Below are 70,767 nucleotides of genomic sequence, written 5' to 3'. Positions count from 1 at the left end.
TCAATGCCACCGTTTGAGAAATGCTACTGTCTTGCTTTCTTTCCCATTTAGATAAGGTAGATGCTTCTTGTTGGCTTCTGTGTTATGCACCGTTATTGACCACTAGTTGTTTCCTTTGCACTTCTGTGTAAACAGGGTTATCTACTTCACCTCGTTGCCATTGTGACCTTTTGTTGCACTACACAAAACACTTGTTTTAAGAGTGTTTTGTGCAGTTCAACCAAAATGTCACACCGACAAATGTTGCAACAGGAAACCTTGGATGCAAGATACATGTAACAGAAGCTGGAAGCTTCATAGCATTGTACTATCTCGCTGATAAATTACAGTACGTACTATACTAGTACTTCCTCCGTTCCTAAATATAAGTCTTTGTAGAGATTTCACCATGAACCACATACGGATGTATATAGATGCATTTTAAGTGTAGATTCATTCATTTTGTTCCATATGTAGTCCACCTAGTGGAATCTCTACAAAGACTTATATTTAGGAACAGAGGGAGTACTATGTAAAGAGTTAGGTGTCGCACGGTGTCCAGAAAATATGGTGATAGTGTGAGGTGGGCCATGTAATCACTGAGCCTGCGTGTTTTCACTGCTCTTGCACTCCTCCGCCGTAAGAATGGAGAAAATTGTAATCTATTAGTACCTCCTTTCGCCGAAAGCGTGGGACATCCAGCAGTCCTACCACCTCAGTAATAATGACCAATGAGCCATCAAATCACATAGACCCTGCAGTAAGTTGGACGGACGAAGCAACCATCACTCTTGAATCCGCTTCTCCCTTCAGCGCAGGCGCCAATGAGAGGTCACGTCCGCTCTACCCGGGCATGAATGCGGCACCGATTCTTTGGAGCGGAGCTGACCGTTTCGGGCGGGAAGCGCGCGCGGGCAATGGAGGGGCTTTGGGTGGGCCAGGCTGGTCAGGAGCGGGCGTGGCAGCTGTCCGCCTGTCCCTACCGGACGCCCGGAAACGAGAGGATGCACCAACTCTCGTGGCTAAAATCGTACACTAGACACCATCACTCTGTAGGAGTAGGTCGATCTGTCGCTCTCTCTAACACACACATGCTGTTAAACACACACACACACACAGGTTCATAGAATAGGAAAATCGTGCGAGTGCGAAGCCACAGGAAGTGAGATACAAATGGAGTACGTACAAGAAGAGAAGAGGTGACGAATATTCCATCAAACCTGGACTGAGGAGTAGTACTCCCTCCGCCTAGGTGTTAAGTCATCTTACGAAAACCAGATATTCCCAAAATGTTTAGGCGTCGTCCATTAACTTCGCATCTCAATCCCCTCCTGACCTTGTTGCTAGCGAGCGTTGTTACTTAGGGAGCGTTTGGATCCTTAGCAAGAACAGCTTATAGCATAGCCGGGCAAGGTTAGGTGTTTGGAACTGTTAAAATATGTTAGCTTTTGTGGGCCAGCTAGCTTGGGTGGGCTAGAAAAACCTTGCTAGCTCACGAGAGCCAGATCGGCTCGCTTCCGACGGCAAACTTCGCGTAGTAGTAACATAGACTAGTAACATATGCATGTTACTATTCCAAGTTACTCACCACTATGACCAGCCTAAGCAATGTAACCAAACGCTCCTTACTCGGCCTTGTTATCTCCCCCGGAAACCCAATGCATGGAGCGCAACTACGCGTTGATCAGTCAAGAAATCAAAGTCGGCTTGCATGCGAGTTAATACGTGGCCCTGCATGGTAGCTAAAACGGCATCTCTTAGTTGTTTGGATTAATTGTTGCATTTAGAGACAGAAATCAGGGCTTTGATTGGAGGAATGACCGGTCAAGTTTCTCCTTCTCCTCCAATCTGCTTGCACCTTGGTCCCGCTGCACCTTCTTACGTGACTTATTACACCTAGACGAAGGGAGTCGTACGAGATACGGTGGCACACTGACTTAGGTCGAATACAAGTGCCCAAAATTGTGTGCATGTTATAATAAGGATTCACTTAAAATAGTACGTGAGCGAACAGAGGGATCAATTGGACAGTGTTCCCGAGCAGTAGCGACATGTGTGAGGTAAGATACACCGCTGGCGCTTTAATTTTTCTTATTAATTTGTTTGTTTCACCCTCTGACTGGTAGGACCCAACGTACTACGTGGAGAGAGGTAAGGTGACTAAGGCTGCATTATTTCTGCACCACTGTGGATAGTCTTACCACCAAAGCCACATGACACGATTATGATTTAAATCCCAATGACTCCCACACAAAAAAAACACGGCATGCTTGTCACACGAATGCAGGAATGTATAAAAGGTTATTTTCCTCTCGTTGAACATAATGGGAGGGTTGTGTAGCTGGTTAGCCCTCATCAAACTTGAGGTCTCGGGTTCGATAACTACACTTGAGCATAATTCGTGCCAGGAGGATTCTTTGACTGGTCAAAATGGATGGATACGGAGCTATACGATCTCCTAGTGACCGTATAATCACCTCATCACGTATAAGCTGCAGCATCGGTGCTTGTTTTCTAGAGTTTGCACTCTTCACACTCTCTCCCGTATATATATACACGCTGGAGCCTCAGTGCTTGTAGTTGCTCTCTTCACACTCTCTCACCCTCTCCAGATCTAAACAAGACTTCGTTGGCCTCTCTCTCTCCCCTCACTACTGGTCAAAGAGCCAGCAGGATCCGTCCGCCGGGAAGGGAAGGAGGCTTAACGCTATCGCCGTCGGCGAGGGAGGGAATCCACTACCGGCGCAGTTGTTCACTTTCACCCAGCAGCGGCGCGGGAGGGCCTCCGACCCCTTCTTCTTCGCCGCTGTACATAGTGTGGGCCGAACGGCCTCCGTTCGCCCACAGAACCACACCCCAAGAACCTTAAGGTATAATTTACTTATTCCACATGCATTGCTCTAGATGCATGTGGGCTTTTTCTGCTTCTGCACTCGAATCTAGGTGTTGGACCAAACAGGAAAGTAGTGGGGAAAGTTGTATACCATGAATCTAGGACGTGGTTCAAAGAGGAAAGGAATGGGGGAAAGTAGTGGGAAAAGTTGTATAGCATGAATCTAGGACGTGGTTCAAAATGGAAAGGAAGGGGGAAAGTAGTGGGGAAAGTTGTATCGCATGAATCTAAGACGTGGTTCAAAGAGGAAAGGAATGGGGGAAAGTAGTGGGGAAAGTTGTATAGCATAAATCTAGGACGTGGTTCAAAGAGGAAAGGAAGGGGGAAAGTACTAGTACAGACTGGCTATCCAGCACCTACGTTGGTCGAAAACGGAAAACAATGAAAAACGCAGTACACACATCTGTAACGAACTGATCTTTTGTTTTGGGGGACAAGGCTGTAGAGTTTGAGCAGGACTAGATTTGCTGCGCTCACATAGGGAAAGGTGTCTAAAGATAACAAAACTGGGACCAACACAAATATGCTCCTTGGTTGTTTGTTCTTTGTTGCAACAGACTGTGCATCACCCCAGTACATCGGTAGATGCACATGGTGCTGGTGCGTCCACTGTCCCGTGCAACTCTTTAGCTGTTGTTAATCTAAGGCCCTGTTTGGTTAAAAACTCCCTAGTCCCTACCTGCTTGGTTCCAGGGACTAAACATGGACTAGAGGTTATTAAATGACATGCTAAAAGACCATGTTACCCCTAGTAATGAACTAATAGAGACAAGGTGTGATGCGTGGCAGGGGCAACTGTTGGAAAAAGTCCCAAAAAGACTCTCCCTCTGGGTCTTCTTTCTTTAGTCCCAAATGCCCACTTTTAGTCCCTAAAAGTCCCTCCTGTTTGGTTTAGATGGGACTGACATGGAGTTTTTTTAGTCCCTACACCAAAATGTCCCTGTAAACAAACACCCTCTAATAATGCCGCTGGAAAATTGATGCAATGCCACAGTTAAAAGCAAATTACATGTTTAACGAATTTTATTGTTAATATAATCTCTCTGTTAATATTAATCAATGCCACCGTTTGAGAAATGCTACTGTCTTGCTTTCTTTCCCATTTAGATAAGGTAGATGCTTCTTTTTGTTGGCTTCTGTGTCATCCACCGTTATTGACCACTAGTTGTTTCCTTTGCACCTCTGTGTAAACAGGATTATCTACTTCACGTCGTTGCCATTGTGACCTTTTGTTGCACTGCACAAAACACTTTTGTTTTAAGAGTGTTTTGTGCAGTTCAACCAAAATGTCACACCGACAATGTTGCTTGATTGCTTGATCTTAGTGGAACTGCACAAGAGGAGATCTTACTTCCTATCCGTGTTGGCAAATTTGGTTCAGATCTTCTTCTTGTGAGTTGTTTGAATTCCGCGTCATGAGAGGTCAGTACTAGCCTTCTTTCACATGATTCTGCAGTGTGCTTTCATATGTTGTGCTACTTGTACGGTAATGTTGCTTGATTTTAGTGAACTGCACAAATGGAGACAAGACTTCCAATCTGTATGTGCACCGTAATATCCCATTGAGGTAAGATAAGGATATTTCACAACTGTTGGCCTGTATTTTGCCACTTTCATCAGAAAATTAATGTCATTGTTTAGTGCTATACTTGTGCTCCCTAATTGACATGCCAAATCTTACATTGAAGGCGAAGCTTGTCTGTTATTGAACCAAGTGATGAAGGGGAAGAACAAGCGGAAGAAAAACAAAAATCAACTCCCGGTGCTGTAATGAAGCACTGGAACTATGATGACACAAGTAATGATATAGTTTTGCATCTTAATTTATTGCTATGGCTGGAACGAGCAATTGTTTTGCCACTGATTTGATGCCACTCTTAATGTAATACGTAATTATCTCTACTTGTGCAAACAGGGATCTTCTTTGAAGATACCATATATTTTAGTGGAACTGCACAAGAAGATGTTGGAAACATTAAACTAATCGAGGAGTATATAGTAAGCATGGCCACCACAGTAGATAGCAACAGATGGTTCCGGAGAAGTGCTTCATCTGTATGCTCTACACAATAAGCCTCCTGACAAAGGTTGGTACTCGCCCACTGATTTCATCCATATGATTGAGCTTTGTCATCTCTATTGGTGTTGTGCTACTGTTTAGATACTGTCATGAAAAAGTGGTATTGTCCTTGAGAAGTGCTTCATCTGTGCTGTTTTAAATATTTCCTTTCCTTTTTTTCGAGCAAACAGGGATGCTAGCATTTAGTTGTCCTCTTGTCTTTGCACAACAGGATCATCCTCCTCTGAAGAAGAATATGGAGTACGTGAAGTGACTAGTTCCGATTATGCCAGGATGAAGAAGCCCTGTCTATCTTCTCATCAGAAGGAGCAGTTGAAGGATGGTTACATTACTCCCCACAAGACCAAACTAACTTCAGCTCAGAAGGACTGACAAATCTCCATTTTCTTGTTGTGATGCGCGAGTACAATGTTGTTCTAGGATTCTTTCCGGTGAGTTCCATTTTTCTAAAAGTGTGCTCTACATGGACCATGTAGGTGCCTGTTTAAACTGTCAATTCATAGTACAGTTTGCTTTATACTAATCACTTTTTTTGTATTTGTGCAAACAGGGGTGCTCAGCTTGATTTCAATGGGAACTGCACAAAATGTTCATGAATACATCGAATCATTCATTTCCACCACAAGAAAGGAGGTGCCGATAAGTTCAAGGCGTTGCAACATATAAGGGCGAAATCATACAAGCTACGCGCGAATTTGGTTGATTTTGGTGGAACTGCACAAAAAGAACAGCTGGTTTATTTAGCACGAGGTGCCATGTCAATGTCCGAACTGATGGCAAACCCTGCCCATTCCACAATCGTAGGCATTTGATATTTTGGAATGGGACAACCTTGTCAAATTTTGCTCATTGATTTTAGCAAGAAGACATGCGTTTGATATTTTCGAATGGGACGCCCTTTGCTGTCAGCAGCGTCGATCCATTTTTTCTTTATTCTTTAGTTGTGAAGTAAATATTGGCTCTGACATGTGAATCGCTGAGATGCATAATCATCGATTGTTTTGAATGTTCTCTATGAATTGCCAGGCCTGTGTGTTTGATTGCAATGTACAGGAATGCTAAAAAGCTGCTCAAACTCTTTGTACTCCTTTTGTTCCTTTTTACTTCCCACATTGTGAAAGTGCATACTTTTTTCTATAAGATTGGTCAAAGTAGAGATACTTTGACTGCAGACAAAACTTGTATGCAGACTAGAAAGGACCGGAGGGAGTACATGTGAAACTGCTGCAAACGAGGTGATCACCCTGGGAATAATGCTAGTACGTATTGTTTTGCATGTTCATCCAATGCCAGTGATACAAGAATTCGAACTAATCGAAATAAATTCATTCATACACGGTCGGATTTCATATAAACATGCTGGATTTCATTACATTTCATACATTCTTCAACTAAAAAGGGGTGCGCTGGAGGTATAATTAATTAACCGAAGCTACCCACCTGTCCGGCTAAGCCGAACAGAAGCTTCAGTGACTTAAGTGCAGGTGCAGTTGCATAACTGACATGTGGCCCAGATGCCTGTTGGGCCCACGTGTCAGTCAGCCAACTGCACCAGCAGTTAAGTAGAAGCAGCGTCCTTCTCCAACATAGCTCTCTGACTCCACGTCGCCGCCAAGAAGCTAACCGGCCGTCAGTGGTCAACCCGCCTAGCTTGGCTTCAACCGGAGGGTAGCAGTGGTGGCCTTACTTGGACCCGAGCGGCGGCGACCTACCGTGTTCTACTCTTCCTCGTTTTCTGTGTGGCGCGGCCTCGTTGGCAGCAGGGCGGGGCCTCGGCGGAACCGGCGATGTCCTCTGTCTCGTTGCCGGCGGGCGGCGCCTCGGCGGAGCAGGGGAAATCCTCCCCCTCGTTGCCGGTAGGGTGGGGCCTCGGCGGAGCTGGCGGTGTCCTCTCCCTCATTGTTGGTGCCGCAGGGCCTCGGCGGAGTAGGGCCTCGTCGACGCCAGCGGAGCGGGGACTCGTCGAAGCCGGCATTGTCCTCTGCCTCGTCCTCGGTCTCGCCAAACAGCGCCTCGCCCGCTTCATCGCCCTCTTTGTAGGCGGCCGCAACCTCCGCCACCCACATGCGGTACCGCCAGCGCTCGAGGCGGCCCTCGCGGGCGGAGCGATACGAGTCGAGCAGCGCCTCCTGCTCCGCCCGCTCCACAGTGATCTGCTCCTCCGCCTGCATGTGCTCCTGGAGGAGATGGTGGTTGTAGGCGGCGCCGGCCTGCGCCTCTCGGAACTGCTCCTCACGCTTCTGCCTCACCGTGTCCATATATTAGGCATGGGCTTCGCCGATGGTCATGGTGCACTGCATCGGTGAGGATGGCGCGGAGGAGGGAGTTGGCGCCGGATCATCGACTACCATGTCCTCCATTGGGACGTCGTCATCCTCCGGCTGCCTGCCGGCCAGCCAGTCGGCAGGAATGGCTGTCATCTCCTTGTGGTCCGTCGTCCGCCCGTCCCGAAGAGCGTTGGAGCGCGAGGAAGCCATGGTGGGCAGTAGTGGTGTGGACAGGAGAAAGGGAACGGATGCGGATGACTGCGGCTATGGCCGGCGCAGCAGTTTATATAGCAATGGTGGGCGGCGGAGGGACGGACGTGTGGCGCCGGAGTAGCCGCCTCGGCAACCGCGTATCATTAATGTGGGCGGCAGAAGGACGGACGGATGGCACTTGTGTCGTTTGAAGGCGGAGCAATCGCCTGCACCGGGAAGCGGGGCGGGCGGCGCTGACCATCTCGGGCGGAAAGCACGCCCGGGCGAGGGAGGCGGTCTGGGTGGGCCAGGGCAGTCAGACTCGTGCTTGGCAGCGGGTCGGTCCAGCAGCCGGACATGCTGGCTCGCCAGCTAGCTCGCCGAGTTGAGCAATGACAATCAGACGATGGACGTAGCTTCCGACCAGGAGCCGGCGCCACTGTCCAAGCCGGTTCATGTTGTGTTCACCATAGAGCAGGTGCGACCGCACTTCGACGCCCTAATGGCGGAAGAGCTACCAGCGCAGGAGGACCTGTGCTGCAACCTCCGTCTCCTCAACGAGCACCGGTGAACAAGCGAACGACAATGCCGTCACGGACATGTGGCCCTATGATCCTGGCTTCCCGAATAAGTAGCGGGCGCTATATCAGACCATCCGTAGGGCCCGCGAGGCCCTCTCCGTCGTCCTTCAAGTTGTTGCGCCCGCCGTGGCGCCGCGGTCTCGCGTTGTCAACATGGTCAACGGACATGAGGATGAGGAGATGACTTTACTTGGAGAGGATGACAGTGGGGACCCACCAGGGCCATAGCCGCACGTACGCAAGTGCCTCCTTATTAGTATATAAAACTATAATTTTTTTGCTTCCTCATGGTTTCCTGACATCACGGTCCCACACCATTATCAACCTATGTAGTCAATAAATGAGAGAATTGCACAAGAAGCGGCTGACAGCTGGGACCAAGCAGCTCAAGCAGTATTTGTGTTTTTGAGGTGTGAGCACTGCAGAGTTTTTCTTGAGCGATGTTTAGCCCAGATATTAATTTTTCTCCTCTGAACAACAATGAAAATATCGCTGCAGGTATTAACTGGGCGGGCTGTGGCCCGTCTAGCCCAGGCCAGATATCCATCCCAGATATTAATTTTTTTCAAGCTGAAAATGGCTAGCCCAGCTATACTTTTTTTAGGAATACCCAGGCAAGGTCAAGTTGTTATTCTCCGCCCCGCTGGGCTGCAAATCTTTCCTAGGAGGGATGCATTAGGATTAACAAGAAAGTGGGCTTTAAGAAATAATAAATGGGATGTAATTATAAAAACTGGGCAGTAACTATGAAAAATGCACCAAACACGTAATTACTTTATAAAATATTATTTTTGGATATTGAAAATTTTAATTTCATTAATTGTTGCGAGCGCAATGTTTCATTGGATTTTTACGTAATATAAATTTATATTGAAATTGTATTTAATCCGACTAGAAATTTCAGGATAAAAATATTTCGGATCCCATCAAAATGTGGGAAATTTTATTGAATTCTGTTTTGAACGGTTGGTTGAAATGGGTTGTACTTTTAACAAACTATAAATGGGCTGTAGTAAATTCCATTAGAATTCAAAAATTGGCTGCACATTCTTACAAATCTCAAATGGGCTATAAGTTCTCTGCCACACACTTGTGGCCTTACTAAGTTGACGCATCCGTTGCATGGCAATCCCTACTCCTCGCATTGACATCAATTGATGGGCATCTCCATAGCCCGTTGATTGGCCGTGTCAATGTGAGACTTTCTTCTTTTTTGTCTTCTCACATAACCCCCATCATCAAATGCTATTCCACCTATAATGCTATATCCATGGCTTGCGCTCATGTATTGCGTGAGGGTTGAAAATGTTGAAGCGCGTTTAAAAGTATGAACCAATTGCTCGGCTTGTCATCGGGGTTGTGCATGATGGGAGCATTTTGTGTGACGAAAATGAAGCACGGCCAAACTATATGATTTTGTAGGGATAAGCTTTCCTTGGCTATGTTATTTTGATAAGACATAATTGCTTGGTTAGTATGCTTGAAGTATTATTATTTTTATGTCAATATTAAACTGTTGTCTTGGATCTTTCGGATCTGAACATTCATGCCACAATAAGGGAAATTACATTGATAATTATGTTAGGTAGCATTCCACATCAAAAATTCTGTTTTTATCATTTACCTACTCGAGGACGAGCAGGAGTTAAGCTTGGGGATGCTTGATACGTCTCCAACATATCTATAATTTTTGATTGTTCCATGCTATTATATTATCCATCTAGGATGTTTTATATGCATTTATATGTTATTTTATATGATTTTTTAGACTAACCTATTAACCTAGAGCCCAGTGCCAGTTTCTATTTTTTTCCTTGTTTTTGAGTATCGCAGAAAAGGAAAACCAAACGGAGTCCATTGACCTAAAATTTCACGAAGATTATTTTTGGACCAGAAGAAGCCCACGGAGTATCGGAGATGGGCCAGAAGAGTCCCGAGGCACCCACGAGGGTGAGGGGCGCGCCCTACCCCCTGGGCGTGCCCCCTACCTCGTGGCCGCCTCGGAGACTGATAGGCGGGTTCACGCCCGAGGGTGGCCTGATCTTCACATCGTAGGATCAAATCGGGAAGGATAACTAGCTACAAGCAGCCGGGATAACTAGCTTTATACCTACCAAGGTTGGATGCAACTCGTACGTTGGGGATGGTTGACCGAAGCTACAAGAACTCCAACCCGTTGTCTGAACAATCGCAGAACCACAAACCGGGACTAATCCACACAAAACGGCCGGAACCATAGAGCACGAACTAGGGGGAACCAGAGGCTCCTTCTCGCGAATCCGAATGAACTCACAAGAGCTTAGGTAGCAAGATCTCTCGGATCTCTCTAGCAGTCTTGCTGCATAAGCTTGTAGCTGAATGGTTTGACAAAAGGTTTTTTTAGAGGATGGGGGAGATGGGGTTTTATAGCAGGGACAACCCCCCTTGGCTAGGTGTGAAAATGGTTTCAAAATTAAACATGTTTGCATGGCTTTCTTGGGGGAATAAGCAGTCAACTTTGGGAGTTGTTGGAGAGCTCCTCGGAAATTCGCGAAGCCTTGACAGCCTGGACACCTTCCATGAGAATGACTACAAATTTTGACTCACAACTCCAAATGATGTGAGGTTTTTTGCATTGGAAAGATAATTTGATGGAGCTTCTGGTGATGTACCCCTATGGCCCCGTCCCTCCACCATATGGGTGTGGCACAAATAAACATCAGAGGTAAAATCTGACAGCATCAGCTTCACTTGAAACTTGTTTTCTCCAAACTTGTTCCTCCAAAGCGGTTGCTCCAAAAGATCATAGGTTGTTGGATTTCTTCCATGTGATCCCGTGGATACGGCTAGCCATGGATTATGAAAGAAGGGTGGAAAAAGGAATAAACTTTATTTTATGTTTGGGAACCGCCTATGAAATATCTAGGATGGAAAGTATTGGGAACTACTAGGTCGTTTTCATTGACACGAAAAGCATGCCTCTCAAAAAAAATTATCTCTCAAATTTTGCTTTGACCTCTGGCACCTCTACAAATCTCTGCTTCCCTCTGCGAAGGGCCTATCTATTTACTATATGCAATTTTAATTTTTATTTAAGTCTCCATATTCTCTTATAAAGCACCAACTAGGGAGCACTATGATCGTACTTGTGCATTGGATGTAGCTAATATTCGAGTGTGTTTCATGAATGGATATGTGATTGAGCATGATGGGCTAGGGATAACTTTCTTTAGCGTTGATATTTTGAAAGACATGGTTGCTTGTTGATATGCTTGAGTATTGAAGTCTTCATGTCAAATATAGAATATCGCTTTGAACCATCTAAAAGTCCAAGTGTCCATGCTACAAAAGAAAAAAATATGTGATGAACATGTTAGGCATCATTCCACATCAAAAATTCTATTTTTATCATTTACCTACTCGAGGACGAGCAGGAATTAATCTTGGGGATGCTAATATGTCTCCAGCGTATCTATAATTTCTGATTGTTCCATGCTGTTATATTATCATTCTTGGATGTTTTACAATCATTTTATAGCAACTTTATATCATTTTTGGGACTAACATATTGACATAGTGCGCAGTGCCAGTTGTTGTTTCTTGCTTGTTTTTTACTTCGCCGAATATCAGTAGCAAATGAAGTCCAAATACCACGAAACTTTTTGGAGATTTTTTTTGGACCAGAAGACAACTTGGGAGCCAAGGAAGCACCAGAGGGGAGGCCCGTGGGGCCCATGAGACACCAGGGCGCGCGAGGAGGCCCAGACGCACCCTGATGGGTTTTGGGGCCCACGGGGGTCTCCTCCCCCACATCTCAACTCTATAAATACTCGAATATTCCAGAAACCCTAGGGGAGTCGACGAAACACAATTCCAGCCGCCGCAAGTTCCAGAACCACGAGATCCAATTTAAAGCCCTATTCCGGCACTCTGCCGGAGTGGAACACGATCAAGGAGGGGTTCATCATCCTCATCGGTGCTCCTCTAATGATGCGTGAGTAGTTCACCATAGACCTACGGGTCTGTAGGCAGTAGCTAGATGGCTTGGAGATCTATTTGATATAATGACTTTTTGCGGAGTGTTTGTTGGGATCCGACGAAGTTCGAGTTTATGATTAGATCTATATCCATGAATATTATTTGAGTTTTCTTTGATCTCTTATATGCATGATTATTTATAGCCTCGTATTTCTTCTCTGAATCTTTGGTTTAGTTAGGCCAACTAGATCGATTTTTCTTGCAATGGGAAGAGGTGCTTTGTGATGGGTTCGATCTTGCGGTGTCCTCACCCAGTGACAGAAGGGGTAGCGAGGCACGTATGTATCGTTGCTATTAAGGATAACATGATGGGTCTATCCTACATGAATAGATCTTGTCTACGTCATCATCATTCTTATTGCATTACTCTGTTTCCCCATGAACTTAATACACTAGATGCATGCTAGATAGCGGTCGATGTGTGGAGTAATAGTACTAGATGCAGAATCGTTTCGGTCTACTAATCTTGGACATGATGCCTATATTCATGATCATTGCAATGGATATCGTCATAATTATTTGATCTTCTATCAGTTGCCCAACAGTAATTTGTTTACCCACCGTATGCTATTTTCTCGAGAGAAGCCACTAGTGAAATCTACGACCCCCGGGTCTATCTTTTATCATATTGTTTTCAGATCTATATTTCCAAAAACCCCAAAAATACCTTGATGCGCTTTCCTTTATTTGTTTTATTTTGTTTTTTGCTAGATCCATTTATCAAATCTTATACAAAACAATTTATCTTTTTACCGTGGAGGGATTGACAACCTCTTATGCGTCGGGTTGCAAGTATTTGTTCTTTGTGTGCGGTACCGTTTACATAGTGTTGCTTGGTTCTCCTACTGGATTGATAACCTTGGTTTCATAACTGAGGGAAATACCTACCGTAGTTGTATTGTATCATCCCTTCCACTCTGGGGAAATAATACCGACGCAGTTTCAAGCCGCAACAGCGCCCTCCAGGCTTGTGGGCCCCTCATGGCACCTCCAGCCATAATTCCACCTCTATAAATACTCAAATATTCCCCTGACATCAGAGAGCCACCCGAAATACTTTTCCCGCCGCCGCAAGTTCCAGAACCACGAGATCCCATCTGGAGGCCTTCTCCGGTACTCTGTCGGAGGGGGGATCGATCACGGAGAAAAGGCTCTACATCAACCTTGCTGCCCCTCCAATGATGCATGAGTAGTTTACCACAGACCTATGGGTCCATAGTTAGTATCTAGATGGCTTCTTCTCTCTCTTTGATCTTCAATACAATGTTCTCAGAGATCTATTTGATGTAATGAATTTTTGCAGTGTGTTTGTTGGGATCTGATGAATTGTGAGTTTATGATCAGATCTATCCTGAATATTATTTGAGTTTTCTCTAAACTCTTTTATGCATGATTACTATAGCTTTGTATTTCTCCCAGATCTATTGATTTGGTTTGGCCAACTAGATTGATTTATCTTGCAATGGGAGAGGTGCTTTGTAATGGGTTTGATCTTGTGGTGCTCAATCCCAGTGACAGAAGGGGGCATGACACGTATTGTATTGCTGCTATTGAGGGTAAAAAGATGGGTTTTATTCATACATGAAGGGGTTCCGCCACCACCCCAGGGTCCCTGCATCCGGTGAGGCCACGATCGCACGCCTCGAGCCACTGACACAGCCGGATCCAAGCACAATTTTGCATAGACGCAATGGATTCGCACCGGAGTGACTCCGTGTGCAGAGCTAAGGTTTCCTCCCGAGGCCAATAGAGAGCCATCCAGATGGTCAACTCCTCCTATTCCTGACATGGGATGAGAACCTCGTCGATGGATCGAGAGATTTTGAAGTCGGATCTGTTGTCTCCCTGTCGGAGAATGTTGGAGATCGTCAGACAAGAGCTTGGAGCAAAGTGGATGTGACGCCCGGATAATTAAGCTACAGTAATCTCCTGCTAATGATGCCATGTCATCATTTTACTGTTGCTAGATCCCACGTTGTTTCAAACTAATTCTAAATTCAAATTTAAAATAAAGTCAAACAATTAAAATTTTCAAATGTCAAAACTAAAAAGTTCATGTGATGGCAAATAATCCATAGTTAATTATGGTGGAGAAAAACTAGGTCACTTGTTTGCTTATTCAAAAGTTATCACCCAAAAGGAGTGACTAAAACATCCACTTTAGTTCCTTTGCTTTTATTCGAAAATCAAATGACTTAAAATATTACCCAACCATTTTATGGTAGTGCCGAATATTGCAGGGCATTTATATGGCCAAGTTCCATATTTTGCAAAATCTTTTGATAGCTTAAATAAATACGAGCAGTGTCTTTTACAAAACAAAAAATTAGAAAAAAGGAAAAGGGGCTAAGTGCACACTGTGCATTAGAAGCCTATTGCTACAGTAGCACGGCCCAAGCCCACCATGGCCTTTTCCCCTTCCTCTGTTCTCTGTACATACAGGAGACAGGGGCCATGGCGTGGCGGCCATCCCACGGCGCCATGGCCGAATGGCCACCACGTCGACTCCCCTCGGCCAATAAAAGCGCCCCCACGAAACCCTAGCTCGCCCTCATCCTTTCCCCCTTCTTTCCCCCATCGGTCCCCTCCTCTTCTTTCCGAATCCGAGCTTGAACAACTCACGGTGACTGCTGCCTCATCGTTTCCGCGGCCACCGTCGTCGCCGTCGCTCGGGAACACGTCCATGAGGTTCGTCGCGCTCGGCTTCGTCCGCAAGGAAGGGAGCTGCATGGACGGCGTCATTGTCTTCTTCTTCGTCCGGCCGACGCAATCTCGTCGTCACCACCGCCTCTCCGGCCCGTCCCTGGCCTCCCCGACCGCACCTCCGAGCTCGCGGTGAGCTCCTCCCTTGGATCCTCCTTTTCCCCCTTTGATTTGGACACCGTAGGGCGCCGTCACCGTCATGCCCAAACTCCCGCGTATGCATACATGCGTGCGGTTGCTGCTCTGCTTCCTTGCGCTGCTACTATTCGCCATCTGCTGTTTCTATTCATTAGCTGTCGTTCCTCCTGCTTGTGCTGCTACCCATCCCGCCGTTGTGCTGCTCTTGCGCCGCCGCCGCTACTTACTAGCGCTGCTGCCGCTGCTCCTAGTTGCTTTGCTAGCTACTGCTGCTCCGCCATACTGCTGCTGCTTGCTGGCTTTGCGCTGCTCGCTGCTGCCGCTGCTACGGCCGGCCATGGCCGAGCTGTGAGTGTAGTGTGTGTGTGTGTGTGTGTTCTGCATAGTGTGTGTGCGTGCAGCTGGACATGGCCGTGTGCGCCCGTGTGTGCTGTGAGCAGCGTGGTGTGTGTGTGTGTGTGTGTGTGTGTGTGTGTGCAGCGTGGTGTGTGTGTGCGTGTGTGCGTGCGGCCGGCTGGGCTATGCCCAGTAGTGGCTGGGCCCTCGGGCCCTTGCTTAGATTAGTAGTACTAGGTAGTATTAGTTAGTGCTAAGTTAGTCTAATACAAGTAGATGACATGTAAGCCCCTTTAAATAAGTTAGATTTATTTATTTGTTTAGGTAAATAGTCTATGACATGTGGGCCACACCTGCCCTTTGACTAGTCAAAATTTGACTTAGTCAATTCGGTTTAAGCTAAATATAATAATTCCAAAATTTCAAATCAACTTAGAAAATTAATATAAAATAATCCGTAACTCGGATGAAAATGTTTTCTATATAAAGTTGCTCAGAAAAACGAGACGAATCCGAATACGCGGTCAGTTTATCTGTCACATGCCCCTAGCATGCTGAACTTGGAACATTCCCCCTCCGGTCATCTGTCTGACACAGGTCCGGAACCGGGAAAACATTCCCGGTTGAATTCCCCCTTCACCTTTATCGTGTAGCCATACGTTAGGTCACACCCGGCACAGCATATTGCCACGTTATGCTTTGTGATGCTATGTTTGCTTTATATTTACTGTTTCTTCCCCCACTTCTCTCCGATAGACCCCGAGACCGATGCTGCCCCTGTGATCGACTACGTCGACGATGACCCCTCCTTGCCAGAGCAACCAGGCAAGCCCATCCCGATATCGCCCATTCCATTCTCTCATGCTTGCAGTACATTTTGCTACTGTTATTGTTTGCTCCTATTCTGATGCATAGCCTGCTTTTGGTAACCTGCTCATTGTACCTTACCTGCTTATCCTAAACTTCTTAGTATAGGTTGGTTAGTGATCCATCAGTGACCCCCACCTTGTCCTTGTTGCCCCTGCTTCATCATCGAAGACCCGATCAACGGGATCGAAGACCAGGCCCCGACACCGCACATCACTTTCCCCTTAGTTGCTCGACACTACTGGGCTACTATCGAGTGTCGGGGGTGAGACCTCATTAGCACTTCTGATGTTACCCTGTAGTGTAGCTATTCGGTCGTGGTCATCGTGGGTGATTCCGCCTTAACCACTTCTGATACGACTCTGTCGTGCAACCCCTCAAGTGTGAACTTCGAGGGTGGTTCCTCTTACGTTCACCTTGATGATTACATCGAGTGGAATCCGTCAAGGGTGATTCCTCAGGTTTTCCCCTTGGTGTTAGACACACGGTTACTTTGGTTACTATGACTTTACACTGAACCCTGTTACTAAAGACGGGTCGGCCCCGAGGGGTATCCGCGCGAGCATATTTGCGAGTGATGAGGAGCCGGGTTGACCTGGAGGGTGCCCGCGAGATAATTACGAGGCGTGGCCGGGCATTCCTAGCCCTTGCCGCAAGTCCTCGAGACGGGGCAACGGGGTCACATCTTTCGTGAGTCTCTGCTTGTTACCGCGCGTTCCTAATCCACTAAGATTTGGATATTTGATCCGAGGGGCCTCTGGCCTGATAGCACTAACCATCACGTGGGCATAGTATGGGCGTTCTGCGTCATATACATCAGCCGAAGCTTAATAGACGTCAGCGACTCAGCGGCGCGCGCCAGGTTGGACTGCGTAAGCACCTGCCTTTTTGAAGGAGGTAGCTAGGTCTGCTCACCGGCCGCGTACGCAACGTGCAGGAGTTCCCAGGGAGATGGCCCATGACCCCTGAGGGCATAGGTTTAGTCCGGCGTGCTAACCTCTCTATTAAGCCTAGGTCGGGTTGCGGCGTATTGTTTGGCCGAGGCCGGGCATGACCCAGGAAAGTGTGTCCGGTCGGAGTTAATCGAGCGTGGTGGGTAAGTTGGTGCACCCTTGCAGGGAAGAAAACATCTATCGATAGCCTGTCCTACGGTAATGGACACTTGGAGTTGTATCCCGATCGATACAACTAGAACTGAATACTTGAGATGAGACATGGATATGAGAAATGGATAGTATGGCTCTGGGATTGCTTTCTCGCAGGGAGTCGAGAAAGGATCTCTGGCCGAGGTTGATAACACTTCTACTACTTTACTTTATGCTACTCTACTCCCTCCTGTTGCTGCAAGATGGTGGTTTCCAGAAGATGCTAGTCTTTGATAGGCTAGGCTTTCCCCTTCTCTTCTGGCATTCTGCAGTCCAGTCCACACATATAGCCCATTTCATTGATACCGATGCATGTGTAGTGTAGATCCTTGCTTGCGAGTACTTTGGATGAGTACTCACGGTTGCTTTGCTCCCCCTTTTCCCCCTTTCTTCTTCTTTCCGGTTGATGCAACCAGATGTCGGAGCCCAGGAGCCCGATGCCACCTTCGATGCCTGCTACTACGTGGGTACCGCTGACGACCAGGAGTAGTTAGGAGGCTCCCAGGCAGGAGGCCTTGCCTTTTCGATCGTTGTTGTTTTTGTGCTAGCCTTCTTAAGGCAAACTTGTCTAACTCATGTCTGTACTCAGATATTGTTGCTTCCGCTGACACTTGTGTATTCGAGCTTATGTATTCGAGCCCTCGAGGCCCCTGGCTTGTAATATAAAGCTTGTATTATTTTAATTTGTGTCTAGAGTTGTGTTGTGATATCTTCCCGTGAGTCCTTGATCTTGATCGTGTACATTTGCGTGTATGATTAGTGTGCGATTGAATCGAGGGCGTCACAGTGGAGTGAAGTGGCTAGGGTTTGGTCCAAGATGTAGATATGGACAAGTATATGTGGGGTCGTGGTGGCCCGGTGTGGACCAGATCTGACGTGGGAGATGCGCCCTATGTTGGGGAACGTATCAGAAATTCAAAAAAATTCTACGCATCACCAAGATCAATCTATGGAGTTTACTAGCAACGAGAGGGAAGGGAGTGCATCTACATACCCTTGTAGATCGCGAGCGGAAGCGTTCAAGAGAACGGGGTTGATGGAGTCGTACTCGTCGTGATCCAAATCACCGATGATCCTAGCGCCGAACGGACGGCACCTCCGCGTTCAACACACGTACAGAGCAGCGACGTCTCCTCCTTATTGATCCAGCAAGGGGGAAGGAGAGGTTGATGGAGATCCAGCAGCACGACGGCGTGGTGGTGGAAGTAGCGGGATCCCGGCAGGGCTTCGCCAAGCGCAAGCGGGGAGGAGGAGGTGTCACGGGAGGGAGAGGGAGGCGCCAGGGCTTGTATATTGCTGCCCTCCCTTCCCCCCACTATATATAGGGCCAAGGGAGAGGGGGGGCGCAGCCTTGGCCCTTCCTCCAAGGAAGGGTGCGGCCAGGGAGGAGTCCTTCCTCCCCAAGGCACCTCGGAGGTGCCTTCCCCCTTTAGGACTCTCCCTTTATCCTTATCTCTTGGCGCATGGGCCTCTTGGGGCTGGTGCCCTTGGCCCATATAGGCCAAGGCGCACCCCCTACAGCCCATGTGGCCCCCCGGGGCTGGTGGACCCCGGGACCCCTTTCGGCACTCCCGATACAATACCGATAAAGTGCAAAACTTTTCCGGCGACCAAAATAAGACTTCCCATATATAAATCTTTACCTCCGGACCATTCCGGAACTACTCGTGACGTCCGGGATCTCATCCGGGACTCCGAACAACTTTCGGGTTACCGCATACTAATATCTCTATAACCCTAGCGTCACCGAACCTTAAGTGTGTAGACCCTACGGGTTCGGGAGACATGCAGACATGACCGAGACGACTCTCCGGTCAATAACCAACAGCGGGATCTGGATACCCATGTTGGCTCCCACATGTTCCGCGATGTTCTCATCGGATGAACCACGATGTCGAGGATTCAATCAATCCCGTATACAATTCCCTTTGTCTATCGGTATGTTACTTGCCCGAGATTCGATCGTCGGTATCCCGATACCTTGTTCAATCTCGTTACCGGCAAGTCTCTTTACTCGTTCCGTAACACATCATCCCGTGATCAACTCCTTGGTCACATTGTGCACATTATGATGATGTCCTACCGAGTGGGCCCAGAGATACCTCTCCGTTTACACGGAGTGACAAATCCCAGTCTCGATTCGTGCCAACCCAACAGACACTTTCGGAGATACCTGTAGTGCACCTTTATAGTCACCCAGTTACGTTGTGACGTTTGGTGCACCCAAAGCATTCCTACGGTATCCGGGAGTTGCACAATCTCATGGTCTAAGGAACTGATACTTGACATTAGAAAAGCTCTGAGCAAACGAACTACACGATCTTGTGCTAGGCTTAGGATTGGGTCTTGTCCATCACATCATTCTCCTAATGATGTGATCCCGTTATCAACGACATCCAATGTCCATGGTCAGGAAACTGTAACCATCTATTGATCAACGAGCTAGTCAACTAGAGGCTTACTAGGGACATGGTGTTGTCTATGTATCCACACATGTATCTGAGTTTCCTATCAATACAATTCTAGCATGGATAATAAACGATTATCATGAACAAGGAAATATAATAATAACCTATTTATTATTGCCTCTAGGGCATATTTCCAACACCCTAGTGTGTTCATGCCTTCCCATATCGGTCGCATATATGAGCTGAGTATGAGGGGTGCCGGTCAACCCTTACGTATAGGGCCGGTATGAGGGATGTGGCTGGGTCATTATTTCTTAACCGGTCACTGATCGGGCTGTCTGCCCAGACATATTGGAGCGTTTAAGGAGTCCAGTTGTAGATGCTCTAAGGTGAACACAACTATTCCGGTTGTTCTACAATGGGTGGACTGGTCAGAAGTTCTAGTTGGATTTGATCACAATGAGCATCTGGCTCGAATACTACTTCCAAGAAGGCATGCCCTGGTCTTGGATTCGTAGGTCGGTGGTTCCGGCTTCACAAGGTACTCATGGATGGAGGCAGAAAGACCAGCATCATCTACGTTGGCACCTTGAAGCAGATGGGCATTCTTGAGTCCATGCTACTCCCGAACAACATGACATTCCACGGGATTGCATTCCACGCATTTTGCGGGAACATGACAATTGCTTCAAGCGAACACAACAAATTTCACAATAAAATCCCTTGTTTGCAGAATTTGCCATATGTTTCTATAGAAATTACCCCGTGGTGGAAGAACTTGTCATAAAAATGTTCATGAATACCATGCTCCTAGGAAACGTTCGCTGGTTATTGAGGTTCTTGAATAATCTCTCCTAGCTTGATTTGCTAGTAGAAAAATCAATTACTATGCCGCAAAAAAAGGAAAAATCAATTAGGCCTCTTCCAATCCACCAGTACTTAGATGAGGTGCTAAGCACATTAAATAGTTTAGCAACTAAAGCTCCCAATGCATAGGTTCTTAACTTGTTGTAGCTAAGCATCCTTAATTTATTGATTTCACAACTAAATTTTTGCATGCATTGGTGGGATTATTTCATTTAAATGTTTTTCTTAGGTTTGTTCGCTTGACATTATTTCTTCCTGGGGTCACCACACTCATCTTTCTCCTCTTAATTATCTTGCCACATCAGGTTTTTCGTCTACTCCCTCCGTCCGGGTTTATTGGCCTAAAGACCACTTCTCTTGGGCCAAGGCACATAGTAATTTGCTCGCATTAATTCTTTTAGTCCACTCCCAATGCACTCTCTCCCATGTCAGCTCACACATACAACCAATAAAAAACACGAATGACGTATTAATTCCCTAGCCATGGCAACAACAAAAATGGCTCTCAATGCAAACAATGAAGTTGTTGCATGCATGCACCTTCCCAAAATGAGGCCTTATAAAAGCGGACATGCTTGTGATGTTGTGAGGCCTAATAAACTCGGACGGAGGAAGTACATGGCAGTCTTAGGGCATCTCCAATGGCAATCCGCAAATTTCCTTCCGCATCCGTCCGCGGACAGGGGGGACCAGTCCACGAACAAGGATGCGGGAGGCCTCTATCCAATCGTAGCCGCATACATTTCAAACTCTTTTTCAACAAACCGGATGAAATTCGTGCAAACAAAGACAGATTTCATATAAACATGATGGATTTCATATAAACACATCCGGATTTCATATAAACATGATGGATTCCATTAAATTTACATCAAAGCGGTGCTAGTATGGCTCTAGAGGTATAATTAATACCTAACCTAAATGGTCGCCGACACCCGTTCCTCGTGTCAGGCCATCAGCCACGAGAACTGAAGCTTCACCGTCTCCACTTCCGCCTTGGTGCTCTCCAGCTCCGCCTCGTAACTTTCGCCTACGGAGGTCTGGGAAGTGAAGTTGTCCGCTTGCACATCGCCGCGAAGCGACTAATCGGCCGAAGATGGTGAGCCCACCAAGCTTGGCGTCGACGGGAGGGGAGGAGAGGTAGACTTCCTCGGACATGAGCGGTGGCTACCTACCGTGCACTACTCTTTCTCGTCGGTGGCGGTGCCCGCGGACGTGCCAGCTTCGTGGTCTCCACCATGGGGCGCAGACTCGGCGATGTCCTCCTCCTCATCATTGGTCTCGTCGAACATCGCCTCACCCGCATCGTTGCTCTCCTTGTAGGCGGCCTCCACCTCCGCCACCCGCTGGCGGTACTGCCATCGAGCAAGGCAGATCTAGTGGGCTTAGCGATAGGACTCAAGCAGCGCCACCTGTTTTGCCAGTTCCGCATCCGGCGCGGTAGCCCTGCCGGTGGCGAGCTGCTCCTCCGCCACGTGCTCTTGCAGGAGGTGGTCATTGTAGGCGGCGTCAGCCTGCACCTCCCGGAACTGCTCCTCCCGCACCATGTCCATGTAATGGGCACGAGCTTTGGCGATGGTCAAGGTGCAATACACCGGCGAGGTTGCGCGGAGGAGGAGGGTGGCGCCGGTTCGTCAGTGGAGCGTCCTCCATTAGGACGTCGTCGTCCTCCGGCTGCCTACCGGCCAACCAGCCAGCAGCAATGGCGGCCATCTCCTTCTTCTGGTCCGACGTCAGCCCGTACCAGAGAGCTTTGGCGGAGGAGGGATCTGATGTCTACTACCCAACCTTCTTCTTGTAGATGTTGTTGGGCCTCCAAGTGTAGAGGTTTGTAGGACAGTAGGAAATTTCCCTCAAGTGGATGACCTAAGGTTTATCAATCCGTGGGAGGCGTAGGATGAAGATGGTCTCTCTCAAACAACCCTGGAACAAAATAACAATGAGTCTCTTGTGTCCCCAACACACCCAATACAATGGTAAATTGTATAGGTGCACTAGTTCAGCGAAGAGATGGTGATACAAGTGCAATATGGATGGTAGATATAGGTTTTTGTAATCTGAAAATATAAAAACAGCAAGGTAACTAATGATAAAAGTGAGCACAAATGGTATTGCAATGCTTCAAAACAAGGCCTAGGGTTCATACTTTCACTAGTGCAAGTTCTCTCAACAATAATAACATAATTGGATCATATAACTATCCCTCAACATGCAACAAAGAGTCACTCCAAAGTCACTAATAGAGGAGAACAAACGAAGAGATTATTGTAGGGTACGAAACCACCTCAAAGTTATCCTTTCTGATCGATCTATTCAAGAGTCCGTAGTAAAATAACATGAAGCTATTCTTTCCATTCGATCTATCCTAGAGTTCATACTAGAATAACACCTTAAGACACAAATCAACCAAAACCCTAATGTCACCTAGATACTCCAATGTCACCTCAAGTATCCGTGGGTTTGATTATATGATATGCATCACACAATCTCAGATTCATCTATTCAACCAACACAAAGAACTTCAAAGAGTGCCCCAAAGTTTCTACCGGAGAGTCAAGACGAAAACGTGTGCCAACCCCTATGCATAAGTTCACAAGTTCACTGAACCCGCAAGTTGATCACCAAAACATACATCAAGTAGATCACGTGAATATCCCATTGTCACCACAGATAAGCACATGCAAGACATACATCAAGTGTTCTCAAATCCTTAAAGACTCAATCTGATAAGATAACTTCAAAGGGAAAACTCAATCCATTACAAGAGAGTAGAGGGGGAGAAACATCATAAGATCCAACTATAGTAGCAAAGCTCGCGGTACATCAAGATCGTGCCAAATCAAGAACACGAAAGAGAGAGAGAGAGAGAGAGAGAGAGAGAGAGAGAGATCAAACACATAGCTACTGGTACATACCCTCCGCCCCGAGGGTGAACTACTCCCTCCTCGTCATGGAGAGCGCCGGGATGATGAAGATGGCCACCGGTGAGGGACCCCCCCTCCGGCAGGGTGCCGGAACAGGGTCCCGATTGGTTTTTGGTGGCTACAGAGGCTTGCGGCGGCGGAACTCCCAATCTAGGTTATTTTCTGGAGGTTTCTGTATTTATAGGATTTTTTGGCATAGGTCTCACATCAGGGGGGTCTCCGAGTCGTCCACGAGATAGGGGGACACGCCCAGGGGGGTAGGGCGCGCCCCCACCCTCGTGGGCAGCTCGGGACTCTTCTGGCCCAACTCTTTTACTCCGGGGGCTTCTTTTGGTTCATAAAAAATCATCAAAAATTGGCACGTCAATTGGACTCCGTTTGGTATTCCTTTTCTGTAAAACTAAAAAACAAGGAAAAAACAGAAACTCGCACTGGGCTCTAGGTTAATAGGTTAGTCCCAAAAATCATATAAAATAGCATATAAATGCATATAAAACATCCTAGATGGATAATATAATAACATGGAACAATAAAAAATTATAGATACGTTGGAGACGTATCAAGCATCCCCGAGCTTAATTCTTGCTCGTCCTCGAGTAGGTAAATGATAAAAACAGAATTTTTGATGTGGAATGCTACCTAACATAATTTTCAATGTAATTTTCCTTATTGTGGCATGAATGTTCAGATCCGAAAGCTCCAAGACAAAAGTTAATATTGAGATAAAAAACAATAATACTTCAAGCATACTAACCAAGCAATTATGTCTTCTCAAAATAACATAGCCAAAGAAAGCTCATCCCTACAAAATCATATAGTTTGGCCATGCTTCATTTCCATCACACAAAATGCTCCCATCATGCACAACCCCGATGACAAGCCAAGCAATTGTTTCATACTTTAGCATTCTCAAACTTTTTCAACTTTCACGCAATATATGAGCGCGAGCCATGGACATAGCACTATAGGTGGAACAGAGTATGATGATGGAGGTTGTATGGAGAAGACAAAAGGGAGAAAGTCTCGCATCAACGCGGCTAATCAACAGGCTATGGAGATGCCCATCAATTGATGTCAATGCGAGGAGTAGGGATTGCCATGCAACGGATGCACTAGAGCAATAAATGTATGATAGCTCAACAAAAGAAACTAAGTTGGTGTGCATCCAACTTTCTTGCTCACGAAGACCTAGAGAAATTTGAGGAAGCCCATGGAATATACAAGCCAAGTTCTATAATGAAAAATTCTCACTAGTATATGAAAGTGACAACATAGGAGACTCTCTATCATGAAGATCATGGTGCTACTTTGAAGCACAAGTGTGGTAAAAGGATAGTAGCATTGCCCCTTCTCTCTTTTTCTCTCATTTTTTTTATTTTTTTATTTTTTTTGTTTGGGCCTTCTCTCTCTCTTTTTTTATGGCCTCTTTTTTTATTTTTCGTCCAAAGTCTCATCCCGACTTGTGGGGGAATCATAGTCTCCATCATCCTTTCCTCACTGGGACAATGCTCTAATAATGATGATCATCACACTTTTATTTACTTACAACTCGATACTTAGAACAAAAATGTGACTCTATGTGAATGCCTCCGGCGCTGCACCGGGATGTGCAATGAATCAAGAGTGACATGTATGAAAAATTATGAACGGTGGCTTTGCCACAAATACGATATCAACTACATGATCATGCAAGGCAATATGACAATGAAGAAGCGTGTCATAATAAACGGAACGGTGGAAAGTTGCATGGCAATATATCTCGGAATGGCTATGGAAATGCCATAATAGGTAGGTATGGTGGCTGTTTTGAGGAAGATATAAGAAGGCTTATGTGTGATAGAGCGTATCATATCACGGGGTTTGGATGCACCGGCGAAGTTTGCACCAACTCTCGAGGTGAGAAAGGGAAATGCACGATACCGAAGAGGCAAGCAATGATGGAAGGGTGAGAGTGCGTATAATCCATGGACTCAACATTAGTCATAAAGAACTCACATACTTATTGCAAAAATCTACAAGTCATCGAAACCAAGCACTACGCGCATGCTTCTAGGGGGATAGATTGGTAGGAAAAGACCATCGCTCGTCCCCGATCACCACTCATAAGGAAGGCAATCAAAGAACACATCATGCTTCAAATTTGTCACACAACGGTTACCATACGTGCATGCTACAGGACATGCAAACCTTAACACAAGTATTTCTCAATTTGACAATTTCTCAACTAGCACGACTCTAATATCATCATTTTTATATCTCAAAACAATTATCAAGTATCAAACCTTTCATAGTTTTTAATGCACTCTATATGAAAGTTTTTATTATACCCATCTTGAATGCCCATCATATTAGGACTAAATTCATAACCAAAGAAAATTACCATGTTGTTTAAGACTGCCAAAATAATATAAGTGAAGCATGAGAGTTCATCTATTTCTTCAAAATAAAACCACCACCGTGCTCTAAAAAGATATAAGTGAAGCACTAGAGCAAACGACAAACTACTCCGAAAGATATAAGTGAAGATCAACGAGTAATTGAATAATTATGTAACTATGTGAAGACTCTCTAACATTTAAGAATTTCAGATAATGGGATATTATTCAAACAGCAAGCAAAACAAAATAAAATAAAATGACGCTCCAAGCAAAACACATATCATGTGGTGAATAAAAATATAGCTCCAAGTAAGGTTACCGATGAACGAAGACGAAAGAGGGGATGCCATCCGGGGCATCCCCAAGCTTAGGCTCTTGGTTGTCTTTGAATATTACATTGGGGTGCCTTCGGCATCCCCAAGCTTAGGCTCTTGCCACTCCTTATTCCATAGTCCATGGAATCTTTACCCAAAATTTTAAAACTTCACAACACAAAACTCAACAGAAAACTCGTAAGCTCCGTTAGTATAAGAAAATAGATCACCACTTTTGGTACTGTTGTGAACTCATTCTAAATTCATATTGGTATAATATCTACTGTATTCCAACTTCTCTAAGGTTCATACCCTCCGATACTACTCATAGATTCTTCAAAATAAGCAAACAACACGTAGAAAACAGAATCTGTCAAAAACAGAACAGTCTGTAGTAATCTGTAACTCTCGAATACTTCTGTAACTCCAAAAATTCGGAAATAAATTGGTGGACGTGAGGAATTTGTCTATTAATCTTCTGCAAAAAGAATCAACTTAAAAGCACTCTTCTGTAAAAAAAATGACAGCTAATCTCGTGAGCGCAAAGTTTCTGTTTTTTACAGCAAGATCACGTTAACTTTCACCCAAGTCTTCCCAAAGGTTCTACTTGGCACTTTATTGAAACAAAGCTATAAAACATGATTACTACAGTATCTTAATCATGTGTACACACAAAAACAGTAGGGGTAAATATTGGGTTATCTCCCAACAAGCGCTTTTCTTTAATGCAATTTTAGCTAGGCATGACAATTTCAATGATGCTCACATAAAAGATAAGATTTGAAATATAAAAAGAGCATCATGAAAAATATAACTAGCACATTTAAGCCTAACCCACTTCCTATGCATAGGGATTTTGTGAGCAAACAACTTATGGGAACAAGAATCAACTAGCATAGGAAAGCAAAACAAGCATAGTTTCAAGATTTTCAACACATAGAGAGGAAACTTGATATTATTGCAATTCCTACAAGCATATGTTCCTCCTTCATAATAAATTTAAGTAGCATCATGAATGAATTGAACAATATAACTATCACATAAAGCACTATTTTCATGATGCACAAGCATATAAATTTTATTACTCTCCACATAAGCAAATTTCTTCTCATGAATAGTAGTGGGAGCAAACTCAACAAAATAACTATCATGTGAGGCATAATCCAATTGAAAATTAAATTCAAGATGACAAGTTTCATGGTTATCATTATTCTTTATAGCATACATTTCATCACAATAATCATCATAGATAGCAACTTTGTTCTCATAATCAATTGGAACCTCTTCCGAAATAGTGGATTCATCACTAAATAAAGTCATGGCCACTCCAAATCCACTTTTATCAATATAATCATCATAAATAGGAGGCATGCTTTTATCATAATAAATATTTTCATCAAAACTTGGGGGACTAAAAATATCATCTTCATCAAACATAGCATCCCCAAGCTTGTGGCTTTGCATATCATTAGCATCATGGATATTCGAAGAATTCATACTAACAACATTGCAATCATGCTCGTTATTCAAAGATTTAGTGTCAAACATTTTAATGCATTCTTCTTCTAACACTTTGGCACAATTTTCCTTTCCATAATTTTCACGAAAGATATTAAAAAGATGAAGCATACGAGGCACCCTCAATTCCATTTTTTAGTTTTCTTTTATAGACTAAACTAGTGATAAAACAAGAAACAAAAAGATTCGATTGCAAGATCTAAAGATATACCTTCAAGCACTAACCTCCCCGGCAACGGAGCCAGAAAAGACATTGACGTCTACTACGCAACTTTATTCTGGTAGACGTTGTTGGTCCTCCAAATGCAGAGTTTGTAGGACAATAGCAAATTTCCCTCAGGTGGATGACCTAAGGTTTATCAATCCGTGGGAGGCGTAGGATGAAGATGGTCTCTCTCAAACAACCCTGCAACCAAATAACAAAGAGTCTCTGGTGTCCCCAACACACCCAATACAATGGTAAATTGTATAGGTGCACTAGTTCGGCGAAGAGATGGTGATACAAGTGTAATATGGATGGTATATAGCTTTTGTAATCTGAAAATATAAAAACAGCAAGGTAGCAAGTAACAAAAGTGAGCACAGATGGTATTGCAATGCTTCGAAACAAGGCCCAGGGTTCATGCTTTCACTAGTGCAAGTTCTCTCAACAATAATAAGATAATTGGATCACATAACTATCCCTCAACATGCAACAAAGAGTCACTCCAAAGTCACTAATGGAGGAGAACAAACGAAGAGATTATTGTAGGGTACGAAACCACCTCAAAGTTATCCTTTCTGATCGATCTATTCAAGAGTCCGTAGTAAAATAACACGAAGCTATTCTTTCCGTTCGATCTATCCTAGAGTTCGTACTAGAATAACACCTTAAGACATAAATCAACCAAAACCCTAATGTCACCTAGATACTCCAATGTCACCTCAAGTATCCGTGGGTTTGATTATATGATATGCATCACACAATCTCAGATTCATCTATTCAACCAACACAAAGAACTTCAAAGAGTGCCCCAAAGTTTCTACCGGAGATTCAAGACGAAAACGTGTGCCAACCCCTATGCATAAGTTCACAAGGTCACTGAACCCGCAAGTTGATCACCAAAACATACATCAAGTAGATCACGTGAATATCCCATTGTCACCACAGATAAGCACATGCAAGACACACATCAAGTGTTCTCAAATCCTTCAAGACTCAATCCGATAAGATAACTTCAAAGGGAAAACGGAATCAATTACAAGAGAGTAGAGAGGGAGAAACATCATAAGATCCAACTATAGTAGCAAAGCTCACGGTACATCAAGATCGTACCAAATCAAGAACACGAGAGAGAGAGAGAGAGAGAGAGAGAGAGAGAGAGAGAGAGATCAAACACATAGCTACTGGTACATACCCTCAGCCCTGAGGGTGGACTACTACCTCCTCGTCATGGAGAGCGCCGGGATGATGAAGATGGCCACAGGTGAGGGATCCCCCCTCCGGCAGGGTGCCGGAACAGGGTCCTGATTGGTTTTTGATGGCTACAGAGGCTTGCGGCGGCAGAACTCCTGATCTAGGTTATTTTCTGGAGGCTTCTGTATTTATGGGAATTTTTGGCGTAGGTCTCACATCAGGGGGTCTCCGAGTCGTCCACAAGATAGGGGGACACGTCCAGGGGGGTAGGGCGCGCCCCCCACCCTCGTGGACGGCCCGGGACTCTTCTGGTCCAATTCTTTTACTCCGGGGGCTTCTTTTGGTCCATAAAAAATCATCAAAAATTGACACGTCAATTGGACTCCGTTTGGTATTCCTTTTCTGTAAACCTCAAAAACAAGGAAATAACAGAAACTGACACTGGGCTCTAGGTTAATAGGTTAGTCCCAAAAATCATATAAAATAGCATATAAATGCATATAAAACATCCTAGATGGATAATATAATAGCATGGAACAATCAAAAATTATAGATACGTTGGAGACGTATCAGGATCCATGGTGGGAGTGGTGCAGAGAGGGATCAAAAGCGGATGACTCCAGCTATGGTTGGACATTAGATTTTATAGCAATGGTGGACGGTAGAGGGACGGACGGGTGGCACCGAAGGAGACACCTTGGCAACCGTGTGCCATTAATGTGGGCAGCAGACAGACGGACGGGTGGCCGTCATGTCGTTTGAACGCGCGACACTCGCCTGCAGCGGGAAGCGGCACGGGCGGCGCGCCGCTTCAATGCTGGCGCTAGTGAGCGGTCGCGTCCCCTCTGGCTAGGCATGAATGCGGGCGCTGACCGAAAACGTGCGGGAGGGGGATGCGGCTTTTGGTGGGCCGGGCCGGTCAGTAAAAAGCTTGGGATCGGTCTGGGCTCCCGCACCCCCCCCCCACGCGTTTGTCTCAGGTTTGCGGGAGAAATCGCGTGATAGAGGCCTGCGTTGGATGGCTTCCGCTGTCCGAATAATATGGTCCGGATGGATGCGAGGGGTTTGAGGGTTGGTGTTGGAGATGGCCCTTAGCACCTGTACAAGGTGGTGGAGAATTGGGAGTAGGGGTGAAAACGGAGCGGAAACAGGGGTGCTACCACATTTATTTTCATATTTTTGTGCAGAAGCGGAAACGAATACAAAAACCCTGCAAATGAATACGGAAAAAGATACTACCGAAAATAGACACGAAGCGAATACGGAGCGGACACAAAAATGAAAGTGGGCATTGACCCAAAAATTTAAACCCCTTGAGTCAGAGAGAAATAAACACAAACACAAACAATTTTAATGAAATTTTACCATGGCTACAAAATAATATGATTACATTAGCAATTTAGCGTAGTATTATAGCAATATTGGACAATTGTGTATATGATCAAGTTTAGTATGTACTCCCTCCGTCCCAAAATTCTTGTTTTAGATTTGTCTAGATACGGATGTATCTAATACTAAAATGTGATTTGATACATCCGTATTTGGACAAATTCAAGACAAGAATTTTGGGACGGGGAGAGTATGTGATAGTAGAAGTTAGGCTTCAAATGATCCATTCTACTCGTTATGTCATTGTGTGTTGGACTACAAGTTAGTCATAGCCTTATACTAAAAACGGAACTTTCATATTAACTTTCCGTTTCCACGTTTGTTCCATTGGAAAATACTATTTTGCTTTTCTTTCCGCTTTTGCATAAAAGAATTTATTTCCGTTTCTGTTTTATAAATTTTAGTTTTCATTTTTATATTTCCTCTCCATCTTTATTTTTCCTCGAAAAGGCGAAAAAAGTTCACTCCATTTTCATCGCTAATTGAGAGGGCCTTACCGTCTCTCGGTCAAATCTGCCAGCAACCTGCGCTAATTCCTCGGCACGATCGATGTGTGCTTCTTCTTGTTTTTGCGATTTACCAATATATGCAGCTCCATCGAGATGCTAAAAAGAAACTCCCGAACTAGTCAGGGACGCTATGGTCAAATCAACTCTGCTGGGTCCACTCTGTCACCAAAACTTCATTAATAAAGCAAAACTTGACCGGCGTTAATAAAGTTTGTGAGGCACTACGACCAAGAAAAACCGGATCTGATGAGGACATACATACTCCCTCCATTCCTAAATATTTGTCTTTCTAGATATTTTAACAAGTGACTACGACTACATACGGAACAAAATGAGTGAATCTATACTCTAAAATATGTCTATATACATTCGTATGTGGTAACCATTTGAAATGTCTAGAAAGACAAATATTTAGGAACGTAGGGAGTACATGCATAGCTGCCTCGTTTATTTTGTGCCTTCTCACCAAACTTAGTCGTGGTCGTCGCAGCAGCCAGGCAGGTACGTAGTACGCGGGAAGCGACAAGTCCACCCCGAACGCCCGAGGCTACGTACATGTGGAAACGGCCCCACCAGCCAGGTCAGTCACGTTCCCGGCGCGTTTTATAAAACCACTCGGCCCAACACAAGCCGTAGAACTGCACTGCACTGCACAGCGCCAGCGCGAGAGACCGACCAGAAAGTAGAAACCCCCGGCCGGAAGGAGATGAGCTACTACGGCCAGCAGCAGGCGCCCGTCGGCGCCCCGCCGCAGCAAGGTATGACAGCCTCCTTCCATCAACTTCTCCTTCTACCTTTTGCCCGACGGCTGAACAGAATTGACCTTGCGTGCTGCCTGGACCTTCCATTCTCCAGGTTACCCGCCGCAGGGGTATCCTCCGGCCGTTTACCCGCCGCCACAGCAGGGCTACCCGCCGGCCGGATACGGCCAGCAGGGCTACCCGCCTCAACAGGGCTACCCGCCCCAGCAGCAGCAGCAGAACAGCGGGCCTTCCTTCATGCAAGGATGGTACGTACGCCACTTCCTCTCTCTTAATTTCGATCCAAACTAGTTGTTCAAAGAGTTAGGAACTGGGCTCATATCAGCCCGGGTCGCCGCCGGCGAGTTAGCTAGATAGGCTTCGTTGCGCGCACGTTTCCATGGGTAGGGACGGCGACTTGACGCGCGAGCTACTGCACCGTGGAAACGGCGAGACCTCCACGACGTGTCAACCGCAGATTAATGGCAAAGGGCGCGTCGATGACCAACCTCGGTCAAACGGGACGTACGAATCCTACCTATTCGTATCTGATATTCATATATACCCGGAGATTTCATTGATGAGATCAAGAGCCGTAGCTTCCATAAACGAGAAGATATCGGCATAGATATCATGACGATCAAAATATATGATCTTCATGATGATATCTTCTCCGGCGGCGGACGGACAAGATGCAAAAGCTGGAAATCGTCCAAATTCATTTGCTGTCAAGTGTTCTCGAGCCAGTATAAAATTCAGCATTTCACATGCGACCATGTGTTGGTGTTACGATAACTGGTTCTCTACAGATTGCTTGGAATATGCCCACCTCTCCCCACTTGACGAATATCCGGTGTTTTGTACACGGCGCCCGGCGCCCGCCGGCACCAGTGTCGTCTGTCGTACATACCCATACCGAGTACTATAGTGGGAACTTGAAATTTTTGGCAATAAATGGTTTTCTCTATGTCTATTTCTATATTCTATATATCTTGTATTCCAAGCGAGTTATGGAGGTCCAACAAATCATACGCGTTCAACCGCATCTATCCAATGGTCTAAGTCACTCCGGTGTTCAGTGTTAAACATGTTTAGCACTAAATTAGCACCCTTCAATAATTAATATCATGCCTAATATAAACATCAGTATTAACCAATTAATTATATCATATCTAATATTAACATGCAATTATATCATGTTTAGTACTAATTTTCTTGTTTTTCTTTGTTTGTTGAGAAATTCGCCTTGATTATATCTCATGATTCTCTTATGATATTGTTCCAACAGCCTAGCCGCGCTTTGCTGCTGTTGTCTCTTGGACGCCTGCTTCTGAGAACAGAGACCAAAGTTCCATCCTCACGCGCGTTGGAACTGATCAATTGTGCCTTGTTACCGAAATGCTACTAGCCTCCATGTTTTGGGCCCTATCACATTTTTCTACCCCTTGTTTGTAAACTTCACATTGGGATTAATTATTCAGTTGGTTTGGATGTGATGACTACCTTGCCAAATGCTACTAATCCATCTTTTATTTTCTCCTTGTTCGAAAAGTAAGCAGATACGAGTAAATTGCACCATTGATATGAGATTTGACGTGTATGCGCATTTTTTTACCTTAGAGCATGGCTATAAGTCAGTTGTTACCTATATAATGTTGTCATGTCATTTATAGCCAATCTAATATCCAACATACATAGAAGTTCAAGAAGTACTTCCTTCGTCCTGGTTTATTGGTCCCCTTGTATTTTGAATCATATTTCCACCATGATTTTAACTAATAAAATATAAGTTATACATATAAAAAATAATATCATTGAAAACTACCTTCAAATTCAAATTCAACAATGTTTTTTTGTGACATGCATTAATATTTTGCTAATCAAATATGTGGTCAAACTTTGACCAAAAATACGATGAGGACTAATAAACCCAGAGAGGCGTAGTACTACTTTGTGAACACACAGCAAACCTTGCACTCTCATAAAGTTTCTTGAAATCCCTATTACAATTGGCACTTAATCTACTACCTGCTTATTTTCTCTTTCCTTCGACTCAACAAAAATATAATATTCAAACCCTTATATCCCGCTTACATCACCTTATTATACTCACTCTTAAAACTCAAGTGACTCACAGATGCACTAAAATCTATAAAATCTCCACCAAATCTTCGGGAGACAAACCATGTATTTAATGTTCTCCACAAATTTAGCGATCGACGTCTCGTCTAGGTTAAATAAACATCACATGTATAATCATTCAATACACTAATCCCTTAATGATTTGTAATTAGTCATCAAAACCCACTACGAAGGACTAGATGCACTTTCAATTAAAAAAATCTAAAATCTTATTTCCATCCACTTTTATTTCCAGCTATTATTATACTGAAAATATAAAATAGATATTTTCTTTTCCGCTCGTTAGTGACTCCTTGATTTTATTCAACCTGCACATGGTCTGCTCTATTTTAGTAAAACTATGATTTGTCCCGTCTTACGTAATACAATGTATACATTGGCATTAAAAAACATTTTTCCTGTTTAAGTGTTTTAGCGTGTTTGGGTTGGAAAAGCACTTATATTTTCCATGTTTCTCTAAAAATATTTTTTTGTAAAATATCCGTGAAGCTAAAAAATGGCCAGGCATTTTTACAAGCTTTCATATTTCAAAAATACGTGCATCAGGATTTTTTTAAATGCCATGCATTTTACAAAATGTTAATAAAATATTAACAAATTCAGAAATGTTTGTTAATTAATTGATTGTCCGCCATGTTAAATTTTTTTGGAAAAAATGGTCATGAATTTAAATAATCTTCACTATTGGTTAAAAAAATTCACCGCATGTTCAAGAATTGTTCACCATGTGTTCTAAAGATGTTTATTATTTGTTTGGAAAAAGTACAACATGTGTTTGAAAAATATTCACATTAGTTTTTAGAAGTGTTCTTGCATTTTTGGGGGGTTTTGAGAGAATATTCAACATGCATTGAAAAGAACAAAATAGAATACAAACAAACAGACAGAAAAGGAAAGAAAAATAAATAAAGAGAAAACAGAAAATGAAAAACCGCTAGATAGAACACACACACACACACACAAACTCATGTGAAATATAGCCAACACGTTTGTTTTTAAGCATCTCATATTGCACTTTTGGGTAGTTAGTATGATATGTTCAAAGACAAATGGACTTTAAGAAACCACTATCATAGTCTTGAAATCAATATATACAGATAAAGTAAAATTCAAAGGTAATTTTTGAAACAAAATGCATGGAAGATTCTAGAAAAAATGAGAAATGTTTATGATTTGAAGTTTGTACATTGAAGTAAGAAAATGGGCGACACTTTATTTGGAAGTAAAAATCAAAGAATTAAAGAATAGAAGATATACAACAAATGAGAAGTGCTTATTTCTTTTCAAGTTTGTGCATCGACAACGGAATCTTCTAGATAGTACATGGCGGTATCTAGTTGGGTGAAGAGGATATCCAATGGCCAACAATGCTCAGACTTGCCATATCTCTACCGTTGGATTGGCTTCATCCAACATCTAACACTAGAAGTTATTCATAAACTATATAGTGGTATAGATAACGGGTTTTACCGGCTTTTTCCTTTTTCTTTTTCAACAATTTTAAAATATTCACAAGTTTCCGAAATGTCCTCTTTTTAGAATTGTTCGGATTTTAAAAAGTTCTTGATTTTCATAAAATGCTCAAAAAATTCCCAATTTCAAAAAATGCTCCGAAATGCAAAACTCATTTGTTTTTTTAAAAGTTTGCATTTGTAAAATAATGTTTGAGTTTTAAAAAATAAAAAACTTTGAATTTTCAAAAAAAAATCTCGTTACTAAAAAAAGTTCAGAAAAAATTACCATTTTTTTCTTTACAATTTTCAAAATTTTCCGCGTTCTTACAATAAGGTGCTTACAATTTCAAAAATGTTCTCATTTATAGAAAATGTTCAGATTCTTTTCACTTTTTAAAAATGTCATATTTTTAAATTAAATAACTATTGTATTATTTTATGGAAAACCGAATGAAAACTAGCAAAAGCAAAAAGAAAAACCCAAACAGAGAGAAACGCTATCGCCATAGTCGCTGGCGCGACCGCGAGATGGGCCGGCCGAGCTGCGTTCGCTATGTGCATTTGCTCGGCATTCTGCCGCGGCGAGCGGTACATACGAGTCCAGACTCGATGTTTCAAGAAAAAAAAAAGGAGTCCAGAGTCCTGGTGAAGCCGACACCTAGGCCCAACTGAGAGGCAGACGGACGACTGTGGCAGTGTGGCCCAGCCCGTTACTGCCCGTAGCGCACACCAGAAGCGAGAGAGAGAGAGAGAGAGAGAGAGAGAGGAGGAGGAGGAGGAGGAGGAACGAAACCCTCGTCTCGAGGTCGAGCTGCGGTAGGGTTTACTGGTTTAGTGGGATGGGAGGAGCCTCGCCGGCGATAAAGCCTATCGGCAAATCAGTGGTGCACCGGATTTGCTCGGGCCAAGTCATTTTCGACCTCTCCTCCGCAGTGAAGGAGCTCGTGGAGAACAGCCTCGACGCCGGCGCCACCACCGTCGAGGTCGGCCTCAAGGCCTACGGCGAGGAGTGGTTCAAGGTCGCCGATAACGGCAGTGGCATCTCGCCCGGCAATTTCCAGGCACGCACAAACGCAACCCCTCATTCCTAATCTCTGCATCCATTGTCGTTTTCCGGCCTGTCATTGGTTGCTGACCGTACCATGCTGCCGCCGTGCCGTCACCTTGTTAGGCGCTCGCTCTGAAGCACCACACGTCCAAGATATCGGATTTCTCCGATCTCAACTCCGTGGTCACCTTCGGGTTCCGGGGGGAGGCGTTGAGCTCCCTCTGTGCATTGGGGAAACTGACGGTCGAGACAAGGACTAAAGATGAGTTGGTCGGCACACATTTGGAGTTTGAGCACTCGGGCGTGGTGATCAGTGAGAGGAAGATTGCACGGCAAGTCGGGACCACCGTAACCATCGAGAAACTCTTCTCCACCTTGCCGGTTCGGGGCAAGGAGTTTAGTAGGAATATCAGGAAGGAGTACGGGAAAGTGATCTCCTTGCTACATGTGAGTTTCACATCTTGTTTTCTGTATTTCTTTGCAACTGCTGCTTGCAAATTTATTTATTTTTGCATGTTTAATCATATTTATCTAGACGTTTTGCTTCTCGCAGTAGGATGTTTTACTATGATAGATGCTGAAACTTACTTCTTTTTTGTTGTTATAATCTTCTATTACTAATTGTCTGGTCTTACCTGCTTTAGGCTTACGCCTTAATTGCCAAAGGGGTCAGATTACTTTGCACAAATACTGTGGGCAAGAATTCTAAAATGGTGGTGGTTAAAACTCAAGGAAGCAGTTCACTGAAGGACAATATCATTACGGTCTTTGGTTTGAACACTTTCAAATGCCTGGAGCCCTTCAACCTGGCCCTCTCTGAAGGCTGTCAGGTAGAAGGTTTCCTTTCCAAGCCTGGACCGGGCACTGGTCGCAATTCAGGAGATAGGCAATTCTTCTATGTAAATGGCAGACCCGTGGACATGCCAAAGGTCACCAAACTTGTTAATGAACTGTACAGGAGTTCCAATTCCAGGCAATACCCTGTGGCTGTCCTAAATTTTTGCATCCCAACCACATCTTATGATGTGAATGTCGCACCTGATAAGAGGAAAATTTTCTTCTCATCTGAGCATACTATTTTGTTATCTTTACGGGAGGCTATTGAAAATCTGTACAGCCCTCAACAGTGCAGTTTTTCCATCAATCACATTGAAGATCCTGAAAAGGTCAATCACACTGAAGATCCTGTAAAGGAAGATGACCCTATGATTGATGAACCTATTAAAAGCACATATTTAATGGACAAGGAAAATGTTTCATCGCCTGAAAATGATAACTGCAAGGAAGACACAGATAGTGATGATCAGGACCCACTGAAGGATCAGAAAGTGAGTTCTTCTGCGACAAGGGCAGCCACTGGAGCTGCATCTAGAGACATGAGCCCCTTGCCAAGGAGCCCAGACACTGAGGTTGATAGATCTCCTTGGTTTTCAGCATTGCGGTATGAGCAGCCAAAAAGACCCCGTGCTGATTTTAAAAATAATCCAGTAAGAGAAAATAATGTTAGAACAGGGCTTGCTGCTCAATCCTCCCCTTCAACTATTGTTCAGTCTTCTCTTATGAACTTTCTATCACTAAACAAGAGGAAGCATGAAGACAGTTGCAATCTTATTACTGAAGCTCCAGTGCTGAGAAGGGGTACATGCTCAGGGCAAGTGAGAAGAACAAGTTTAGAAGCAAATGCACCTGGTATTTCAGATGCCAACTCACTTCAGCAAATTAGCCTGTGGGATCATTCTCCACAACCTTTTGTACCTAAGAGGACAGAAGTTTCATTACAGCATTCTGAACCTCCTAATGTTGGGTCTCCTGGTACTGAAGCTCCAGTGCTGAGAAGAGGTACATGCTCAGGGCAAGTGAGAAGAACAAGTTTAGAAGCAAATGCACCTGGTATTTCAGATGCCAACTCACTTCAGCAAATTAGCCTGTGGGATCATTCTCCACAACCTTTTGTACCTAAGAGGACAGAAGTTCCATTAAAGCATTCTGAACCACCTAATGTTGGGTCTCCTAGTACTGAAGCGCATCTCCTCAATCCATGTGATGTCCACAGTACAGAATTTGATGCGGTAAGGCTGATTTAATTTTGCAGTGAGACGGTTCTGTCAGTCAGATTTCTGGAGGAGATTAGACTACTGCTGCCAATACTGTTTTATTTTTGTTTCTCTTCTTCCACTTCTTGCCTTTAACTGTTTGTTTTGTAGCACTCTTCTTAAGTATCTCTGCCTTTTAAAATTGTATTATGAAGTTCACAGTGAACTTTTGAACTGTTAGTGAGTTATAGGCATCATTTTTGAAATATATTGCCCGTCTCTCCCCATCAGCTTAAGCTTTTGGGTGAAATGGTTAGGTGCATGCAATTCAATTTGGTAATCAGAGCCAAGAGATGTTGAGTTCAAGACCTGGCCAAAATGCTATTAATAAATATAGTTGCAACCTACGTCGATACCATGTCGACATAGGGAAATATATTGCCCACTTTTCTCCATCAGTTTAAGCTTTTGGGTGAATTGATTTGGTGCATGCAGTTCAATAATCATGAATCTACTTCTGGCATTTTCGACAACTCCTTAGTTTCTCTGATTAGCTAAGCTGTGTTTTGGCGCAAATCAGTTGTTTTTGAAAAAATAAATTTTGATGTGTTTAGTGGGAAAGATTGTATAATGAATGCTGCAATGCAGGATGAACAAAATGGTCGACGCCTTTCAAATTTTGGTGCTCCCGATCAATGTTTGAAGGATACCGAACCCCCAAATACACCGTCCAATATAACTTTACTTGATGGTCATGATAATGACACTTCGGTGTGCTCTACATCAGTATCTTATTCAGTGCAGTTTACAATTGATAAGCTTAGGAGAAGAAGAAAACGCGGTTTTATTGTATCACATGAAAACAGAGTCCATTGTTCTGAGAAAACTGCAAGGTAACACGTATGCTGTTGTTATAAACAAGTTCTGTTGCCATCAGGAGTTTGGTTTTTGACTACTTTAATTGTCTTCGCCTAGGTGTTATAAAGCCGCAACACTGGATAATTATGTACCAAATGACGACGAGGGAAAATCTAATTATTTAGCTGCAGCCACCAATGAGTTGGACAGGTTTTTCAGCAAAGATAATTTTGGAGAAATGAAGGTTCTTGAAATAGCTCCATATTCTTAATATTCTCATTTTCTTTCAGTGGTTCCATATAACATTATATTTGTTAAACCATTTGCCTGATGAATGAGTCTTAGGTGAACGGTGATGACTGTGCCTAGTTTCCTTGCAAGATTAGTTTTTCTTTCTGAAATGACATGTTAAAACAGTTCTGATGCACTCAGTAATTGGGAGGAGCCATAATGGATGTTAGCAATCATGATTTGTGAAATTGGATATTATGTCCAATCGGTGCTTTTGGAGTGGTCACATATAGAATTTGCCATACGTTGTATCCAGAGAGAACTTGATCTATTGGAATTGTAGTATGCTGAGTACCATAGGGTCATGTTGCTGTTCCAATTTTACAAGCACCTTGCAGATGTTCGAATTGTAGTATCCAGAGAGAACTTGATCTGTTGGAGTTGTATCCAGAGAGAACTTGATCTATTGGAATTTTGTAGTATGTTCCTGTTCAAGGCAACTGCCAAGTACCATAGGGTCATGTTGCTGTTACAATTTTACAAGCACCTTGCAGATGTGGACTGTACTTTCAAGAAATCTGTTGTTATGACCTTGTTGTTTATTTGCTCGAATGTGACAGTCATCGTTCTTGTAAAACAAGTGGCAATATTCAAAGCATTGTGTTATATGCAGTTATTTCTTAGGATACTAACTATCTCATCTTCAGGTTGTTGGGCAGTTTAATCTCGGTTTTATCATCGGAAAGCTGGAACAAGACCTATTTATTGTAGATCAGGTACATCTACATATTTTTCAGTGTAACAGTGACACCATTATACAAATCCCAAGATATATGAGTAGCACCCCTCAAGGTACCTCATATCGGGTTTTTTTTGTTCTCAAGCATGCTGCTGATGAGAAGTACAACTTTGAGAGCCTGTCACAGTCAACAACGTTAAACATACAGCCTCTTCTTCAGTGAGTAAACAAGCCCCATTATTTTCCTGTGTTATTCTGTACATGGAACTTCTCAAGCCCAGGGTCGGGAGCTAGGACTTCTGAGGTGAACAGTCCCTCAAAGTAACCCTGTATCAGAGATGCTAACTGGTCATTACCTTCGATCCTGTTGCCGTTTGAGTCATTCAGAAACTTTATTATGTTCTTCTTTTTTCTCCGTTGCAAAATGATGTGATGAAAGAAGCTCGTATTTCGGTCTCCATGGCGGTTTGGCAAAAATAACATCAACTCGTGAATGGTTATGGTAGGGTAGTTCAAGGAATGACTTTACAATGTCCATGTTTATCCATACCTTCCGTAGCTTTTTTTTTCTCTTGCATTGGAGGAGGTTTCTGATTGTGTTCTAACGCTAGGCCACTGAGACTTGAACTTTCACCGGAGGAAGAAGTTATCGTATCTATGCACATGAACACTATCAGGTACATTTCCTTTGTCCTACTACTTCGATTCTGACTGCTCAAAAAGTGGATCTAAGTATCTAAACGCCGATACGATGGACACCCGCCCACACGACCCTGTGTGGCATACCCCGCAGGCAGCCCACACGACTTTGTGTGGGCGAATATTAGAACTGCCCACACGTGTGGCAGGAGGAGCATCCTACCACACAACTCCTTCGGTGCAATGGGATCGATCTCACGTACGAATTCGTTTGACAGGGAACCCACACCCCACACGCCTCCATCAGATCAGATCCCTTTTCCCTATGAAAAAAAGGAACAAAAAGCCCACTAATAACAAATTAAATGAAAAGGCCCAGTTTTTGGTTTTTTCTGTACAAATAAAAGCCCAGATTTTGCTCAGATACTAAAAAATGCCATCAGCTGCTTTGAAAATAGCAGAAAATGTCATTCGAGTTTAACCAAACTATTTGCCATTATATTTGTTTTTTAACAATGGCAAAGGTTTATGAACACATATATAATGCCCAAAATGAAATATGGCAAATCTGCCATGACAACAAAAATCATATTGCCATGTGAAAAAACGCAAAAAGTTGAAAAATTCATGTGAAAAGAACACACAAATTTGACAAGACAATAAAAGATAAAAATGCAATTGCATTTTTAATTAAAAATGCCATGAAAGTTTAATCAAAATTGCCGTGTTTTGAAGGAGAATTTTGCCGTGTGTGAGAAAAAACACAAAATGTTGAAAATCAAGTATGAACAAAGAGATTTGCCATGGCAGATTGGTATCAAAGAATTGCCGTGTTTTGTATGATGAATTTAATGTGTGTTGAAAAACACAAAAAGTTTGGAATTCAACTATGAACAAGAAACTTCTCATGGCAAATTCGTATCAAAACTTGCCACGACGAAATTCATGTAAACTAAATTTGCCATGAACAAGAAAAATTGCCATGGCAGATTCATATTGAAACTTGCCATGGCAGAAAAAACAATTTAAACTAAATTGCCATGATCAATAAAATAAATTTGCCATGAATTGTAAACTAAATTTGCCATGAACCAATAAACTAAAATTTGCCATGATCAATAAACCAAATTTGTATCAAAACTAGGCACGGCAGACTTATATCAATAATTGCCATGTTCTGGTATGATGAATTTGCCATGTGTGTAAAAAACAGAAAAGTTAAAAAATCATAAATACGAACAGGAAAATTGGCACGGCAGAAATTCACGTAAACTAATTTTGCCATGACCAAGAAAAATTGCCATGGCTGATTCATATTGAAACTTGCCATGGCAGAAAAAAATCATGTAAACTAAATTGCCCTGATTTGAAAACGTATCAAAACTTGGCATGGCAGATTTGTATCAAGAATTGCCATGTTTTGGTATGATGAATTTGCCGTGTGTGTAAAAAACACAAAAGGTTGAAAATCAAAAAATATGAACGAGAAAATTGCCATGGCAAATTCGTATCAAGAATTGCCGCTTGTTTGTATGGTGAATTTGTCGTGTGTGAAAAAAGCACAAAAAGTTGAAAGTCCAGTGTAAACAAGAAAAATGCCATGGTAGATTCGTATCAAAACTTGCCACGGCGAAATTCACGTAAACTAAAATTTGCCACGATTTGAAAACTAAATTCACCATGACTAGTAAACTAAATTTGCCATGAACCAAATAAACAAAATTTGACATGATCAAATAAAATCAGTTTGCCATGATCAATAAACTAATTTTGCCATGGCCAATGAACTAAATTTGCCATTATCAACAAACTAAAATTGCCGTGGTTAACTAAGAAACAAAAGCATAAAGATTGTCGTGGGCGTGTTAAAAAAAACTAAATTTGCCATGACTAGTAAACTAAGTTTGCCATGAACCAAATAAACTAAATTTGACATGATCAAATAAAATCAGTTTGCCATGATCAATAAACTAAATTTGCCTTGGTCAATAAACTAAATTTGCCATTATCAACAAACTAAATTTGCCGTGGTTAAGTAAGAAACAGAAGCATAAACATTGTCGTGGGCGTGTTAAAAAAACGAAATTTGCCATGACTAGTAAACTAAATTTGCCATGAACCAAATAAACTAAATTTGACATGATCAAATAAAATCAGTTTGCCATGATCAATAAACTAAATTTGCCATGGTCAATAAACTAAATTTGCCATGGTGTTTTGCTTATAAATAGAAATATACGTTATAGAATTGCCATCGATAAAAGTTTAACAACTTCCATGATTTCTGACCTCAATCTAACCACATGTATTCTGTAAATAACAACACCAGATAATTAACAGGCCTTGTGACCTGGGGTACTACTACAGGTACACATGTTTAAGCTATGTGACCAACTTAAAATGCCATGGGTGTTAAATTTGCCATGTCTCCGAAATTTACCATGGCATCATAAAAAATTGCCATGACTAAAGTTGCCATCACTGCATGCTCGAAAACTGCCCATGGAAACTACAGACTATCCATCCAATTCTAAACAAAGGCTAAATTATCAGATTCAAAACTGTACTCAGATGATTGATCAAACAAAAATCATCGCCCTGCTGCCGTGTGCATGAACACACAACACACGAAACTGAGAGAGGGAAAATCAAACCTCCATGGCATCGGGTGCCGGAGGAGCACGGAGCAGACGGGCCTTCCTGAAGATCACATCGAGCACGCGGATGTCGCCGTGATTGCAGTAGTTGCTGGGCTGCCGCGACGCCCTGACGAACAAGCCGTTGCCTCCCACGACCACAAGCCCATCGATGTTGACGACGAACACGGGGTGGCGCTTGCCCACCGGGTCGAGTAGCTCCGGCCCGCGCCTGCGCCCACCACGGAGGCCGAGCCCCACTAGGGACACCCGCCGGCCCGCCGCCGTCGTTCTCGGGGCAGGAGTTGGCGAGTAGCGCGGCGGCAGCACGCAGATAGACTGGCGCGCGGCGGAGCTCAAACCCCAGAAGTAGCCGCGCGCGCTCGCCTCCTCCGCTTCAGCCATCCGCCCCCCTGGACCTCCCCCTCACAGTCGAGAAAACCACGCAGCTCTCCCTCACCGCCACCCAAGCCGCCATGGGAGAAGGGGGATCCACCCGGTGCTCACCACCAACGCGCCCCTCCCCGTCCCTCACGCCTGCCACCGCCCATCTCGCCGGCCACCTACTGGTCACCACAAAGATACATATGAGAGGGGATTACGAGCAGAGGGGAAGAAGAGGAGCGGCACGGGGCGGTGGGAAGAAACCTGGCTCGCTAGTCGGCGTTCGCCGGCCACCGGAGGTGTGGGCGAGGCGCCGGGGTCGCTCGGGGTTGAGCTCCTTGGCGCGTGGTCGCCGTCGATGCGGGGGAAAGGCTCCGCCACAGCTGCTCTAGCGAGTGGAGTGGGGGTGGGGGGCCTGAGGCGAGAGGATAAGGTGCGCTGGTCCTCGGCAGATGCATGAAGATTCCACATTTAACGCGTTCGGGCCGAATTGTCAACTGCCACACGCGTTCGGGCGAGGAGTGTTTCGCCCGCACAACACCGTTTGCTTACGTGGCTTTTGACCCGGATGGCAATTGCTGTAAAATTCGTGCAAACGGATCGAACGGCATCGAGTGCGTGTGGGCGGGTTTCTAAATGCCACACGTGTGGGTGTTAGTATTTCCCCAACTTTAATATTGAAATGTGTAGTCTTTAATGCAGTAACCATCAGTTGCCTGTTTGACAGATGTTTGGTTATAGTTACATTCAGTATATGGTTCTTCAAAGAACATGTGAAGTACTGTTTCTTCCCCAAAAGCTGTTATTTTGGACATGGGCATGGTCTTCAAACTACAAATTTGACTACTATTTCTATCAAGACCATTGTTATGAAACCCGTTAAAAGTGGTATCCATGATTCAAAATTTCCTTGCCAAGCTACATGAAACAGATTTCCGGACATCCATAGTAAAAGTACATTCTGCGAAAGCACTTGCCGAGACTAATATATGCATGTGCTTTCAAGTATCTGATCCAAATATTTTTGTTTGACTTTACCTATGTCCAAAACGACAGCTAATACTTAACCGGAGGGAGTAACACATAACCTATGCTATCCATACATCTGTTGTTGTTTTGTTCTTCAAGGGGAAGTTTTCTGCTTATATCTGGTTCTTGAAAATATCAATTCATGCATGATAAATTATTAATTGCACCAGCTAGGTGTATTTATTTTTGATAAGTGCATACCATCTTGATTCTTGAATCATGCATGGTCCTTCATCCCTCCTGTAGACACGCTGTATTGACAGAAGACATGCTATATCTTTCTAGTTTTAATCAATAGTGTTTGGAGGTGATTAAATCCTAGGTAGCTCACATTCTTTCTTCTGTCACCTTGTTTCAGAAAAAATGGTTTTGTTTTAGCAGAAGATTTGCATGCTTCTCCTGGCAGTCATTATCTTTTGAAAGCTGTACCGTTTAGTAAAAATATTACATTTGGTGTTCAAGGTAATTACTTATTCTTGTACCATGTCTGATTTTACGCTCGTAAAAAACTCAAAACTGTAGACTTACTTTCATTTCCCTTGATTTAGATGTGAAGGAGCTGATTTGCATGCTTTCTGACAGTCAAGGTGACTGTTCAATAATTAGTAGCTATAAGATGGATAAAACTGACTCTGTTTGCCCTTCGAGGGTTCGTGCCATGTTCGCTTCGAGGGCTTGCCGAATGTCTACTATGATTGGCGATCCACTAACGAAAACCGAAATGAAGAAGGTAATTACAAATATTCGGCTGCGGTGACCTAGATAGATCCTTCCTGAAAATACACGTATTAGTTTAGTTTAGATGTGACTTGGGTGTTTTCAGAAGCATAATCCAATGCTTGCTTTAGTCCATTTGTGCAGCCACTCACTATCCAGAAAGAGGTATTGCTTCAAACGATGAATTAATGTTTGCTTTTGCACTTCAGATACTGAAAAATCTGACAGGACTAAGGTCCCCTTGGAATTGCCCGCACGGGAGGCCGACAATGCGGCATCTTGCAGATCTGACTAGTATAAGGTTCAAAGGTAAAGGACTGTGCCGTCCACTGTAGCATTCTTTTCTATTTACATGGCGGTTTATTGCAAGGCCAAGTGGTTAGCCAGTAGTATAAAGCCCGAATGTGTGGTTGTTAGTTCCAAACATTGTGGACTCACATCTTGTACTTGTACATGACTGCAACTGCCCCTATTTACCGCTCTTTTGTTTATATTTGATTTATATATAAAGGATATCTCATGTTTTCACAGAAGCAAATTGAAGCGGTGCTGAGAAGTTTCATTGCGTAAAAGGAAGAAAATCCATTGACGCTCATGAGGATTTTATCGGCAACTCCTTGGGTTCACGGGAATATGGCAGGATCTGGGGTGACGTTTTGACAATTGTTCAAGTGACTGGCGGTCGCGTGGCTTGTTTTCCGCTGCTACGGAGAGCCCGCTTGGAATATCGTTTCCCCTCCTTAAAACATTGGCTGGTTAGAAAACGTCGGGTAGGCTTGTAAGAGGTGGTTGGTTCATTGTATTAGGCCTGTAATGTTTACGCTTGTATCCTCGTTTAGGCTCGTAATCAGCCGATTTATGGTTGCTGCTGTTATACACCTGTGAGCTAAATGCAGTTGTATAAAGTTACACCAGTTCTAAACGGAGCCTGAGGGCGAGCTTGGGAACGGTCAACAGTGTATTCAAATGCGGAGGTGTTTAACTTACGCCTGTATCATACCGGCCACTGAGTAATTTTGAGCTGGAAACAGAATGAAGAGGCAAGGAATATATTTTTTGCAGGGGTATTTCAAAGTAAAATGATAATCCAAACAGGGCCTGAATGGTAGAAGGTTTCCTGCTCCTTGGCGAGCAGTTTGTATTTTTTTGAGCTTGCTAAGTTTGCAGCGTATGTTGCCGAACACACGCTCACGCTTTGTGCATGTATGTATCTCAGGCTGCCGTAGCCACTTGGTTTAAATTGACTATTAACATGGGATGTGGTAAATAGTCGGCATGTTAGTGCAGGATCAAGAAACAGAGGAGGCAACAGGTGCACTTCCGCTTAGATCTCTAGCCGCCACCTCCTCCTCCACAAAAAAGCCAGGGTTTCTGCCTCCCGCTGACGCCGCCGCAATCTGCCTCCTCTCCGGTGGCCCTAGGGCCATGGGGGCGCGGTGGATCTTGGCAAGGGTCGGCGGAAGGGCTCCGTTTTTAGTCATTTTTTTCAGTTTTGCTAGAGTTTGTGTCCTGAAGACGAGACGGTGGTGGCTCCCTGAAGATGGAATAGAGGTCTCCCCGCCTAGCCCCTGTTCTGGCGGTGCGTCTAGCATCGTTGGTGGGCGTGTGGAGGTGTGTCTCCGGCGGATCTATCGATGGTGGATTTGTTCAGATCTCGTCGTTATTCGTCTACATTCGTATGTCTTCGGGTTGGATCCTTTTTATCTACATTATTCTTTATCTGCGGCGGTTGCTGTTCTGGTATGCTGGTCCTACGGGGCCTTAGCACGGCGACTTCCCGGCTTTGTGCCGGACTCCAACGATGGAGGGGTGATGACGGCGACGCGCCTTCGGCTCGCTTCAGTGCTTGTAGTCGTCGCTAGGTGGTCTACAAATCTGGATGTATTTTTTTATTTTTAGTATTCGTTGTACTGCCATGATTGAAGATGAATAGATCGAAAAATTTCTGAAAAAAAATAGCCGGCATGTTCTGTTTTATTGAGTTGGAAATAGACGACATGTATACTCCCATACTCCCTCTATAAAGAAATACGAGAGGGATTTGGTCACTAAAATAGTGATCTAAATTATATGCATGTACATCATATTTTGTTAATCAATTAATGGTTGAAGTCTTTCACTAATACTTCCTCCGTTTCAAAATATAGTGCTTCCTATATCCCTGTGCTTCAATTTTGACCATAAATTTAACCAACAAGACCGACTGCGGCGGGAGAAAAAATTCCCGCCGCAGTCGGTCTTGTTGGTTAAATTTATAGTCAGAGTTAGACCTCGAAAAACGCGGACTCACTATATTTTGAAATAAAGGGAGTGTGCTTCCATGGCCCCAATTTGAAAAAAAAGACAATCAATTCAAATGGTACAAAAAAATCATATTTTTTTGTAAATGGGAGTAGTGTAGTTATTTTATAAATATTTCAGACCCAAATTCAAAGTACACATCAAGAAACAACAAAGACAAATCAAGATGTAAACCTTGTAGTTTTTTAATACTATTCATGCTTTTGTTTTTATTGACACTATTGATGCTGAATTTTTCTTTTTCTTTTCTTTAAATGTACTTTGAATTTCGCTCTGATTTTTTTTGGAGTTGTAGACACATGTGTTATGGACATTCACAAACTTTTTTATAGAGCTTCTTGTAGCGTTTATTAAATTTAACCTTTTCAAGTTGTTATCATGGGAGCATGTAACTGGTGGTATCACTTGATATTGACTTATAAACCTGATCAAAAGGAGTATATCTCAAAGAGTATATGTTTGGTAATGATTTCGTTACCATTTTCTTTTTCTTTTCTAGATCTATACTTTTCATTGTCCTGACCTGAACTTATGATTTTTTTTCTTCAGAAAATGACAACTTGAATTTATGTTTAAAAAAAAACTTGAATCAACACACTCTACCGATCGATCGCAATTCGACGGGTGAAACGGACTCTATTTCCACACTTTACCTGTCTGCCGACGCACCCTGCTCCCCTTCTACCTCCACGCCCGAACCTCCGAGCTAAGTGAAGAACTCCAAAACCCTAGCCATGCAGAAGCAGACGGGCAAGTCCGGTGGAGGCGGCGGTTCCGCCGCGGCCAAGCGCGGCCGCCCGTTCGGAAGCACCACCGGCAGTGGGGCTGCAGCCGCGGCCGCGGCGGCTGCCGTCGGCGACCCGGCGGCGCCGGCCGCCCTCGTCGGGCCTTCCCTCCATGTCCTCACGGCTCTCTCCGGTGAGCTTCTCCTTCGCCTCTTCTTAACCTGCAAACCGAGAATCCGGTGGGTTCTAGGACATTAATGGTGGCAAACCACATGTTGGACCCTCGAATTGGAGTCGACTTGTCGCGGGGGGGGGGGGGGGGGGGTGGCGGAATTAGGAATTCTCTATTTCAGCCGCAGCTGCAATACTGCGAGTAATTACATGCCAACTATTGAAACGAAACACATAGGTTAAGCCTTGGATCTAAGATTTGCATATCAGAGCCCACGTTATGGGAAGACAGAGGGACGCTTTGACTCCGAGTGCTGGTTCGCCTCGGTTAATCATGTCTTGTGGATGTCTTGTTGGGAATCACCATATCTGGTGATTGTCAAGTGTAATGTTGGAATTAAAACTGCCATCAGCAGCATGATAAAGAAGTAAGAACAAGAGTTAATTGTTGAAAACGAGAGACCTCATCATTCTTCTGCCCCCTTCAGATCCCGGCTCATACCTCACAAACCATAGCTTCAGTCGGAAATCATATGCCTTCCCAAGCTGGTAGCAAATTTGATCCTAATAGACAATATTTGAGCACACAAGCATATGCTTTTTCGAAGCTGTGTGCTGTAAAAAAACCAAAGCACCTAGCAAGATTACTTTCAGATTAGATCTTCCCCGTTCCAATTCTTGGACACGTAATTCTGGCTTCAGCAGAACAATGACTAATCTATAGGATACTGACCGAGCCGAGGCTGCTCTGACCATGATAGATACCTAGGCTTTTTTAGATTGATCAAAATCATACAATAAACGTGAACATGAAACTTGTTTTGTTCTTAGGGAAAAGGTGCACGTTACGGTAAAATAGTTTGTTGCAAATGCAAAAGTTCATTAGTGATGTTTAATCACATTTATCTCTTCAGCATACAATACTTTGGTGGGGTTTAGTGCCAATATTTCATGGCTTCGCTTCGCATTATGCTGGATCATGATAATCCCGTTGAGTTGAGCACGCTTTGCATAATTGTGTGTTTGAATACCTTTTTTTTTCTTGGCCAAATTGGAAACAGACTTTTTGTGCTCTGCACATATGAGATGAAATGAGAGGGGTCAACCTGTGTTTGGTTTATCTGCATTTTAAGATGAAATGTGAAATGTGAGAGGTCAAATATTGGATAAGAGGATCTATCTACGTTTATTTTATCCAGAGTAATATATGTTTTAATATCTTCTGTTTCCACAACAGCCAAGAAATTAGGAGCACACAGCATATCATAGCAACCACAAGAGCCTGCATGATGATTAATTTTCATGTTTCTATTTGTGCTTGCACGAGAAAATGTGAATGAACTCGAGCACGGGCTGTGAATGCATGTACATGTGTTGTGGTTTTCCCATTCATCAAACAAGATATATTTTGGCTGAGTAGTTTAGGAATTGCGCCGCGGTATTTATATTTTATTTTCTCTGTGACCAGCTGTTGTCACAGATGCAGACAGCCCTTGTTGTTCCAGTTTACTCAGACAAGAGGTTGTTGGCCTGTTAGTAATTTTTTGTCCCATTTGATACAGATGATGCCTCACTTCTGTGACATGAGCTTGAAATGCATGATCTGTCTTTTCTAGTATGCTTAATGGTTACCTCCATGACTATTTGGCAGAAGGCAAGTTAACTTCTTTTTGTTGTGGTTTTTCCAGATCAGAACAATAAAAGAATTGTCCTTGCATTGCAAAGTGGGTTGAAGAGTGAGATATTATGGGCATTGAACGCCCTCACAGTACTCTCTTTTAAGGAGAAGGATGACCTCCGACGGGATACAACACCTCTTGCTAAAGTTCCTGGGCTATTGGATGCCCTCCTTCAAGTTGTAGGTGCTTAGTTCCTGTTCTTCCTCTCCAGCTTGATCTAGTTGTTACTGGATCATGCATTGTATGCTTAGTTCAGGTTCCCAATTCCTTTGGCATTCACTGCTTAATTTGTTTGCACTATTGTTCATTTAAAATAATTAACTAGTCTAGTATAATTTGTTAAATTTAATTAATCAAGCTATATTTAAAATAATTAATTTAGTTAGTCATCCTTTATCGTCAACATTGGGAAAAAGTGTGATGTTCTCAAGCAAAATCTAGGATTTGGCGTCATTGTCGTAGCTGTAGAGAAAATTCTGAAGATATGTTTTGTTATTTACACATACCATTTGTTGATTGGTTGCCGAAGTTTTTATATTTAATTTGACTTCTAAGAGCATCTCCAACAGATGATGTAAAATACATCACCAAAAAGAGCTAGATGTAAAATTTACATCACCAAAAAGTGGGGTTTACATCACCAAAAAACACCCAACTCCAACAGATGATGTATAATAGATGATGTAAAACTAGTTGAATTACTACATGGGGGTTGTGCGGCGCGGCGGCGATGGGTTCTCCAAATCGAGCGACGGCGCGGCGGCGGCCGAGCGGCTTCAATTCTGCCAAAAACGAGGCGTGCGGTGGCGGGGAAGTGGCGGAGTCACAGGGAGATGATTGGAAGATGGAGGCGGAGGCTGTGTGAGCGCCGGCGGGGACGGAGATGCTTCAAATCTGTGGCGGCGCGGCGGCGGAGCTGCTTCGATTCCGGTGATTTCGAGGCGTGTGGCGGTGGAAAAGCGGCAGATCCGGTGGCCACGGGGGTGGGGAGGCCGGATCTGGCGGCGGGAGGCAGGGCGGTCGCATGGTGGGAGGGGGGAGTGAAGGTTCCAGTGGCACTTGGGCTTTGCGCAGTGCGGCTGCGTTTTACATCTAGATGTAAAATCTGCCCCCAAGTGATGTATATTTGCATCCCTTGGTGATGCATTTTACATCAGATAAACCCAGATGTAATTTTTTTGCATCTACATCATCTGTTGGAGTACCTTTTTGGGCCTTGGTGATGTATATTTCTGTTATCTATACATCTACATTATCTGTTGGAGATGCTCTAAGGTTTTTGCACAAGACTAAGTTCTACAGTCTGCTAAGTTGTGTGTTTATATTGGTTTCCAGTTTTCCACGAAAAGAGGTAATTCTTTTATCGGGCTGTACTATTGGTTTTTCCTTGCATTCTGTTTGATGCTCTGTCATCTTATACAGATTGATGACTGGCGAGATATTGCAATGCCTAGGGACCATACAAAACCACCAAGAGTAAGAACTTTGGGTGTCAATACAACAATCTCAGGATTTGGTCTTGAAAACGTTGGGAAAGTATACTCGGACAGCACCACGTATGTCATTATTGATCTCATCAATATCTTGAGTACCCATCTCACTTTTCATGATTCGCGCAACATACTTATATTCTTTGAAATATGGTAATTTCAGTCCTCCAAATGATCAATCAAAGATAGAGAGCTCCACTATCACAAAGAAGAGATCTGCAGGATTTTTGTTTGATGAAGATGGTCTTTTTAATATTGATGATGAAGGGCGGACAGAGAGGCAACAGTGTGCTGTTGCGGCCTCCAATATAATCCGCAATTTTTCTTTCATGCCAGAAAATGAGACTATCATGGTCCAGCATAGACATTGCTTGGAGACTATATTTCAGTGCTTAGAAGACCAAAATGCAGGTAAAATTTCATACTAGGTTATTGTCCTTAGTTTTTAATTCCCAGGCATCTATGCTATGTTCCTTTTATTCAGTTCCTCTATTCTAAATGTACAAATTAATTTGTCCTTGATTGAATATGTGATTTTAAAATATGACTGGATATATCTGTGCCAATTTTCTTGTGTGTTGATTATGTTACTGCAAATGACACCTATGTATCCTTCATTTGAGCTGCAGATGCTTTCATCCAAATATTTATTATTAATGTCACCTATTTGATTTTTGTGCTGGGGTTTATAGAGCAAAATAGAAATGTCACAAAGTTGCCATTTGTTGCTTCATATACTAATTTGATTGAATCTCCGTAGTGGATCAGATGAGTTGTCCTAGGACTATGTATTGCTAAGACAACAGTTCCGTTACTTGCAACAAATATTGTGAGACTTGAAAACTTATCTTTGTGTGCATTTCTACCATCTGACAGAAGACGATGAGCTCATAACAAACATGCTGGAGGCCCTTGTTAATTTAGCACCTGTGCTGGACCTGAGAATCTTGAGCTCGTCAAAGCCATCATATATTAAAATGACGTGAGATAGAAGTTCATCACGAGTGTTTTTCTCAATCTTTCCCTTTTATGTTGTTCCTTATTGTTTTCCTTGGCTTTCTACAAGACAGTGAGAAAAGCGCAGTTCATGCCATAATGGGCATGCTTTCCTCTTCAATAAAAGCATGGCATTGTGCTGCTGCTGAATTGATTGGGCGGCTGATAATCAATCCAGACAATGAATCGTTTCTTGTTCCTGTGATTTCACAGGTAAATCCTTCGTTTAGCAGGCAGAGTCCTCTATTTACTATTTTATGCTATATGGATGGATGATTTTAAATAAAGCTATTTACTTGATATACAGATATACAGGAGATTGGTTGATCTGTTGAGCGTGCCAGCATTTGATGCACAGGCTGCTGCTGTTAGCGCCCTCTACAACGTATCAGAAGTGAACATGGATTGTAGACTGAAGCTGGCTAGTGAGCGATGGTAAAATCTGTTTGATTTTGTCAGTGATAGCATACCTTGATGCAATTTTTTGATTTGTTATTTCATTGTTGATTGAAACAGGGCTGTGGATAGGCTCCTAAAGATCGTGAAGGCACCACACCCTGTGTCGGAGGTCTGTAGGAAAGCAGCGGTGATACTGGAGAGCCTCGTCTCGGAGCCTCAAAACAGGATGCACCTCCTGGTTCACGAGAATAACTTTGCTGAGATCCTGACGTCGGAAGGGAAATACTCGGACACTTTTGCTCGGATTCTGTACGAGCTGACTGCGAGGCCGAGCAACAAGGTGACGTCTGGTCAAGCTATCTGGGGAAACATAAACTGATGCATGTGCTGACCCCTTGACGTGTCGTTAAAATCTGTATCGTTTTAGTTTCTGACTGTATGTAACAAGTACTACTACTTAGCTCCATATGATGTGTTTGTTTTAGAACTTTGTTTAAGGCAGGCCTGGGTGCTACAGTAGAACGCAGCATGTCTCCTGTGATGTATGTATCCTGCTAGAATACAGCCGGCCCCTGCACCCATTTGCTTTGAACCGAAGCTAGTGCAATCCTGTCCCTGTAAGCAATGCTGCAGTAAGCTACGGTCTTCAATTAAGACTTGAATATTTGAGGCATAACTGCATAAGCTTTATTTTGTAATGCTTTTTTATACTATTATGACGAGAAAGAGAAGACTTTGTTGACCACTCAGGGGCGGCACTGTAGCCAGTAAGAGCGAGAAGATGTAGATGCAAAAGGTAAAAACACCTCTTCAACAGATGGTGTAAATGCAAAAAAATTACATCTTCGCCTTTTGGAGATGTAAAATACAATACCTCACGATGCAAATTTGCATCTTCGTTATATGAAGATGTAAAAACGCAACTGCTCGCCAATTGCCCATCTATCGATTCGGTGGGCAATTGGCGAGCAGTTGCGTTTTTACATCTTTATATGACAAAGATGCAAAACTGCTCGCCAATTGCCCATCTATCGATTCGGTGGGCAATTGGCGAGCAGTTGCGTTTTTACATCTTTATATGACAAAGATGCAAATTTGCACCGTGAGCGATTCGGTCCCACTGAGTTTGCCTGACCAACTCTCTGTTTGCTTATTACAGAAATCGGTCTCACCGAGTTTATGTAATCGGTCTCACCGAGATTACGTTATGCCCTAACCCTAATAAAATCGGTCCCACTGAGTTGACATGTCGGTCCCACCGAAAATCCTAACGTTCACATTTTGAACTAAATATCTGACCTAGTTTCATGATTCGGTTCCATCGAGTTTGGTAAATTGTGTGTAACAGTTATATTTTCTGTGGAGGCTATATATACCCCTCCACCCACTCTTCATTCGTGGAGAGAACCATCAGAATGTGCCTACACTTTCAGCATACATTTTCTGAAAGAGAACCATCTACTCATGTGTTGAGACCAAAATATTCCATTCCAACCACAAAAATCTTGATCTCTAACCTTTCCCAAGTTGCTTTCCACTCAAATCATCTTTCCAACAAATTCAAATCTGTGAGAGAGAGTTGAGTGTTGGGGAGACTATTATTTGAAACACAAGAGCAAGGAGTTCATTATCAACACACCATCTATTACCTTTTGGAGAGTGGTGTCTCCTAGATTGGTTATGTGTCACTTGGGAGCCTCCAACAAGATTGTGGAGTTGAACCAAGGAGTTTGTACGGGTAAGGAGATCGCCTACTTCGTGAAGATCTACCCTAGTGAGGCAAGTCTTTTGTGGATGATGGCCATGGTGGGATAGACAAGGTTGCTTCTTCGTGGACCCTTCGTGGGTGGAGCCCTCCGTGGACTCGCGCAGCCATTACCCTTCGTGGGTTCAAGTCTCCATCAACGTGGATGTACGATAGCACCACCTATCGGAACCACGAAAAAAAAAATCTCCGTGTCTACATTGCGTTTGCTCCCTCCAAACTCCTCCCTTTACCTTCATATGCAAATGTTTTACATTCCGCTGCTATACTCTTAGACTTGCATGTGTAGGTTGATTGCTTGACTTATGCTAAGTTGCTAAAATCTGCCAAAACTTAAAATTGGGAAAAGACTAGATTTTTATTTGGTCAAGTAGTCTAATCATCCCCCTCTAGACATACTTTCGATCATAGTGGTATCAGAGCTTTGGCCTTCATTTGCCTTGATTTCCATAGCTTTTGGTGATCATAGCCTTGGTTTCACAACCTAGGATAGTATGGCGTCTAGCGAGGGAAATTACCACCGTAGAGGTCCTTACTTTGATGGTACTAATTTTGCTAATTGGAAGCATAAGATGAAAATGCATATTCTTGGACATAACCCCGCCATTTGGGCTATTGTGTGTATTGGCTTGCAAGTTGAATTCTTTGATGGGAGAGAACCGAACTGTGAAGCTACCGCGGAAGAGTTGAAGATGCTGCAATACAATGCTCAAGCTTGCGATGTCCTCTTGAACGGATTGTGCCCCGAAGAATTCAACAAAATCAGCCGTCTTGAGAATGCAAAGGAATTTGGGATAGTTTGATTGATATGCACGAAGGTACCGACTCCGTCAAGGAATCCAAATTGGATGTGCTTCAAAGTCAACTTGACAAGTTCAAAATGAAGGATGGTGAAGGTGTCACTGAAATGTACTCTAGGCTTGCTCTCATCACAAATGAGATTGCCGGCTTAGGAAGTGAAGAGATGACCGATGGATTCATCATCAAGAAGATTCTAAGAGCCTTGGATGGAAAATATGATACCGTGTGCACATTGATCCAAATGATGCCAAATTACAAAGATCTCAAGCCAACGGAAGTCACTGGAAGAATTATTGCTCATGAGATGTCACTCAAGGATAAGGAAGAGCTTCACAACAAGTCAAGTGGTGCTTACAAAGCCTCACGTGATGCTCCTACATCATCAAGTGAGAAACAAACCTTTAATGAGGAATTGAGCCTAATGGTGAAGAACTTCAACAAGTTCTACAATAGTAGAAGCAAAGATAGAAGTTCCAAGTCAAGGTCCTATAATTACAAAAGATCTTCGAGTCATGAGCGTAATTGCTACAATTGTGGAAGACCCGGACACTACTCCAATGAGTGTACGTCTCCCTACAAAAGAAGAGAAGATTCACCTAAAAGGAGAAGTAGAAGAGAAGAATCACCTCCAAGAGAGATAAGGAGTAGAGATGATCGTTATGAACGAAGAACCTCTCGGAGAAGCAAGGATTCGGAAAGGAAGGACAAATCATCAAAGAGCTACACAAAACGAAGACATCAAGCTCATGTTGGTGAATGGGTATCCGGCTCCGACTCCGACCATCACTCCGAAAAAAGTTATCACTCCGACTCCGAATATACTCAAGATGAAGGTGTTGCCGGTCTAGCACTTGTGTCAACCAACTCCTATGACATATTTGATTCACCAAATGAAGGAATTGGAAGATGCTTCATGGCTAAAGGCCCAAAGGTATCACACCCCGAGTATGTTGATTTCAATAGTGATGAAGATGATTTGCTAGGTGATGATGATTTACTTGTTGATAACTCTAGTGATGAAGATGAAATTGCTATTAATCATACTAATCAAGATAAAACGGATGATGATGATGATAAGAAGGAGAGTGAGCGTATAACTAAAGAACTAAACACTCTTAAGTTAGCTCATGAAACTACCTTGGAAGATCATTGAGAACTCTTAAAGACTCATGAGAAGCTACGCTTTGAAAAGTTCAACCTTGAGCAAGAGCATGGGTTCTTAAAAGCAATCAATGATGATCTTCACAAGAAAAGTTCTTCTTACATTGCCAAGCGTTTACTCTTGTCTACTTACACGCCACAAGTAAAATCTAGCAACAAGAGTAAGAAAGATTCTTCTTCTAGTAGTAACAATAATCATGTTAAATCCAACATTGTTGCTTCTAGTAGTTCTCTTGATTCCACTAATGATTCTCTTAGCCAAGTTACACTTGAGCAAGAAAATAGCTTATTGAAGGGAATTATAGAGAAAGGTTTTACAAGAGCCTTGCCGGGAGTAAGCAATTTGAGGAAATTGTACGCAAGCAAGGAAGGCACCGGAAGAATCAAGGTGTTGGTTTTGAATGAAAGTTCAATGCCAATGGAGTTGAGTGGGAAGAAGATCAATACCCCAAGACGAAGTTTGTTCCTCAACAAGAGAAGTATGATCCTACTTCTTTCCAAGGGACACAATCTCAAGATGATCTTCCACCACAAGACCACAAGCAAAAGGGCAAGGACATGCTTCAAGAGGAGATTGATGCATTTGAAGAAGCTCTCAAGGCCTTGGTCAAGTGGGTTCCCAAGACTACATCAAGTTCTACTTCATCAAGTACGACTACAACTCCAAGGATTCTCATCAAGATGATGTGGATCCCGAAGAAGAAGAACTAGAGAGTTCTTGAGGGTGACTCCGCCAACATACTTCACTCATATCATTTTGGCGAGAATAAGTGCAAACAACTTTCACATCTTGCACTAGTTCAAGGAGTCACAAACCCTCTTGTTGGTAAGACAAGGGACAAGGTAACCTAATGCTTTCATGGACATCATCTTGTGTGAACATCACTCTATGTCTATGGACCTTGTTTGTTCCTTGTGGGACTAACCCGTGTAGGTATTGAAAGTGCAACTTACTTCAATGGATTGCTCCAAATGATCTACATCAACATTGAGCATCCACATCTTCAACATCTACATGAAGTCATCATCGACAAAACCCAATGTCAGTTCATCCCTCTTAGGGGGGATATCACATCTAGGGGGAGCTTTACTCTAAAAATTGAGCTAAAAAAATTCTAATGGTGTGAACACAACAATGCTTTATGTAAAGGTGGTAACCTCACTTGTGCTTAAACGATGAGTATGACCTATGATCAAATGTTCTCATTTGAGTCCTAAGTCAATATACTCATATATAGATGAACTAGTCATCGCCAATTGTTTGATAGATGCTAGAGTGTTTGTGCATGCTTTGTCACATATTTCATTTGCCATTTTATTGTGTGAGCATGTTGATTGCATATTTTACTCATTCGAGGACATCCATTTGTTGTTTTGATTGTTTGGCTCTTTTTCTTTTGCCAAATGGATGGACAAGAATGCCTAAGAACTTCTTCTAGCTATCTATGCTTTTCTCGTCTCAAACTCTATTCATGCTACATCACAAAGTTTGATCAAGTTAGATTCGAACACTCTGTGTGACGAGCACTCGGAGTTCCTGATTTGTCATAGACTTAAACTTCCAAAACCTTGGGTCACTGGACATCGTGCTCGCGCCGCCTGGAGCGCGGGGTCGAGGGCTTCGTGGGCAGGTGGCGCCGCCCGGGCCGGCCAGGCTGCCTAGCGGTCGGAGTCAGCCCTTGGGTCGCCGGACATCGTGGCCACGGAGCGTCGACAAGTCGATTGGCGGAGAAGAAGCTCCGGCGCACGCCTACCTGGCGCACCAAATGTTGGATGTGGGGTTCCGGCAAACCCTTAAGGTTCAAACTCTGGGGTGCGCGCGAAGTCTTTCCCTCCTACCAATCCACGCCCTAGCTCACTAAGATCTCGCGGACGAACTCGACGAACTCGCAACACAGAAAGGCACGAGATTTATACTGGTTCGGGCCACCGTTGTGGTGTAATACCCTACTCCAGTGTGGTGGTGGTGGATTGCCTCTTGGGCTGATGATGAACAGTACAAGGGGAAGAACAGCCTCCTGAGGTTGAGGTGTTCTTGTGGCTAGGGTAGGCTCTCGATCAGATCAGATCAGGCTGCGATGCCCCTACTGTGATGGCTAGTTCTACTTATATAGGCCCTGGTCCTCTCCCCAAATATTGAGCGAGAAGGGAGCCAACAACGGCAGGCAAATTTGAAGGGGGACAGTTAGTACAAGCTATCCTGACAAAAGTGGTCTTCGCGTGCGAAAGGCTCTGGTGGTGACGCCGTCTTGGGCTCCACGATGACCTCCGTCCTGCCGTCCTTCTGGTCTTGGTCTCGTTGCACCGATATGGCAACCTTTGCCTGATGCCTTGGTACTCCTCGCCTGCGCTTGCCTCCTTATCACCAAAGAGGAAACAAGGACGCTGTGCGTGCTGGCGCCCGCCTGATCTCGATCGTCATGGCTCACGTCACGAGAGCCTCTGAGGTTTGCCCCGCCTTGATATCTCCGCTCCTCATGAGCCCGCCTAGAGGGGCCGCTCCTGAGGAGATCCTGCGTCGTCCGCCTCGCGAGGCTTGGCCCCTCGCGAGGGTCTTGGGTGCCTTGTTGATGAAGATGTGTCGTACGGCCCGCTGACTTAGCCACGCCATGGGCCGCAGGCAGGCAAGTCTGGGGACCCCCGTTCCCAGAACGCCGACAGAACTATTTGCGTTGAGACATGAGAATAGAAATGGTTCAAATGAACAAGATGTGTGTGATACGAGGCAAACAGGTCTGTAATCGGAAACGTGTGCGAAGACCGATAACAACACAGATGATTACTGCTAACAATCCGTGTGTGTTGTGAGCAAACGATTATTGGTATACAATTGTGAGTGATTGATGAAAACATCACCAACGGGTTCCATTGTTTAGTTTGTGTGCGATGTGATTTTCTTTGTCTGCACAACATCTACGCTCTGTCTACAGAGCATCAACATATATACTTAAAAAGACAGCATTGCATAACCAAATTAAGCATATAATTACACAAGTGACTACACACATAACATTTCCACACACCAAAGAAAGCGATTACATGCATACTAAAGTAGGAGAAATGAGGATCTAATCATCTACTTATTGTTGCGGCGCGGCCAAGCGTCATCCACCCTCACCCCGCGGCAAGTGCGAGCCGCTGCAAGGGCAACAAGCCACGCCGCAGCGATGGCGCCGCATTCACGGCGAGAGCAGGCAAACATGCGAGCAGCGCTCACGGTGGCGCGAGAGCTGCTGCGGTGCCGCCTGATGGAGAGCGGCCGGGATACACTGCTGGAACGCGTTGCCAAGCTGCTGGATGCAGCGGCATCGGGAGCACCGCCCTTCTGTCATCAGCTTCCTCCTCAGGCCGCTACAGGGTCTCACGGCAGGCCCCGCTGCGACCACGCACCATCAGGTGTGCTAGGGGGCTTCATCAACACCAGCACGGCCGGCGGCGCCGGGGGCTCTGTCGCCCCCATGCCGCCCGCGGCAAGCATGAGCACAAGCGTCACCTCCCATGGCCCAAGTGGGATGCCGTGCTATCATCCTCAGGATGCCACGCTGGGCCGGGCAACATGAAGTGTGGGGCACTACGACGAGGTGTTCGGGGTGACGGCCCCGGAAGCCTACGTGCCCCGCATGATGGACCAGGATTACGCACAGGAGGACGATCTTGGCTCGTTCATCGGAGAAGGTTGGGAAGAAGAGGCGCTGGGAGTTGAGGCCTTCCAGGAGCCGCCGGGGAACCACCACGACCGCGTGTGCAACGACAACTACAGGGTACCCCTAATCCCTCAGGAGCAAGCTTACGCTAACCATGAGTCGCAGGAGGAACAGATCACCACAACGGCTGGCGACCCCAGCTCGGTGGCCTCCCTACCAGCAGGGGGATCGCGTTGGGGGCTGCAGGAGAGGGGTCGGGAGCCAGGCCCCTCCCCACGGCGCGCGAAGCCAGGGGACACCCGGAGGTAGGCCCTCTGCCGGGGAGGTGCCGGCGAGCCTTCCCCCGGCAGAGGACCCGTGGTCGCCGAGGGCACCGCTGGCGTCCCCTTTTCCCCCTTTGTGTCATCCTGGTAGCCGGTCGGCTCAAAGGTGGTTGAGGTTGGCGCAAGGCGGGCCCCTCGTCTGGCGATATGAAGCAAGGCCGGTACCTGTGAAGAAGGCCCAGTGCCTGTGAAGCTCGCCGCCCGTGACACTCTCACGTAATAATGAGTTGGGGCTGTACACGCCCCGGAGTCTCAGGGGTGCCGGCCTCAGGCCCTGGGGCTCCCTCCCATGCCTAGTGGCAGCACTTAGCTCCGCGTTGGTGAGAAGACTTGAAGACCAGAAGACTAGACTAGGTGCCGGACGCGGCCATTTGCTTTGGATCTCTCTTTCTATAGCTTTGCTTTCTGGATCTGGATTTAAGTTGAAGCCAGGTTTTTGTCGATGCGCGCGGGGGTGCCTCTTCTCATTCGAGCAGTTTCTTGTTTTCTGGATTTCGTTTTGTCTGGGACTCATGTCCTTCGCCTTCCCCTCACGAGCCCCTCGCGAGCGGGGCTGTGCGAAGCACACGCGCGCCGAGCGCGCGCTAACGCTGCAACTGGCGCTTGCCTCTTGCGGGCCCCTTCTGACAGGCCGACAAGCTCCGAAGGATTCTCAGAAACTCGTAGCCTCATAACCCAGCTCGAGGCTGGCGCTGACTAAGGTAAACCACAACGGGAAACTCGCCCCTGGACTCATGAGTCCACGAGGGCACAAATTCGATACCGCGTAGGAAAGTAAAGGCCGCAGCTTGCTTACATGAGGGGCTCCCCCTCTCAAAATGCTCTTACAAGTTTTCCAAGGGCCATGCCCGAGTTTTTGCGTACAGGGTAAAACGACAGGGGAACATGGGATCAACCAGATATGTCACTCGCTACATCGCCCTCGGACGCATCACTCGCGTCGTCGTCATCTTCGCCGGCACCATCGCCGCCTTCGGCGACGCCTCCGTCGCCGTCGTCAACCACGTCGCCTTCGTCTGCGGCGACCACCACCGCGTCGTCGTTAGAGGAAAAGGCTCTGACCAGCACATCCACGTTGTCCTCCACCCACCGCGCCAGATCGCCCCGGACGGCCTGCAGTACGGGGGCAATGGCGGCATCGAAGTCGAAGTCGGGGAAGGTGTTCCTGAGGTGGCTGAAGACACGGGAGAATGCGCGCCCGAGCAGGCCCCGACTTCTCTCCTCCACGAGCCGGTGAGCCCTGTCAGACTGGGTTTCCAGGCGCGTCACCACGTCGGTGAAGAAGGTCAGGTGGCTAGCATAGTCATTCGAGTGGGGGGCAGGAGCATTCTCGTCGCAGATGTAGCCCAGGGCGGTATTGGCCCTGTTCCGGAGATCCTGAAGCATAGGAGCATGCTCGCGCTCCAGCGTCCGACGTTGGAGCACTTCCTCCCTGTTTTGCCGTGCGACAGCCTCGGCGTCATCGACCCGCTCCCGAAGAGAAAGCAGCTCGGCGCGGGCGGAGGCCAAGTCCGCCTGCACCGTGACCAGGGCGGCAGTCGTGGCCTCCGCACGCCTCTCAGCCTCGTCCAACCTGGGCCTGATGGCAGCAGCCCTGCCCGCACCCTCCGTACCTGCGAGCTTCAACTTCAAGTCATACCTTCCCTCCAGGTCTGCGCGAACCTCGGCCAGCCGGCGGTCCACCTCCTCCTGGACCCTAGCCTCGCGAACCCCGACGGCATCTTCTGCTTGGGTAACTTGACGCTCCCTCGTCTCCAATTGCTCAAGCTCGAGGCTGCGCTCCACGGCCTCCAGCGCCAACGCCTCCTCGCGCTTCCGGACCTCTTCCTCCTCGGCAGGCGTCCCCCTCAGCGACGCAAGGGCGGCTCTGCGCGCCTCCACCTGCTGCTCTAGGGACGTGCTCCAGGCGTGGAGCTCCCACGCGCGCTTCTCCGCGGCCTCGCGACGGCGGTCGGCCTCGTGAGCCTCCTCCAAGGCTCAGGAGCAAGCCTCGCGGGAAACCTTGAGGGACGCCTCAGCCTTCGCATTGTCAAGATCACGCTGGTAGCGGCCGAGGTTGATAGCCACCATCAGCTTGCGCCATTCCTCCGCCAACCGGAGACCTCAGCCTCAAGGCGCGAGTCGACACCTGTGAGTTCTTCACCAAGCCGGTTCATCGCGCCCATCGCCTCCTGGAAAAGCTCGTGACGAACGATGCTCCGCCCGCGCTCGAACTCGAATGCACGGCCCACCTCGTCCATCGCCTCGGGGGCTGCGGGCGGGGTATCAAGCGGCGCACCACTTCTCGGTAGGGGGCTGGTGGCTGGCGCTGCACCTGACGTCAGCTAGTCCTCGCGAGGAGCCCAAGCCAATTGGGGCTCGCTGCTTGAAGGGGAACCGAAGATCGAAGCCAACCAGCTACTGTCCGTGACCAAAGGAGGGGTCTTGGGCACGCCCGCCAAGCTCCACGCCAGCCCATGGGGGAGGGGCGACAAAGCCGCGGGTTCAGCGCGCCATGAAGGCAAGAGCGCCCCGTCAACCAACCCTGCTGATACGTCTCCAACGTATCTATAATTTTTGATTGCTCCATGCTATATTATCTTCTGTTTTGGACATTATTAGGCTTTATTATTCACTTTTATATTATTTTTGGGACTAACCTATTAACCGGAGGCCCAGCCCAGAATTGCTGTTTTTTGCCTATTTCAGAGTTTCGCAGAAAAAGAATATCAAACGGAGTCCAAACGGAATGAAACCTTCGGGAACGTGATTTTCGGAACGAACATGATCCAGAGGACTTGGACCCTACGTCAAGAAAGCCGCCAGGAAGCCACGAGGTAGGGGGCGCGCTTACCCCCCCAGGCGCGCCCTCCACCCTCGTGGGCCCCACGTTGCTCCACCGACGTACTCCTTCCTCCTATATATACCTACGTACCCCCAAACGATCAGATACGGAGCCAAAAACCTAATTGCACCGCCGCAACCTTCTGTACCCACAGGATCCCATCTTGGGGCCTGTTCCGGAGCTCCGCCGGAGGGGGCATCGATCACGGAGGGCTTCTACATCAACACCATAGCCTCTCCGATGAAGTGTGAGTAGTTTACCTCAGACCTTCGGGTCCATAGTTATTAGCTAGATGGCTTCCTCTCTCTTTTTGGATCTCAATACAATGTTCTCCCCCTCTCTTGCGGAGATCTATTCGATGTAATCTTCTTTTGCGGTGTGTTTGTTGAGACCGATGAATTGTGGGTTTATGATCAAGTTTATCTATGAACAATATTTGAATCTTCTGAATTCTTTTATGTATGATTGGTTATCTTTGCAAGTCTCTTCGAATTATCAGTTTGGTTTGGCCTACTAGATTGATCTTTCTTGCAATGGGAGAAGTGCTTAGCTTTGGGTTCAATCTTGCGGTGTCCTTTCCCAGTGACAGTAGGGGCAGCAAGGCACGTATTGTATTGTTGCCATCGAGGATAACAAGATGGTGTTTTTATCATATTGCATGAATTTATCCCTCTACATCATGTCGTCTTGCTCAAAGCGTTACTCTGTTCTTATGAACTTAAAACTCTAGATGCATGCTGGACAGCGGTCGATGTGTGGAGTAATAGTAGTAGATGCAGGCAGGAGTCGGTCTACTTGTCTCGGACGTGATGCCTATATACATGATCATACCTAGATATTCTCATAACTATGCTCAATTATGTCAATTGCTCAACAGTAATTTGTTCACCCACCGTAAAATACTTATGCTCTTGAGAGAAGCCACTAGTGAAACCTATGCCCCCCGGGTCTATCTTCCATCATATTAATCTTCCAACACTTAGTTATTTCCATTGCTTTTATTTTACTTTGCATCTTTATCATAAAAATACCAAAAATAGTATCTTATCATATCTATCAGATCTCACTCTCGTAAGTGACCGTGTAGGGATTGACAACCCCTTATCGCGTTGGTTGCGAGGATTTATTTGTTTGTGTAGGTGCGAGGGACTCGCGCGTAGCCTCCTACTAGATTGATACCTTGGTTCTCAAAAACTGAGGGAAATACATACGCTACTTTGCTGCATCACCCTTTCCTCTTCAAGGGAAAACCAACGCAGTGCTCAAGAGGTAGCAAGAAAGATTTCTGGCGCCGTTGCCGGGGAGGTCTACGCAAAAGTCAACATACCAAGTACCCATCACACACCCTTATCTCCCGCATTACATTATTTGCCATTTGCCTCTCGTTTTCCTCTCCCCCACTTCACCCTTGCCATTTTATTCGCCCTCTCTTTTTCGTTCGCCTCTTTTTCGCTTGCTTTTTGTTTGCTCGTGTGTTGGATTGCTTGCTTGTCACGATGGCTCTGCCTAAATTTGGTGATCTTCACCTTAAAAGATTAGAAGAGATCGAAGGCAATGTCAGGAGTTTTATAGTTTTACAATTTGAGCATAATAATTTCTTCAGAAACGAGCTTAAGGAACAAAAAAGCTTTATGAGTTATATGAATAAAGAGCTAGATGATATGTCTAAAGAATTTGATGGTTTGAGATCCCAAATTGCTCATCTTGAAAAGTTAACAGCTGAAATTTCGGATAAGCAGGCTACCTTAGTTAATAAGATGGCCGCTAAGCCGGAAAATTTTGAAAATAAAGATGAAGATCTAAAAGTTATTGATGTGTCCCCTATTAAATCTTTGTTTTGCAATATGAATCTTGATAATGATGGGACTGAATATGATCCACCTTTACCTAGAAGGCGTTCCAAAAATTCGGAGTTTTTAGATCTTGACGCTAAAATTGACAAAAGTGGGATTGAAGAGAACAAAACCCTAGATATTAATAAACCCACTATTTTGGATTTCAAGGAATTTAATTATGATAATTGCTCTTTGATAGATTGTATTTCCTTGTTGCAATCTGTGCTAAATTCTCCTCATGCTTATAGTCAAAATAAAGCTTTTACCAAACATATCGTTGATGCTTTGCAATCTTATGAAGAAAAGCTTGAGTTGGAAGTTTCTATCCCTAGAAAACTTTATGATGAGTGGGAACCTACTATTAAAATTAAGGTTAAAGATCATGAATGCTATGCTTTGTGTGATTTGGGTGCTAGTGTTTCCACGATTCCAAAAACTTTGTGTGATTTGCTAGGTTTCCGTGATTTTGATGATTGCTCTTTAAACTTGCACCTTGCGGATTCCACCATTAAGAAACCTATGGGAAGAATTAATGATGTTCTTATTGTTGCAAATAGGAACTATGTGCCCGTAGATTTTATCGTTCTTGACATAGATTGCAATCCTTCATGTCCTATTATTCTTGGTAGACCTTCCTTAGAACGATTGGTGCAGGGGAAGCAAGCGGACTCGGAGCGCTCAAGGCCGATGGGGGAGTCGAGGAAGGAGGAGGTCGTTTCTCAGAAGGCGCAGCCGCCTCGACGGAAGGAGCCCTGAAGAACTAATGTGAGGAAATGGGAGCAGCACACAAGGAGTCACAGCGATACGGTACTTACACGTCGACGGCGATGCACTTCCTCCGCTTCAGCGGCCCGAAGATGTTGTTGCCGCTCGAGGATCCTTTCCTCTTGCGGAGCTCCTCGAAGTCCACGCAGAGCCGACCGAAGCGCTGGACGTGGCAGCCTGCACGGGGAGAGGCCGAGGAGGAGCTCGGGGGGCCTACTTCAGGGGTGCCCGACTGCGGTGAACAGTCGGGCGCCGCCTCACCACAACCTCCCGAGGCTACCGGAGCCTCGGCCTCGGGAATCAAATGCTGAGCCTCCGCAGCGACCAACGTCTCGGGGGAGGGGACGCAAGCTCCCGAGGACGACGCCCCAGGATCACTACACGGCATGTGCTCCTTAGCACTTGGGCCACCAGCCTCCGCCGGGGCTCGCCCTCCTGCACCCTCACCCGGGGCAAGCTCGGCACCGGCAGCAAGGAAGGGGACCACATCGACGGGGTTCTCGCGGGACCCCACCAGGCCGATTGGGCGCAACCCCCACTCATCAAAGGAAGGCATGCTCGCGGCAAATGCGGCTTTGTTCTCGCAGCGGTACAACAGGCAGCTATTCCTGGGCACGTCGTCCGGCAAAGGGACACCCAATAGGACCACAAGCACCGTTTGCCACGTCGTAAGAGGAAGCCCCTTCTCCTGAAACCTCATATGGTCCTGACTGTTGAGCAAGTCCCACATTGGGCGGGAATGGCGCTGAAGCGGTGCGACTCGGCGCTTGACGAACTCCTTCACCACCATAGGCGCAGTCACGCCGTGGTCCTTCAACCTCCTCAGCCTAGCCCAGACGGGAGCGAGGCGGGGGCTCGTGAGCCTCTGATGGCCCCAGCCGGAGTTTGGAACAGCAGGCCCTGGCAGAGCATGGAGCAAAGGGCTAAGCACGCCGTCATCGACGAACACCCACCGTGTCCGAAACTCGCTCGCGGACGGAGGAAGCTCGAAGTCGATCCCCGCGCCCGCCGTCACGGCCACGGCCTGGAAGCTCACGCACCCCGAGCATTGCTGGGGGCCGATCAGATGCAGTGAGAAGAAATGACGGAGGAGGGCCACCGAAGGAGCGATACCCACCATGGCTTCGCACACGAAGGCGAAGACAGCAAGAAGAGTCACCGATCGAGGGTCAAGATGCAGCATGTGGATCTGATAATGCTCGAGCACCGCGTAGAAGAAGGTGGAGAAGGGAGGAATCAGGCCAGCCCAGAGGGCATCTATGAAGATTGGGACTTCAGTGGCTGCCCGAGCCATGCGAGTGCGAGACACAGGCCAATCCACCGTCTCTCCCCACTCGTTGAAGCTAGAAGCAAGCATCGGACGCACCTTGTCAATGGCCTCGTCGTTGAGCACTCGGGATCGACCTAGCACCGGCTCGACGGCCGGAGGAGCGCTTGGCGGAGACAAGGGCTTCTTTCCCTTATCTGCTTGTTTCAGCGCCATGGAAACGAAGCGGGCAGAGGGCAGGTCAGATTGGAGAAGAGAAGCAGAGTCTCGAGGAAGCAGGGAGATTGGGGAAGCAGGGCGCAGGCGGCGGAGGAATAGCTGTGTAGGCTGCGGGGGCTGCATAGCCAGGCGGATTCAAAGGCAGCGTGGGAAAGCGGAGACGCCCACGTCCAATCAACCGCCACGCGTCAACCGTGGCCGCAGGCTTTGGGGGCCCGCGGTGCTCCATACTTGACCCTTGGCTTTGCCGTGAAGCCAAGCCCGAGCGCACCTTGGGCCCCGGGGCTACTGTCGGCGTTCTGGGAACGGGGGTCCCCAGACTTGCCTGCCTGCGGCCCACGGTGTGGCTAAGTCAGCGGGCCGTACGGCCCATCTTCATCAACAAGGCACCCAAGACCCTCGCGAGGCGGACGACGCAGGACCTCCTCAGGAGCGGCCCCTCTAGGCGGGCTCACGAGGAGCGGAGATATCAAGGCGGGGCAAACCTCACGAGGCTCTCGTGACGTGAGCCATGACGATCGAGATCAGGCGGGCGCCAGCACGTCCAGCGTCCTTGTTTCCTCTTTGGTGCTAAGGAGGCAAGCGCAGGCAAGGAGTACCAAGGCATCAGGCAAAGGTTGCCATATCGGTGCAACAAGACCAAGACCAGAAGGACGGCAGGACGGAGGTCATCGTGGAGCCCAAGACGGCGTCACCACCAGAGCCTTTCGCAGGCGAAGACCACTTTTGTCAGGATAGCTTGTACTAGCTGTCCCCCTTCAAATTTGCCCGCCGTTGTTGGCTCCCTTCCCGCTCAATATTTGGGGAGAGGACCAGGGCCTATATAAGTAGAACTAGCCACCACAGTAGGGGCATCGCAGCCTGATCTGATCTGATCGAGAGCCTACCCTAGCCACAAGAACTCCTCAACCTCAGTAGGCTATTCTTCCCCTTGTACTGTTCATCATCAGCCCAAGAGGCAATCCACCACCACCACACTGGAGTAGGGTATTACACCACAACGGTGGCCCGAACCAGTATAAACCTCGTGCCTTTCTGTGTTGCGAGTTCGTCGAGTTCGTCCGCGAGATCTTAGTGAGCTAGGGCGTGGATCGGTAGGAGGGAAAGACTTCACGCGCACCCCAGAGTTCGAACCTTAAGGGTTTGCCGGAAACCCACATCCGACAAGTTCATCCGAGTGAACCGCATGCTGTATATCGCACATACCTTTGATCTGGCTGACCGTTTCTTTTGTGTTGCCTAATCACAAACAGTTCATACGAGTGAATCGTATGCTGTACATCGCACACACCATCATCTGGCTGCCCGTTTCTTTTGTTCCTCCTCATCGCAAATGGTTAATTGAGCTGAACCGTATGCCCTGCATCGCACACGCAACTAAAATCTGAACCGTGTTTGATGCATCCTCCATCGCAAACGTTTTGCACCTTTTTGACGGTTTTTTACACCACCATTTGCGATTATGGCATCGCACACAGTTTCGTCGAAGGGTCTCTGATCGTAGTGTCGCATTAGCAGCATCCTGCAGTAGTGCGTTATGCCCTAACCCTAATGAAATCGGTCCCACCAAAAATCCTAACGTTCACATTTTGAACTAAATCGGTCTGACCGAGTTTCATGATTCGGTCCCACTGAGTTTGGTAAATTGTCTATAACGGTTAGATTTCGTGTGGAGGCTATATATACCCCTCCACCCACTCTTCATTCTTGGAGAGAGCCATCAGAACGTGCCTACACTTCCAGCATACATTTTCTGAGAGAGAACCACCTACTCATGTGTTGAGACCAAGATATTCCATTCCAACCACAAGAATCTTGATCTCTAGCCTTCCCCAAGTTGCTTTCCACTCAAATCATCTTTCCACCAAATCCAAATCTGTGAGAGAGAGTTGAGTGTTGGGGAGACTGTCATTTGAAGCACAAGAGCAAGGAGTTCATCATCAACACACCATCTATTACCTTTTGGAGAGTGGTGTCTCCTTGATTGGTTAGGTGTCACTTGGGAGCCTCTGACAAGATTGTGGAGTTGAACCAAGGAGTTTGTATGGGTAAGGAGATCGCCTACTTCGTGAAGATCTACCCTAGTGAGGAAAGTCCTTTGTGGGCGATGGCCATGGTGGGATAGACAAGGTTGCTTCTTCGTGGACCCTTCGTGGGTGGAGCCCTCCGTGGACTCGCGCAGTCGTTACCCTTCGTGGGTTGAAGTCTCCATCAACGTGGATGTACGATAGCACCACCTATCGGAACCACGGGAAAAAATCTCCGTGTCTACATTGCGTTTGCTCCCTCCAAACTCCTTACTTTACCTTCATATGCAAATGTTTTACATTCCGCTGCTATACTCTTAGACTTGCATGTGTAGGTTGATTGCTTGACTTGTGCTAAGTTGCTAAAATATGCCAAGACTTAAAATTGGGAAAAGGCTAGATTTTTATTTGGTCAAGTAGTCTAATCACCCCCCTCTATACATACTTTCGATCCTACATGCCCGCCCGACGGCCACGAGCCTCGGTCGTTCTTTTGGCCGTGCGAAGCCGTCCGCCCGCCGTGTCGAGCTCCCGCGTTCTTCTCTGCCGACCTGCTGCCATCTCCTTTGCCGAGCAGTCGCCGCCGCCCGCACTCTCCGTCGCCGAATGGCTGCCCAACTCATAGCTGGCCGATTTCGTCCACCCGCAAGCAAGGTGTTCGACGAGATTCCCGAAGGTAAAAAAAGATAAAACTTGACGGGTTTTTTTATTGGGGTTGGAGAGTTAGTTTGACAGTGACTTTTCGCATTGTATATGAGCTCGTGTGACTCCTCTTTCGTGGACGATTCCTCTTCGGATGAGGAATTTGATTTGAACGAAGAAGA

General features: G+C 45.4%; 5 protein-coding genes across 12 annotated transcripts; 4 read left to right on the top strand and 1 right to left on the bottom strand.

Annotated features, from left to right (window-relative positions):
• Window positions 1-31,490: 31,490 nt before the first annotated feature.
• On the top strand, window positions 31,491-33,137 carry LOC123144677 (cysteine-rich and transmembrane domain-containing protein WIH2). The gene is made up of 3 exons (XM_044563885.1): window positions 31,491-31,659; window positions 31,757-31,910; window positions 32,930-33,137. The coding sequence occupies exons 1-3, from the start codon at window positions 31,608-31,610 to the stop codon at window positions 32,973-32,975; spliced, it is 252 nt and encodes an 83-aa protein (XP_044419820.1). The 5' UTR covers window positions 31,491-31,607; the 3' UTR covers window positions 32,976-33,137.
• A 2,826-nt stretch (window positions 33,138-35,963) lies between these two features.
• Window positions 35,964-46,473, top strand: LOC123144674 (DNA mismatch repair protein PMS1). Of its 7 annotated transcripts, XM_044563882.1 has the most exons (14): window positions 35,964-36,298; window positions 36,409-36,732; window positions 36,930-37,923; window positions 38,125-38,354; window positions 38,967-39,211; window positions 39,294-39,420; window positions 40,115-40,183; window positions 40,292-40,365; window positions 40,586-40,648; window positions 40,758-40,823; window positions 45,193-45,296; window positions 45,383-45,564; window positions 45,761-45,860; window positions 46,083-46,473. In XM_044563882.1, exons 1-14 carry the CDS (start codon window positions 36,077-36,079, stop codon window positions 46,091-46,093), a joined length of 2,811 nt encoding a protein of 936 aa, XP_044419817.1. In that variant the 5' UTR covers window positions 35,964-36,076; the 3' UTR covers window positions 46,094-46,473. The 7 variants fall into 7 exon arrangements, 4 of the variants coding, with proteins under 4 accessions (XP_044419817.1, XP_044419814.1, XP_044419816.1 ...); XM_044563879.1 differs by having other exon boundaries at window positions 35,966-36,298; window positions 36,930-38,354; XM_044563880.1 differs by lacking the exon at window positions 40,586-40,648 and having other exon boundaries at window positions 35,968-36,298; window positions 36,930-38,354.
• LOC123144676 (uncharacterized) lies at window positions 42,953-44,607 on the bottom strand. The gene is made up of 2 exons (XM_044563884.1): window positions 44,070-44,607; window positions 42,953-43,987 (listed from the first exon to the last, which is right to left on the bottom strand). The coding sequence occupies exon 2, from the start codon at window positions 43,824-43,826 to the stop codon at window positions 43,434-43,436; it is 393 nt and encodes a 130-aa protein (XP_044419819.1). The 5' UTR covers window positions 43,827-43,987; window positions 44,070-44,607; the 3' UTR covers window positions 42,953-43,433.
• Window positions 46,474-46,745: 272 nt separating the features above from the next.
• Window positions 46,746-47,450, top strand: LOC123144675 (uncharacterized). The gene has a single exon (XM_044563883.1). It carries the CDS (start codon window positions 46,827-46,829, stop codon window positions 47,448-47,450), a length of 624 nt encoding a protein of 207 aa, XP_044419818.1. The 5' UTR covers window positions 46,746-46,826.
• A 1,019-nt stretch (window positions 47,451-48,469) lies between these two features.
• LOC123144673 (armadillo repeat-containing protein LFR) lies at window positions 48,470-53,988 on the top strand. 2 transcript variants are annotated; one of them, XM_044563878.1, is made up of 8 exons: window positions 48,470-48,770; window positions 50,437-50,606; window positions 51,850-51,983; window positions 52,081-52,328; window positions 52,797-52,899; window positions 52,988-53,126; window positions 53,221-53,348; window positions 53,430-53,988. In XM_044563878.1, exons 1-8 carry the CDS (start codon window positions 48,587-48,589, stop codon window positions 53,689-53,691), a joined length of 1,368 nt encoding a protein of 455 aa, XP_044419813.1. In that variant the 5' UTR covers window positions 48,470-48,586; the 3' UTR covers window positions 53,692-53,988. The 2 variants fall into 2 exon arrangements, with proteins under 2 accessions (XP_044419813.1, XP_044419812.1); XM_044563877.1 differs by having other exon boundaries at window positions 48,471-48,770; window positions 52,794-52,899.
• Window positions 53,989-70,767: the final 16,779 nt, after the last annotated feature.

The sequence above is a fragment of the Triticum aestivum genome, chromosome 6D (assembly GCF_018294505.1).
Source record: "Triticum aestivum cultivar Chinese Spring chromosome 6D, IWGSC CS RefSeq v2.1, whole genome shotgun sequence".
NCBI classification, from domain to species: Eukaryota; Viridiplantae; Streptophyta; class Magnoliopsida; order Poales; family Poaceae; genus Triticum; species Triticum aestivum.
Note: the sequence above shows the minus strand (reverse complement) of the source record. Positions and strands in the feature narration are given on the sequence as shown.

Coding starts and splice junctions, on each gene's coding strand:
- LOC123144674 (XM_044563879.1), top strand. CDS start 36,077: ATGGGAGGAGCCTCGCCGGCGATAAAGCCTATCGGCAAATCAGTGGTG. Junction 38,355..38,966: donor ACAGTACAGAATTTGATGCG/GTAAGGCTGATT, acceptor GCTGCAATGCAG/GATGAACAAAATGGTCGACG. Junction 39,421..40,114: donor ATAATTTTGGAGAAATGAAG/GTTCTTGAAATA, acceptor TCTCATCTTCAG/GTTGTTGGGCAGTTTAATCT.
- LOC123144675 (XM_044563883.1), top strand. CDS start 46,827: ATGTTAGTGCAGGATCAAGAAACAGAGGAGGCAACAGGTGCACTTCCG.
- LOC123144677 (XM_044563885.1), top strand. CDS start 31,608: ATGAGCTACTACGGCCAGCAGCAGGCGCCCGTCGGCGCCCCGCCGCAG. Junction 31,660..31,756: donor CGGCGCCCCGCCGCAGCAAG/GTATGACAGCCT, acceptor TCCATTCTCCAG/GTTACCCGCCGCAGGGGTAT. Junction 31,911..32,929: donor CCTTCCTTCATGCAAGGATG/GTACGTACGCCA, acceptor TTGTTCCAACAG/CCTAGCCGCGCTTTGCTGCT.
- LOC123144676 (XM_044563884.1), bottom strand. CDS start 43,826: ATGGCTGAAGCGGAGGAGGCGAGCGCGCGCGGCTACTTCTGGGGTTTG.
- LOC123144673 (XM_044563877.1), top strand. CDS start 48,587: ATGCAGAAGCAGACGGGCAAGTCCGGTGGAGGCGGCGGTTCCGCCGCG. Junction 48,771..50,436: donor TGTCCTCACGGCTCTCTCCG/GTGAGCTTCTCC, acceptor TGGTTTTTCCAG/ATCAGAACAATAAAAGAATT. Junction 52,900..52,987: donor CCATCATATATTAAAATGAC/GTGAGATAGAAG, acceptor TCTACAAGACAG/TGAGAAAAGCGCAGTTCATG.